The sequence below is a fragment of the Corythoichthys intestinalis genome, chromosome 13, assembly GCF_030265065.1.
Source record: "Corythoichthys intestinalis isolate RoL2023-P3 chromosome 13, ASM3026506v1, whole genome shotgun sequence".
Lineage (NCBI taxonomy): Eukaryota > Metazoa > Chordata > Actinopteri > Syngnathiformes > Syngnathidae > Corythoichthys > Corythoichthys intestinalis.
In genome coordinates this window covers 37,778,714-37,844,665 of record NC_080407.1, presented here as the reverse complement: position 1 = coordinate 37,844,665, position 65,952 = coordinate 37,778,714, and the positions used below count along the sequence as shown (strand labels likewise).

Here is a 65,952-nt window from a genome sequence, read left to right as displayed (position 1 = left end):
GCTTTGCCTAATTGTTGAATATCGTCGAATCGTCTCAAAATATGATTTTAATTCACATAATAATGCTATTTGATTTCTATTTTTTTTTATCGTGTCACAGGCACTTTAACTAATTGTCTGCAGCTGATTTAACATTTAAGGCGATGGCGAGGTAGATCCACACTGGCACATCGTAACTGCTAACTGGTAGCTGATCAAAACATTCTACTTCCAACCATATATAGGCCTATAGGCGCTTCCAGGAGTTCACGCATAGCACAGAAAGTCTCGGAGTCTCATCTACGTCGTGCTGAATCCATTTTTGGAGATTCCATGGGTTCATCTGGTTTAATTTAGCAGTTTTAACATCAATGTGTTATTCTGTCTAAACGTGATGTTCGGAGCAGAAATTGTTCAAGATAGCGCCGCCCATGTTTCGCTCAGGAAACTTGTCTATAACATTGAAAAAAAAAAAAGCTTTTAAAAAATACTGACAATAAGGTTTTTCAGTTTTCAGTTCAATTTTTCAGGCATGCCACTCAGTTTCCCCTTGAACAATACACTGGGCTACGTCATACACTACGTTACAAATCCCATTCTTCCGCCATTTGCACACTGCTTTCAGCATGTCACGCTTTGCTCGTCGACTCATCCGAAGAAAACAAAAATGAAATAATGCATAACCTTGTGCTAAATTTAGTTTTCGATTCATTCTGCACGTTTCAAAGTCCCTCGCTTAATCCAACCGGCCGTTGCTCGCTAGCCTCGCCTCCCTCTCTTCAGGTGGCGCCTCACTCAGCAATTTATTAAAAATATTCACATTACTTCCGTCCTAATATGACCTCACAACAGCTGCTGGCGTATGTAGTTTTTCGTGGTGCTTTCGGTTTTTAAAAAGAATAAGAAATGATGGAAATATCGTGATAAACATGCAGTCCATGCAGCGTTTTAATGTTTATTTATGAGGGCAATAAAACTATAAAACTCAAATGAAATTATTTCCTGTTTTACTTGGTTGATTGACTTCAAGTAAAAACGAGAGTGAACCTCAACTTACGCACTCAAATGAGACCAACCACCGGCACGTGGGTGATGTAATTACAACGTGTCGAAGCGTCAAAGATGACATGCGCTTCTCACAACTTTCAAAGGTTAACTTGAAAGTTAAATCAGCTGAGACAATACTTTTGGCAATAATGTGGATGCACATCACACAAGCAAAGCACACGTAAGGCGCCAAAAGTACCAATCCTCAAAAGGATTTGAGTAAGCTCTACAACAGTGTTGTTTTCATTAACAAAGACGATAACGAAAATATTTGGTCAACGGACAATTTTATATAGCCAGGGGTGCACATAATTTTTTTGCCCAGGTTCTCAGAGGAGGACCCGGAGATGTGACTTGGTCCTCATTGAGCTTGAGAGCCGACCCACCTGATGCGATAAATTTATGACAAGCTTTACTTAGAGCCAATTAACTTTAATTAATTATATTAACAATTAATCATGCTTGATTAACATCAACTGGCACAACAAAATTGCCATTACTTTGAAGTGAAATGTTAAGAAATAAGAAGCACCAATTCAAAATAAAGGGCATTATGCGGCTCACACATTAACTCCAAGCCTTTTTAAAAGTGGGATATCCTCCTCATAAGACCTCATCGAACGTGCATGTTTAGCTTTGTAAAATGCGAGCAAAAACACGTTTGTCAGTGCATGTCGCTGTTCATTACCTTTATTCCGCCACTTGTCCATAGGGCGAGTGGGGTCCTGTTTGACATCGATAGTTTGCTTAATTGCCACATGCTCTGTTTTTTTTCGTGCTTTTCAAAGTTTGGATGGCTGAAATTCTTTGACCCTACATAAAATGCACTGCTCTTATCGGCGACATTGGAATTCTCATGGCACATTTTGTACCGCATTTCCGTGCGAGCATCATTTGCCTCTAGCCATGGTACCTCCTGTAGCCACTTTTCAGCAAAAGTCCTTTTTTCTGGTAGCTCCGGTGACGTCTCTGTCGTCTGTCTGTCTTTTGACGGGGGTGGGGGAACACGGAAGTAATTTAGTGATGGCCAAATGAAGCCTCATGAAGCAATGAAGCTTTGCAGCCAATTGGTTTGCACATGTAGCAAAGCTTCATGGTGCTTCATTTACCCTATGGCGCCATCAAGTGGTCTAGAAGCCCAAGAGGTCAACATTGTTAAGAATTCAATGGCTATTTGCTTAAGACAAAGATATGAATGTGCTTGTGTTAGTAATTTAGTATGTGAACAAAATACAACAAGTGCTAAGGGTAATTTGTTATTCATTTTTATTTAGAAATAATAGCTTTCCCACAGTGGCTGGCTTTAAACAGTTTTTTTTTGGGAAAATATTTCACCAGCTTTAGAAAATATTCTTTCACAAGGCACAGATGAAGCTGGGGTGCAGAGAAATGTGAGTGCCAGTTTATATAAATTTGGGTAGGTATTCTTTTGTGCCTCCCAGTACACTAATGGATTGTTCATTCTGTTGATGTTTGGTTCAGATAGGTACACACACACACTCACATTTATATTAAAGTAGTTTTTCTCCCTTACCTTATTGAAAGCAATCAAATCAAAATGTTCCCATACAGGGGAGGATCGCTCTTTTCGCGCAGGTTCCATCGCAAGCAAAGGACAAGGCTCGAAAAAAGATTGCACTGGTTGCACTGTTGCGCACAGATGTAACAAGTACAGGAGCCCGAAATCCACAAAATGTGAGATAACAGGCGATCGCCATTGCGTTTTGCAACCAATTTATACCGTAGTCTGTCCTGTTTTTGCAATGTGCGCCAAACATTGGATCATTTCCGAAGCACTCACGAGATTCAGCCGGCCGCAGGCGAGGCTTCCCACGTCATCATTTCCGGTTTTTGCCGAAATGAAGCGCACCTCGCTACAAGCTTCGTGGAAACCCCTCTCCCATTACTCGACACAAACTTCGGAACCTTGGCTCATTTCGTCCCATCACTAAAGTAATTACTCAGTGTGGCCTGCCTCTTCAAAATTTTGAGAAGTTATTTTCTCGTGTCCGCCGCAAATACAGTGGTCAGCCATCGGTACGCAAAAGCGTATGGAAGCCGTTGAGGGCCAGCGCATTTGTCTATGTCCAGTACGCATGCGCGCATGCGGACCACTAATGTGCCCCCCTGTATATAGCATAATATAATATAGCATGCAAGATGTTCTCTCCCGTACACTTTTGACCACCAGAACAGCAGACAGAATATGTGGCAATTGCTCATAATATAATACTTCCAAGGCATAAAACGGCATGGTTGTACTTAGTTATTTTGAATTGTACCTCCTGAAAAGCATTTAATTGTTCCTTATGTCACTGCTACACGGGTATTTAGACTGCAGACAGTCATAGTATCAATTAAGCTTTCCTATATTTGCATAGCAGCCAACCCGAAAGTAGCGCAAAAGTTTTTCCAACTATTGTTCAATTGTTGTTAGTTGTCTTATTATCTCACTCTGCTACCCACTTTCCTATTGAATGCACATCACTAGGACAATGATTTTCTAAAGAAACTTCTCCGTTTGAGGTTCTGTCCTTACGCACGTTCATGAAGAAGGGGTATGTCAAATGTGTAGTGTGAAAAGACATTTAGCATACCGACCTCAGTGTTGATTACCTCGAAGATGTCTTTAGTAGAGGACAACCGATATGGGATTTTTAAATGCCGACAGATATAAAACAAATAAATAATTCACCCAATTGCCGATATCCTAAACTGATATATATATATATATTAGGGCTGTCAAACGATTAAAATTTTTAATCGAGTTAATTACAGCTTAAAAATTAATCGCAATTCAAACCGTCTATAAAATATGCTATATTTTTCTGAAAATTATATACATATATTCTGTAAAATAAATTGTTGGAATGGAAAGATAAGACACAAAAAGGATATATACATTCAACATACAGTACATAAAGACTGTAGTGGGCATTTCACTCTACTGTCATTTAAATCTGTCTATGCTGTCCTCACTCCGAAGTGTCTACTTTTTCCAAAGCTAGACAGCTAGTGAACGACGCCTTAATAATTCTTCCTTTTTCATCTGATTTATTAATAAAATGGCCTCAAACCATTGTCCTCTTTAGACCGTCGTAAAACTACAAAATAAAGTACACAAGCATTGCATTAGCAACAACGTTAGCTTAGCACGCTATACAGGTTCACTAAACAAACAAAAAGCGTCTCATACAAAAAATATAACATTTCGCTTACTAACATAATATGTACATTCTTTACAACACCCATACTTACGGACAAATCTTGTCCAAGGATCATATAAGCACAACATTATCAGCCCGAGACGTCGTGCAGCCATAATGAACTGGTAAGAAAACAATAAACCATGTCGCAAAGCGACCACAAGAGTTCGCTGTTGGACAGCATAAAAAGCCTTGCTGTAAAACTTACCAAAAGGCAGAATACTTTCTGAGCGGGACATGTGCGTTAATTGTGTCAAATATTTTAATGTGATTAATTAAAAAAATTAATTACCGCGCGTTAACGCGATAATTTTGACAGCCCTAATATATATATATACTTTTATATATCTATTTCGTAGAGCACGTAGGTAATGGAAGGCATTTTTCTTAATGAATTACTTCAACAGCTTCAAATTTACAATGATGACTGTAGAGGATTAATTGTCTAGTGCTACAAAACCAACAAACTCAGGACTTCATTTTAGGATTATACACGCTCATTTTCAAATAACTAAACCCACCAGAATGTCACAAGATGTTAACAATTGAGAGGGAGAGTTTAAGAGGATACTCCCGCAGGTAAAGCTAATGCTACGTCGAATGCTAGGAGTTACAGTGCCTTGCAAAAGTATTCAGCCCCCTTGAACCTTGCAACCTTTTGCCACATTTCAGGCTTCAAACATAAAGATATAACATTTTAATTTTTTGTCAAGAATCAACAAGTGGGACACAATCGTGAAGTGGAACAAAATTTATTGGATAAACTTTTTTAACAAATAAAAAAGTGAAAAGTGGGGCGTGCAATATTATTCGGCCCCCTTGCGTTAATACTTTGTAGCGCCACCTTTTGCTCCAATTACAGCTGCAAGTCGCTTGGGGTGTGTTTCTATCAGTTTTGCACATCGAGAGACTGACATTCTTGCCCATTCTTCCTTGCAAAACAGCTCGAGCTCAGTGAGGTCGGATCGAGAGTGTTTGTGAACAGCAGTCTTCAGCTCTTTCCACAGATTCTCGATTGGATTCAGGTCTGGACTTTGACTTGGCCATTTTAACAACTGGATACGTTTATTTTTGAACCATTCCATTGTAGATTTGGCTTTATGTTTTGGATCATTATCCTGTTGGAAGATAAATCTCCGTCCCAGTCTCAGGTCTCAGATACCAACAGGTTTTCTTCCAGAATGTTCCTGTATTTGGCTGCATCCATCTTCCCGTCAATTTTAACCATCTTCCCTGTCCCTGCTGAAGAAAAGCAGGCCCAAACCATGATGCTGCCACCACCATGTTTGACAGTGGGGATGGTGTGTTCAGGGTGATGAGCTGTGTTGCTTTTACGCCAAACATATCGTTTTGCATTTTGGCCAAAAAGTTCAATTTTGGTTTCATCTGACCAGAGCACCTTCTTCCACATGTCCCAGGTGGCTTGTGGCAAACTTTAAACGAGACTTTTTATGAATATCTTTGAGAAATGGCTTTCTTCTTGCCACTCTTCCATAAAGGCCAGATTTGTGCAGTGTACGACTGATTGTTGTCCTATGGACAGACTCTCCCACCTCAGCTGTAGATCTCTGCAGTTCATCCAGAGTGATCATGGCTCTCTTGGCTGCATCTCTGATCAGTTTTCTCCTTGTTTGAGAAGAAAGTTTGGAAAGACGGCCGGGTCGTGGTAGATTTGCAGTGGTCTGATGCTCCTTCCATTTCAACATGATGGCTTGCACAGTGCTCCTTGAGATGTTTAAAGCTTGGGAAATCTTTTTGTATCCAAATCCGGCTTTAAAGTTCTCCAAAACACTATCTCGGACCTGCCTAGTGTGTTCCTTGGTTTTCATAATGCCCTCTGCACTTTAAACAGAACCCTGAGACTATCACAGAGCAGGTGCATTTATACGGAGACTTGATTACACACAGGTGGATTCTATTTATCATCATCGGTCATTTAGGACAACATTGGATCCTTCAGAGATCCTCACTGAACTCCTGGAGTGAGTTTGCTGCACTGAAAGTAAAGGGGCCGAATAATATCGCACGCCCCACTTTTCACTTTTTTATTTGTTAAAAAAGTTTAAATTATCCAATAAATGTTGTTCCACTTCACGATTGTGTCCCACTTGTTGATTCTTGACAAAAAAATTACATTTCATATCTATGTTTGAAGTCTGAAATGTGGCGAAAGGTTGCAAGATTCAAGGGGGCCGAATACTTTTGCAAGGCACTGTATATTTAAAATGTATGTATAGCTCGGTAAACACCTTAAAAGGCTAAAGCAATATTGCAAATTCTCTCATGCAAGATAAAAACAAAAAATATTTACAAAAATGGCAATCCTGAGGCTTCCTGTAGCAGTTTGCCCTCTGTGGCGTTATATTTGTGCCACTGAGTGAGCAATTAAAGGATTTTGAGCAAGCAATAATAGAACTGGAGCACAGGAAACAATATTGAGCAAAAGAAAATCTACTCTGTGCTCCATAATTATGTTTGAATGTTAATTTTACACGCTCAATTCCCCCCACCGCTCAATCTGTCAATCAACGCTTTCTCTGCGCTATCAGTTTAGCACACATTTAGCAAATGTGCCACAAAGCTAACCAATCAGAAAACTGGCGGAAGTACACCGATTAGGTGTGTGCCCTCCAGTTCGATCACTTGTTATAATTGCCCGGAAAAAGAAAAGGAGACGGACTCGGACAAAAGAAGGATTACTTCTTTGGCAACAACGTACGACAGGATTTATTATTATGATTATTGTCGTGTGTTAAAGAACTTGTTGCTCTAGTGCTTCACTCGAGAGTTAAATCAGGTGAGACAATACTTCTGGCAATAGTGTGGATGCACATCATACAAGAATAGGACAAAGCACACGTAAGGCACCAAAAGTATCAGTTTTCAACAGGATTTGAGGAAGCTTTACAGAATACAATCGTTCTGCGAGCAAAATCTGATGTGGCAATCATAGAAGACAGACAAAACAGTCATTGGCCACTGCTTCTCATACCACGTGTCTCTTCATCTGATCCTTCCAAGTGAATCCTTGACCACAAACTGAAAACGGTTTTTCACCAGTGTGGATTCTTGTGTGTTTAAGGTGTTCTAGTGACTGATTTTTTTTTTCTAACCACAAACTGAGCAGGAAAAAGCTTTTTCGCCAGTGTGGGTTTTAGTGTGTGTGTTAACTTCGCTCTTGTGACTGAATCTTTGACCACAAACTGAGCAGGAAAAATGTTTTTCACCAGTATGGATTCTTGTGTGTTTTGTTAAGTATTCCTTCAGGGCGAATCTTTGACCACAAACTGAGCAGGAAAAAGGTTTTTCGCCTGTGTGGGTTTTCGAGTGTGCACTTAAGTTGCTCTTCCAAGTGAATTTTTTACCACAAACTGAGCAGGAAAAAGCTTTTTCACCAGTGTGGGTTCTTGTGTGTTCGTTTAAGCCACCCTTTCGACTGAATCTTTGGCCACAAACTGAGCAGGAAAAAGGTTTTTCGCCAGTGTGTGTTCTTGAGTGTGTGTTTAAGCTGCTCTTGTGAGTGAATTTTTTACCACACACTGAGCAGGAAAAAGGTTCATCTCCGGTGTGGGTTCTTGAGTGTATCCTCAAGTGTGGCTTTCGAGCGAATCGTTGACCACAAACTGAGCAGGAAAAAGGTTTTTCTCCAGTGTGGGTTCTTGTGTGTTCGTTCAAGCCACTCTTTCGACTGAATCTTTGGCCACAAACTGAGCAGTAAAAAGGTTTTTCTCCAGTGTGGGTTTTTGAGTGTATCTTCAAGTATGGCTTTCGAGCGAATCTTTGACCACAAATTGAGCAGGAAAAAGGTTTTTTGCAAGTGTGGGTTCTTGTGTGTTCGTTTAAGACACTCTTTCTATTGAATCTTTGGCCACAAACTGAGCAGGAATAAGGTTTTTCGCCAGTGTGGGTTTTCGAGTGTGCACTTAAGTTGCTCTTCCAAGTGAATTTTTTACCACAAACTGAGCAGACAAAAGCTTTTTCGCCCATGTGGTTTCTTGTGTGTGTGCTTAAGGTGCTCTTTCTCCTGAATCTTTGACCACAAACTGAGCAGATGAAAGGTTTTTCACCAGTATGGGTTCTTGTGTGTCTTTTCAAGTAGGCTTTTTCAGAGAATTTTTTACCACACACTGAGCAGGAAAAAGCTTTTTCGCCAGTGTGGGTTCTTGCGTGTCCGTTTAGGCCACCCTTTCGACTGAATCTTTGGCCACAAACTGAGCAGGAAAAAGGTTTTTCGCCAGTATGGGTTCTCAAGTGTGTGTTGAAGGTGCTCTTTTGACTGAATCTTTGACCACAAATTGAGCAGGAAAAAGGTTTTTCGCCAGTGTGGGTTCTTGTGTGTTCGTTTAAGCCACCCTTTCGACTGAATCTTTGGCCACAAACTGAGCAGGAAAAAGGTTTTTCGCCAGCATGGGTTCTTGTGTGTCTGTCCAAGTTGTTCTTCTGAGTGAATTTTTGACCACAAACTGAGCAGACAAAAGGTTTTTCACCAGTATGGCTCCTCATATGCGTACAACATGCTTGCTTAGAAGTAAAGGTTTTCCCACAGATAGCGCATTTGCAGAGTTTGTCCTCAGAGTGAGATTTCTTATGAAAATCATCTTTGTAAGGTGAGTGTGACGTGTCGCCATTTCCATCTGATGGTGCAATGAAAATGTGTGCTTGCAATCCATCTGCTGAGCTGCTGCTTGGAGGCTCCGTCCCTCTGCTGGCCTCACTCGGACCATCCTCACTCTTCAAGGGCTCACCAGTCGACATGGTGATATTGTCCTCCTCTTTAACGTATGGCAGCTCTACTTCCTCCTTTTTGATTGGAAGTTGCACTTCTCTTTTTTGCTGTTGAGGGTGCTCTGGCTCTTCCTGTTTCATATGTGGGTGCTCCACTTCCTCTTTCACGCCAGGAGACTCCGACTCCTGCCATTCGAGACCAAGATATTTGCTGAAACCTGCAAGACACAAGACGACAAATAATACATCTTATAGAACTTCTATGCAGCTGGTAGTCCATGAAAGTAGACTGGCTGAGAGAGCGAGAGTGTACATTAGGCATGTGCCGGTATGATATTTTGACTGCACGATAACCGTGAGCAAAAATACCACGGTTTCACGGTATTGCAATTATAGCTCCCAAAAAATTTTGAGATGTATGGGTTAAAAAAAATACATTTTTCCATTGCCATTGAACAGGATTTTTTTTTCAGACCATAGTTGCAAATTGGAACATGAATATATTGTTAAAATAAATAAATTATCAATAAAAGAAATATTTTAAATAAAATTAAACTAAATATAACTCACAGCCACAGCTCAAGTTGCTCAAGATTAGAGCAAGAACAAAATAATTTCTATAAAAAAGAAAAACACTTGTGAATCAATTTTTTAAAAAATTTATACTGCATGACTGTTTTTTTGAGGGTGGAAAAGCTTAAGTGAAGTTTCGCCATTTTCAGCCACTGTGTCAACTCTCGTCTACATGATGCCATGCCTTTGTGTTAAAAAGAACAAAGAATTCAAAAGTTAGTTAAAATGTATAAGTTAGTTAAAACGTCAATATTGTTGTGGAAAGGTTTCATCCATTAAAAAAAAAAAAAAAAAAAAAAAAAATGGGAGTGAGACCTCGCATTGATCCAGCGAACGTCGATTAGTGCTTAGGGCAAGATCATCTTTTTCCCCTCCATTCAAGCGAATCAAACTTGTTTTCTCACTCTGCGGCTGTAACACTCAACGAAGTTGCTCTCCCAGCTAAGCCTAGGCTAACATTCATCTTTGTAAGCTTTTAGTTAGTTTGTATATTGAATTGGAAAGGAAAATGTGTGTTTTGTTTTTGGCAAACTTTTTCCATGGTGTTAATCTGTTGAAGCTACTCACATGGAAAAATCTAATTGTACAACATTTTAAATGTATTCATTTTGTATATTAAACTTACCACGATTTGAGAGCTCAATAAATTGAAGAACAGTACGCCTTATGTTTCGAGTATTTGTTTTTGGGTTAGCTGGCTCTCTAGCCGATAGCGTCACTTTCACACACAGCAACAAACGGGAGGGGGTGAGGGCTGCTGCGCCAAGCCACATTTTTGACACAAGAAAAATAGCCAATAACGTACTACGGTCTGACGGAAAATTTTAGTGGTTTTGAAACCGCGACGTTTTCACACCACGGTAAACCGTGAAACCGGTAACCGGCACATGCCTAGTTTACATATGCGCGCATACCAGTGTGGGTTCTTGTGTGTCTGTCCAAGTTGTTCTTCTGAGTGAATTTTTGACCACAAACTGAGCAGGAAAAAGGTTTTTCACCAGTGTGGGTTCTTGTGTGTACTTTTAAGCCACTCTTATAACGGAATCCTTGACCACAATCTGAGCAGGAAAAAGGTTTTTCGTCAGTGTGCTTCCTCATATGCGTACGACAAGTTTGCTTAGAAGTAAAGGTTTTCCCACTGCGAGAGCATTTGCAGAGTTTGTCCTCACAGTGAGATTTCTTATGAAAATCATCTTTGTCAGGTGAGTGTGACCTGGCGCAATTTCCATCTGATGGTGCAATGAAAATGTGTGCTTGCAATCCTTCTCCTGAGCTGCTGCTTGGAGACTCCGTCCCTCTGCTGGCGTCACTCGGACCATTCTCACTCTTCAAGGGCTCACCAATCGACATGGTGACATCGTCCTCCTCTTTAACGTATGGCAGCTCTACTTCCTCCTTTTTGATTGGAAGTTGCATTTCTTTTTTTTGCTGTTGAGGGTGCTCTGGCTCTTTCTGTTTCATATGTGGGTGCTCCACTTCCTCTTTCATGCCAGGAGACTCGGACTCCTGCCACTCGGGACCAAGATATTTGCTGAAACCTGCAAGACACAAGAAGACAAATGATATATCTAAAGATACACGATAATATCGGTCACCGATAATTATCGGCCGATAATGGCAATTATGACGTCACACAGATAATGCAGATAATAAAAAAATTCAACCGATAATGCAATCCGATAATTATATACTTGATTTAGCCTCCAAATGTGCACAACTGAAGAATTTAGCACGCCGCCTCCTCAACCCCTCCCCTCTCTGAAGCCCCTGAGGGAGGAGGAGTTGAGGAGGCGGAGTTACACAACAAGAAGTAGTTGAATATTATGGCGGCTGTTACTAAAAAAACGACGCTCTCCCCATCTGCGAAACATGTACCGTACAAGTTCCACGAGGCAGAAAGAACGCGTCCTCATTCAAAACCACTAACCCAGCAGCCATTTAAAACTGCATCACAAAGAATTTTGGAACATATACGAGGCTGCTGCTAGCAGGAATGCTAAAGCTATTGTAAACACTAAGCTAAACTACAGGGCTTGTGACGATACAGAGTCGGGCTGTTTGGGAATGCAGCCCAAGGCGGGTGGTAAATTCCGACGGAGCCCGCCGCTTTGGCCAGTCCGGCAGGCCGCCGCCGCCTCGCCGTGGGCGGATTATCCGGTACGAATGTAGCTGCCGCCGAGACGAGACAGTTTTTTTTTTTACCTTAATGACACGAGAACCAAAGCCCTGGATAAAAGAAATAATGCAGTTTATACGACCACCATTCTTCATGAAAAAGTGATGTCCAGTAAGCAAGCTTATCATGACGGCACAGTGGTTATAAGATAATTTAAACATGGAGAAAACGAAGTCAGCCGGTCAAATATGCATTCAGAATGTGAAATGACGAGCGGTCAGATGACTTTGTAACGCTGCCTTTATTTTCGGCTTAATAAAACTCAGGCACAAAACAACACGCACACGGATGCGAGCGCAAACTCCGTCCAAATAGTACTGCCGTGTAGCAGTTTAGCTGCTGTAACGCAAATGTCGTGAAAGCCGCAAATGTAAACAAAGCGCTGCAGAATGGGTACATGAGCAATAAATTATATTTTTGCACAGTAATATTTTCTTTTGTGTATACTTTAAAATTTTACATAAATCTTTTAATTGAATTATCGGCTTGACATTATCGGTTATCGGTTGGAATGAGGAGGAAATTATCGGTTATCGGTTGAAAAATGCATTATCGTGCATCACTAGATATATCCTATAGAACTTCTTTGCAGCTGGTAGACCATGAAGGTAGACTGGCTGAGAGAGCGAGAGGGGATATACGCGCGCGCGTACCAGATGCACTCTGGGCTGTCTTTCCCATGACAACGATGCACCGATTGGCTATTAGTCATCGTTCGTTGACACGCCGTCATCCTTCATGCACAAGCAGTGGCAACTTTATTTATTTTATTATTGTTTATTTTTTTGTTGTTGTTATTCATCGTTTGTAACTGCTATTTTTCCCCCAATTTTAATCATGACTTAAGTATTCTTTACACCAAATACTTTTTTACTTGTACTTGAGTACATTTTTTAGATGGTGTTAATGGGAAATGGTGTTATACTTGGTTTCCCTTAGGATTTCTTGAAGCTGTAGCGGTGGGCTGCATCAGAGTTGGACAGCATCACCATGTCGACCATAGTGAAATTATGTCATATCATGACAAATGAGATTTTTTCCCCCAAAGAAGAGCCATAACAAAGATCTATTTGAAATGTTTCATTAGCCAGGCTAATGTCGTAGCTCTCAGCTACAGTAGATGTACTGTACGCAAAATGCGTAGCTAATTACAGCTACATTACCCTTCGTAATAGGGTAGCAAAAGTACGACTTGCATGTCATAGTCCTTTTTTTCCTTTCATTTGGCCCTAAATTGGAATGAGCTCGACGACAAGCCAAAAGGGTTGAAACCCATCACTCTCGCCAAAAAGTCTGATCCAAAATACTGTAATGCCCTGGATTGGGGGAAGAAGGAGATGAGTCGGTATTGGCTTACCCACTTGTGGCAACAATGATAAAGAAAAACAATAACAAAATAACAGCGGGCTGCCGCGACATGCGATCGCTATCTCGGCCATTCTCCCAACTCGCTTGCCCCTACGTCACAGCTCCCCAGTCTTAAGCATTGCACTGCATTGTTACGGACATTACAATACACAATGAATAGGTTGCCGCTGAACCCTTCACACTAGGCTGCCACTAGTTTGAAACAGCCTAAAAAACAAACATCTCATTTGCAGGGAGTAGCGGCTTTTATTTTAGAGTGGCGCTGCGCCACAATCTGATATATGTAAGGGAAACGCTGAAATCAGACTTCATATTTGAAAGAAAAAATATCACAATAATTATCGATTTCAACTGATAAGAATTTTTTTTATTGCAATAACAATTTTTGTCATATCGTCCAGGTTTGAACCAAACGTCGTCTTTTGCCGGGACATGTCCGCTTTTTATATCCTAACCGGGGCGGCCGGCGGGGTTTTATAAATTCATGAAAATGTCTTTTCATTATTTTTCACGGGACTAATTAGCGTGCGTTGAAATTTACTGACAATATTTACACAAATACTATTGTACTGTACTGCCTGTGACGTGTTCCCAGAGTGTGTTCAAAATTATTCAACCCCCCCAGTGTATAAGTGTTTTTGCAATTTGACATTCACTTTTCATTTTGTTTATCATCACATCAAATAATAGACAAATACAGCTGAAATAACAAAAAAAGCTTGGGGAATATTCTAATTAATGGCCTTTCTGTGATTACCTCATTGACAAAATTATTCAACCCTTCAAGTCCACCACTTATTCACTCCCAGCCATTTTCACCGGAGCAAGGCCCATCACTCGCCATTTTACTGGCCCACAGAAAATTCTGTTCTATTGCTATATAAACATGGAACCCACCAAAATAAAGATTAGACTCTGTTCTTTCAGCAGAAAATAAAATTAGTTCACATCTTTTTCCATTCTTTAGAAATCAGCATTGGAAAATAGCTTAGTCTGAGCAATTTTCCAATTTCTGATGAAAAAAACAGAGAAAATGAGCTTTTTGTAAAAGCATAGCAAAGCAAGCATTTCGAACATAACTTTGACTTCACAGCTATATTTCGCTTTTGTGACATCCCAAACATGTAAATAATGTTTTCGTTCTACAAAATAACATAAACAACAAGAAAAATAGAGCTTTTAGTCGCAAAGTAACAATTTATTTACACATAACTAAACTATTGAACTGTTGAACTATTTACGCACATAACAACGGGGAAGGCTCTCGGCTGCTCCCGGTTGAATGAGGTGGCTCCCAGTAATCTGATGAGTCCGGAATAAGATCGGTCTCACTTTTTTTATCATCTTCATCGTTGGGTTCAACCTCGGGCTCAGGAGTAACGCATTGTGAGCTCCGCTGAACGCGTGTGGAACCTGATGCTGTTGTGGCCGTCACAGTCTGTCTCATCAAGATAGATTTTTTTTTTAATCATTCTTTGACGATGGTTACGTTTTCTTTTCAAAACACTCCTCCAGTGTCGTTCCCCACATTTTTCTCATGCGTCTTTACAAGATCCCTCCAACTTCCATTTCCTGACTATTTTTCTTCACTTCCTTTCTTGGCCCGAGATGAGTTCTTACAAAATGCACTACTGCCCTCCAGTCGCCAGTTTTATGCTTTAAAATTAGTTTTGAGGATTGTGCATTGCAGTTTAGGTGCAATAGAACCTAGAGATGCCTCTTGTCAAAGTAAACGCAAAAGACGTATAAATACGTTTTTGGGAGCAAATGAGTTAAGAACAAAGGTTTCCTTAAAATGCGTACGACAGGAGAAAAAAAAGTCTTAAATAGGATTATTATGTGAATTAGAATCATATTTTGAGACGATTCGACTATATACAACAATTTAGCAAAGCGTAGATGAAGAAAAATTAAGTCTTTTAATCTGCCGGTTAGCCACGCCTACCATTATAGGGCTCTAGCGTCCCTAACAGGTGGATGACATCAGCGGAGTCACGATTTCATCTGATTTAGTATGCAGCCCATTGACGGGGAATTATTCACAACGAGGAAAACGCGACGAAGAGAGCCGTAAAATGCCATTGTCTCTCTACTCCAATACTTTTACAGGATATTATTTTCATCCAAGTATTTTTCCCCAATAGCTAAATAAATGGCATGGTCATGACAAATAATAGTCTTGCGCTAAATGGAATATGATAAAAATGCACTTATTCAGAACGACATGGCAAAATTACTCCATAATGGTCAAAACTGTCGACTTCACCTTTACCATCGCACCTCCCGATCGATATATTATGCCACCTAAATCGGGTTAATGTCATTTCCCTTCCCCGGCTTCAGAGAATGTAAACAAACCAAGAGGCCTGACAACTAGCCGACATGCTAACCCGAACCGAGTGATGTTTCAAAGTCTTCGAAGCGGAAAATCACACATAACTAGCCCGGATCATTTCACATGACGACTGGGTTGTCGATTGTCTTCAACAATCGGCAAACCGCCCAGGGAAGAGCAATTTAAAGCTTGTTCCGTGGAGGAGGGCGGCTGCAGTTGTTGTGCAGCTAACGTGCAGCTAATGTGCATGAGAAGATCTTTTTACATGCACATCCATGATCAAATGTAAGTAGTCCTTTATTTAAAGAAAGTTTGTAGTGTTTACTTTGTAATCGCTGTATGCGTGGCTATTTTTAACTCAAAGTTGCAATTTCTGATCGGTCGGAAAATTTGATAGAACACCGGGCGCATGAAGAGGGGAATAAGCCGAGTATAGTTCTCTCCCGGCGGGGGGATGTGCGACAAGCCGCTGAGGGGGCAAGGAGCATGTCAGCCACAAAATGCAAGCCACCTACATATTAAAATGATCCCAGTATTTGACATGATACAAAACACAATGTTTACTCACTTCCTGGTAAGTCTAATGGTGCCACAGTAGTAGGGCTTGTTTTGGCCAATATCCACCTGTGAATGGGAACCTTTTGAAACGCCAAAAAGGCGCACACGCCTCTCCCTCTTACCGCAAGATTTTTCTGCAGCCGTTTGGCTGGCGTGATGAGAAAAATAAACGTATTAATCCGCAAAATCAGCTGAATCCTTAGTCCTTCTCGTACAACTGTACGGCTGTATAGTGAAGAGGACTCATTCCTCCGTATACGTCACTCTTTCTCAACTCGAGACCGTTGCCGGAAGTCACAAATTTTCATGGCGCGGGATTCAAAAAACTAAATAAATATAGCGATCGCTTCCACACACATCCAAGCGGTCCATATCATTTAGGAGCACAAAATACCACGTGTATTATGAAATAAACATGCTTTTTCGTGTCACAGGCACTTTATGGTGTTGTCAAACAGCTGATGAAAACATCTTTAGCTGTGAACGGAACCCTAATGAGCAACAATTAAGCAAATTTAAAAGGACTGTGACACATAGATTTTCTTGGCAGGTAATGACATCTTTACAACATGGTGAAGCCCATGGAATGGTAAAAAAAAGTTCAGAGAGGAGGTCATTTCACTTCATAAGCAAGGATATGGATATAAAAAGATAGAAAAAGGATTAAAAATTTCAAGAGATACAATTGGGAGCAAAGTCCGCTAAGCTAGAGCTAAAGGGACGGTGGAAACGCGTGGTAAAAAGACTGTCTGCAACTGCTGTGCGATACCTGAAGCGAAAGGAGAAAAATCCCTAGGTGATAACTGAGGAACAACGACAGGACATGTCATAGGAAGGTATTCAGGTGTCATCCCAGACAATGAAACGCACACTGCAAAATGATGGGTTCCAAGCAAGAACTCCCAGGCGCCAACCCCCCACCCCCATCCCAACCCCCCACTCCAAAGCACAATAAGTACAGTGGGGCAAATAAGTATTTAGTCAACCACTAATTGTGCAAGTTCTCCTAGTTGAAAATATTAGAGAGGCCTGTAATTGTCAACATGGCTAAACCTCAACCATGTGAGACAGAATGTGGGGAAAAAAAACAGAAAATCACATTGTTTGATTTTTTTAAAAATTATTTGCAAATCATGGTGGAAAATAAGTATTTGGTCGATTCCAAAAGTTTATCTCAATACTTTGTTATGTACCCTTTGTTGGCAATAACGGAGGCCAAACGTTTTCTGTAACTTCACAAGTTTTTCCACACACTGCTGCTGGTATTTTGGCCCATTCCTCCATGCAGATCTCCTCTAGAGCAGTGATGTTTTGGGGCTGTCGTTGGACAACACAGACTTTCAACTCCCTCCACGGATTTTCTATGGGGTTGAGATCTGGAGACTGGCTAGGCCACTCCAGGACCTTGAAATGCTTCTTACGAAGCCACTCCTTTGTTGCCCTGGCTGTGTGTTTGGGATCAATGTCATGCTGAAAGACCCAGCCGTGTCACATCTACTATGACCTTGCTGATGGAAGGAGATTTTCACTCAAAATCTCTCGATACATGGCCCCATTCATTCTTTCCTTTACACAGATCAGTCGTCCTGGTCCCTTTGCAGAAATACAGCCCCAAAGCATGATGTTTCCACCCCTATCCTTTACAGTGGGTATGGTGTTCTTTGGAAGCAATTCAGTCTTCTTTCTCCTCCCAACACGAGAACCTGTGTTTCAACCAAAAAGTTCTATTTCGGTTTCATCTGACCATATCACATCCTCCCAGTCCTCTTCTGGATCATCCAAATGCTCTCTAGCGAACCGCAGACGGGCCTGGACGTGTACTTTCTTCAGCAGGGGGACACGTCTGGCAGTGCAGGATTTGAGTCCTTGGCGTCGCATTGTGTTACTGATAGTAGCCTTTGTTACTGTGTTCCCAGCTCTCTGTAGGTCATTCACTAGGTCCCCCCGTGTGGTTCTGGGAGTTTTGCTCACCGTTCTTGTGATAATTTTGACGCCACGGGGTGAGATCTTGCATGGAGCCCCCAGATTAAGGGAGATTTTCAGTGGTCTTGTATGTCTTCCATTTTCTAATAATTGCTCCTACAGTTGATTTCTTTACACCAAGCGTTTTACCTTTTGAATTCAGTCTTCCCAGCCTGGTGCAGGTATACAACTTTGTCTCTGGTGTCCTTCGACAGCTCTTTGGTCTTGGCCATAGTGGAATTTGGAGTGTAACTGACTGAAAGGTTGTGGACAGGTGTCTTTTATACCGATTAAGAGTTAAAACAGGTGCCATTAATACAGGTAACGAGTGGAGCCTCGCTAGACCTCTTTTGAAGAAGTTGGACCTCTTTGACAGCCAGAAATCTTGCTTGTTTGTAGGTGACCAAATACTTATTTTCCACTCTAATTTGGAAATAAATTCTTTAAAAATTAAACTATGCGATTTTCTGTTTTTTTTCCCCACATTCTGTCTCTCATGGTTGAGGTTTACCCATGATGACAATTACAGGCCTCTCTAATCTTTTCAAGTAGGAGAATAATACTTATTTGCCCCACTGTATGCCAAAAACCAAGTGGGCAAACCATAAAGGTTTTGGGATACTGTTCTCTGGAGTGATGAGACCAAAGAAACTTTTTTGGGCTAATGGATCCACGGTAGGTGTGGAGGAGAAAGAATGATGCCTATGAAGAAAAGAAATCCCCAGCTACTGTGAAGCACAGTGGGGGGCCAGTCATGCTGTTTTGCTTCTTCAGCTAGAGACCCCAGTCACCAACGTCACACAATGACGGGTCGCTGTATCCGGCCACCATATTGTCCGTCATTGTTTATCTGTATACTCAATCGTTTCAATTTGTCGTGCAATTTATAGTACAATTCACGGAAGCCCCGGTGCTTTCAAATGCTGTAAAGTCATTGGATGTGTTGCATAAAAGGCGTTATGTGGAAAAGCTTCGGTCAATCCATTCGCAAGATCCATATTTGATGCCTAAATCGATATTTTTCGACCCGCTGTCCGACATCTGCTACCCTGATATTTACAACTATCTTGTCCACAGAAACTCAGCGTTTCAACAGCAGCACTCTAAGCAACATTACCCCCGTGTGACCCTTCCAATTTTCTAAAATGGCGACAATAAATAAAAAAAAAAAAGTTGACTGCGATGCCCGACGCTTCAAGGATAGGTGGATATTAGACTATTTCTTCAATAAAACACGCAACAACTGTGTCTGCCTCATTTGCAAAGAGACAGTCGCTGTTTTCAAAGAGTTCGATGTGCCGCGATATTAACAAGACACGCTAACACGTAAAACATTACAGGGAAGATACGCAGTGAGAAATTAAACCAACTTGAAGCTAGTTTAATTTCACAGCAGCAGTATTACTCAAGAGCCCGAGTGTCGAACGAGAACGCCTCAATGAGATCGTTGATATTATGAATTAAAAAAAAATAATAAAGCAAATGTGACACACAGAAGGGCTTGCTAAAATTTGTTTAAATATATTGTTCTATGTAAATCAGCCAAGGTAGCCCCCCACATTTTTAACACACCAAATCTGGCCCCCTTTGCAAAAGATTTGGACACACCTGTTTAACTGATCATCCGTAGACGAGGCCAGCTTCTTTCACTTGGTACCAGCTAAATATTATTAAAAAAATAATGATGGTGGAAGAAATAAGCATCTTGAATTTGAAACTATGTTGTCGGCGATTAGCCTCACAATGATCTTAATTGTGGTTACAAACAAAACCCTCTAAATATCTATTAAATGCATCTTACCAGACATAAAATGACTACTACATAATCTGTGGTGATCATTTGGTGCCCAGTTTTCTCGTCGAATTGCAGCAGTCCATCTCGCTCTCCTCTCCGGGTCTCTCAGAATACGGTAGAACTTCAAGTCTCTCCGTCTATCTTCTCTGTTACTGCAACCAACCGCCACACACACCTTCACCATTTTGATTATTAATGTTAACGAGCAGAAAAACACGCCATAATAGGAGGAATTTACGTAGCGGTGATGCATAAACAAGACGAGTTGACGGACAATATGGCGCGGAGCGTGGTTGTGACGTCATGTGAGTGGGCACTATAGGGAATCTTCAGCGTGTGCAAGGTATTATAAATTAAGTTCAATCTTTGATGCAAATGTCATGCAGTCATTGACAAAGCTGAGGCTGGACCTTCCAACAGGACAATGATCCTAAGCATACCTCAACATCCACCACATCTTGGTTGCATAAGTCTGTAAGTATTTTATGTTCATAATAACGTATGAATACGCTGTATATGTATATTTCTGAGGAGAAAAATGTATGTACAAAACTTCTTAAATTGTTGTTGTTATAGAAGCCAGCCAATGCTAAGGTTAGTAGCTCAAGCAATTTGTGCTATCCCATATAATAGTTGTGTATGTAAGTGTGTTGTGTAGTTTGTGTATATTGAGTATTGAATATGTTATGTTTCTGTTATAGTTTCACTGTATTAGGATGAGTGTCTTCCCATAAAAGAGCAAGCCTTGTGGTTTATGGAAGTGCATTCATTATTAGCTGGCTTTCAGATAGTGCACAAAGGAAACGCACTGTTTTGGGCAGTACACACAGTGTTCTGAATCTCTTTACATTCCATTCTTTTGCACTAGTTAATGCTATCAACATTTGACCTCATTGTTTATTTGTGATTCATTATTGTTATTTATGTGATTGTTTGTACTTTAATAAAGAATTTAAGTCTTCCAAAATGTTTTTGAGAATAAGCGTCAACAAAAATATAATTGCTAGTTAAAAAAAACAGAAACCAAAAACAATAGTTGACTAATTGTTAAAAAAGTCTGCTGACTAAGTAGACAACTGTAATTAAATAGTAAATACAGTATATTAAAGGGATTAGGCAAGGGCATAGGTTTGCATAGGGACAAAACACTACCAACTTTTCAGGATGCTGAAATTGTCCCAACTTTTAAGCAACCTTATTTGCATTACATAATGTGTTCAGTTATATAGTTTGTTGTGTTCCTTGAAAGTAACACCAGGTGGTAATGTAGCCTCAGTAGAAAGTAAGAGACGTGAGGAAGAAGCCTGTAATGTTGTTTTGCTATGTTGTTATGTGCTATGCTGTGATGGTCATACATCTTGTTTACTAGCTGCTGCTGCTCTACTGTTCATTTTGTACTATTCCATAACTGTCTTAAAAATGAACGTGGGAAGTTGAAATGCATTCATTTATTTATTTACTGGTGTTACAATAAGACAAAAATATTAAAAATGTTGGCTGACATTTTTATAGACAAATCGTCAAACTTTATCACCAGACCCAAAACAGTCCTATTTAATTAAGGTGTATGCAGGTAATTAAATGCATTAAATGGATTTCGTCAAAATTCAGGCCTTAAAATGCATTAAACTAAATATTAAAGGCATTAAAATTATGTAAACATCACGGTAAAAGAAACTTTTTCAACATAATTTACCAGTTTTTGTGTCTGAAATTATCTGCAGTTGAGCATGGGCATTACATTTGTTTAACGTAGCATTAAACATTGTTAAATGAGATTTGCAGATACCTGTAGAAACTCTGAACAAAACATTGTCCCAAGTCAAGTATTTTATATTTCTGTGTGCCTAATCCATTCGTGTCCAAAATTTTCTCAAGGACTTCATGCCTTTAACTACCGTAAACTTCGCACTATAAGGTGCACCTGACTATAAGCCGCTACCCACCAAATATGGCAGGAAAACGGCATTTGTTTATAGAAGGGCCGCACTGGACTATAACCCACAGTTGTCCTTACTGTATTATGGGATATTAACCGGTAACACTTTTTTGACAGCGGCATCATACGACTGTCATAAGACCATATGAACCACTATGAAGCTTTGAACCAATTGGCTGCAAGGCTTCATTGCTTCAGGAAGCTTCACTTGGCCATCACTGCTCTCATGGTGGAGACAGTCAACCTCTGCGGCCTCCTACTGTCAACACTGTTGTTGTCCAACATGCTTCCTAGCATGCATTGCAGCGCTACAGATGCAAATTCAATCAAAATTCATGTTCTACACTAATTATTTCTTAGTTGTTTCATTAATTGCTAGTTATGGTATTTTGATAACACCTTATTTGACAGTGGTGCCATAAGACTGTCTTTAGACCATCCTAATTATGATGTGATACTGCCATGAACATTTATGAATGCTTTTGACAGATGTCATTTAGTGTTATCCGGCTAATTATCTCCCTTTTGAATGGATGTAAAAGATCCAAGCTGGACATAGATGGAGTTGGTTAACATAATTTTTGTGTCGAAGCGATCGTATGTCGAAGTACCACTATACTATTTTTAAAGCTTATTATAAGCCAAAACACTTCTTAAAACTAATGAAACAACTAGTTTCAAGATCTCGTTCATCCTGAATGAAATCCTTATTTTAAAAATTCTTACCGAGACAAAAATTGCTTGTTCAATTTGGCAGAATTTTCTTCCTTGTTTTAAGATAAAAGACTTAAAATGAGATAAGATTTTTTTTTTATTTAGCTCGTTTTAGAAGTGGCATTCGTTCAGTGTATGTAGGGGAAATCCTGTCATACAAACCAAAAGGGTTCAACAAGTGATATGGTCACAAACCAAAAATCAAGACTGCCTTACAAAAAAAAGGGGAGCGCCATCAGTCTCGTTACTTAAAGTGCTTGTGACACGAAAAAGCATGTTTATTTCATAATACACGCAGTATTTTATGCTCCTGAATGATATGGATCGCTTGGATGTGTGTGGAAGCGATCGCTATATTTATTTAGTTTTTTGAATCCCGCGCCAGGAAAATGAGTGACTTCCGGCTTCGGTCTCGCATTGAGGAGGAGGGCGCTGTGACGTGTACGGTAGAAGACGTCCTCTTCACGCTACAGTGTACTGTTGTGTATGAGGACGAAGGATTCAGCTGATTTTGCGGATTAATACTTTTATTTTTTTGCATCACGCCAGCCAAACGGCTGCAGAAAAATCATTCTGTATGCGGGAGAGGCGTATGCGCCTTTTTGGAGTTTCAAAAGGTTCCCATTCACCGTGGATATTTACTGTGGGACCATTGGACTTACAAGGAAGTGAGTAAACATCTTGTTTTGTATTATGTCAAATACGAATACAGTGATTACAAAGTAAACACTATAAAATTCCTTTAAATAAAGGACTACTTACGTTTGATCATTGATAGGCATGTAAAAAGCTATCCTCATGCCCATTAGCAGTTAGCTGTTAGCACGTTAGCTGCACAACAATTCCAGCCACCCTCCTCCAGCGAACGAACTGTAAATTGCTCTCCGCCGGGCGGTTTGCCGATCCGCAAAGAAACTCGACAACCGGGTCGTCATGTCAAATAATCCAGGCTAGTTATGTGTGATTTTCCACTTCGAAGACTTTGAAACATCCCTCGGTTCGGGTTAGCATGTCGGCTAGCTGTCACTCCTTCTGGTCTGTTTACATTCTCCGAAGCCGGGGAAGGGAAATGACATATGTCCGATTTAGGTGTCATAAAATATCGTTCGGGAGGTGTGACAGTAAAGGTAAAGTCGACTGTTTTGACCATTATGGAGTAATTTTGCCATGTCGTCTTGAATAAATGGATTTTTATTATTTTATATTCCATTTAGCACAAGATTGTTATTTGTCATGACCATGCCATTTATTTAGCAATTGTGGAAAGTACTTGGGTAAAAATAAATTTCCTGTAAAAATATTCAAGTAAAGAGCCGCTCTCTTCGTCGCGTTTTCCTCATTGTGAATAGTTCCCCCTCGACGGGCTGACTGGTCCTTCTCAAGCCATTTATATAGCTATTGGGGAAAAATACTTGGATAAAAAGAATATCCTGTAAAAATATTGGGAGTACAGAGACTGAAACAATGACATTTTGCAGCTGTCTTTGTCGCGTTTTCCTCGTTCTGAACAATTCCCCCTCAATGGGCTGAATAGTAAAACCGATGAGCCTAGTCTACCGCTGACGTCATCCACCTGTTGGGGACGCTAAAGCCCTATAATTGTAGGCGTGGCTAACCGGCAGATTAAAAGACTAATTTCTCGTCATCTGCGCTTTGCTAAATTGTTGTATATAGTCGAATCGTCTCAAAATATGATTCTAATTCACATAATAATGCCATTTAAGACTTTTTTTCTGGTGTCGTATGCTCTTTAAGGCTCTTTATGAAGGACATAGGGCAGTTAAATGAATACATAAACTTATTGTGAGATAAGTCCACTGCACATATGTCTTAAAGCAGTAATGTGAAGTAATTTCTTCACAGGCCAAATAGGGTCACAAGTAAAGTAATTAAACATTGTCCAACAAATAAAGCATGAAAAAATAATTTATATGTTGTATATTTGACAAAATAATCGCGTTTCCGAAGTTCGAGCCTGAAAAGGGACGAACCCGAAAGTGATTCGTAACACCGAGAACAGCGATGGCAGCTCCATACATACGGCCGCCATACAAAGCCCTTCCAACAATGATTCAAACAGCGATATAAGCGATAGATCGAGCGCAAGGGTGGAGATCAAAGTTTTTGAAGAGTTGGAGGAAGAAGAGGAGCTTGGAATTTTATGTTGGACCTAACATGTATTAGCCAGACGCTAATCAGGATGCAAACAATGTGCCTAGACTTCCTGACATGGAATGGATACAAGATCCATCGAGATTACAACATTGGTAAGATATAGGCTGTTATTATTTTCATGATTTGAAGATGCAGGCATTTGCACATAATTTTATGTTTTTGTCTATCTGATGACATTGTCAAAAAAAATAATAATAAGACTTCATGTTCATTTTGGCAGATCCGGCAGCTCTCGTGCATATAAAATAATAATATAAAACCGTTGGGGGGAAAGAAGGAGATGAGTCGTCGATGGCTTTCTACACTTTATTGTGGCAACAATAAGAAAACAAAATAATAGCGGACTGCCGCCACATTCGACCGCAAAGTTTTGCTTCTCGCTGATCTCCTCCTCGCCTCCTACTCCAGCTTCTCTTAAACCGATCGTGCATAGTGTCTTGTTATGAGCTTTTTGTTTACAAATGTATCGAACACACGACGTGCTGACAACTATGTCTCTTTATTAACACATGGAGCAGTTCTTATGGAAAAGTAAGAACACCCCTCGGCACAGCTCTCGGCAGGAAGTGGCGTCTAATGGCGTGAGGAAATGTAGTTTTTTCACACAGGCGAACAGATTACAAAGCACCACTTCAGTGTTGTCCCGAGACTACATTTCCCACGATTCACTGTGTGACCTGCGTTCTCGCTGATTTACTGCGAGATTGACTCAATGCCAACACGCTAAATTGTCACCTGTCAGCGGCTCTCGCGAAACAAACTAGAAGGCTATCAAGCGATCACTGTGAAAGAAACGCCGAACCATACAAATGCAAAGCAATGCTTGAAGTAGGGATGTCCCGATCCAGGTTTTTGCACTTCCGATCCGATACCGATATTGTTTTGCACTTCCGATCCGATACCGCTACCGGCCTCTCTGAGCATGTATTAAATTTTAAAGTTATTTAGCCTCCTTACTTAGTTGTCAGACTCATGTTGAAAAGGGTTTTAGTAGTCTTGGTAACAACTTGCCAGCTGAATTAGGTGAGTTGGAATAACACAATGGTTGGTTACAAGAAACTGACCTGTTTATTAAATGATAAACACAAAACATAAATAACAAACAGAAATGACATATTCAGACAGTAAAACATGCTAATAATATTGTAAACCGTCTTAAAAAAGCAAAACACACAAACAACCTCAAACTATTAACTATTACACACTCCCTTTGATTTGATTTTATATTATTTGTAAAATAATATATATAGCCTATAACATATACTGTACAAACGTATATCTAAATTAACAGGAAAAACATTAAATATCAATGTAATACACTGCTTTCGTAATGAATGCAATACTAATTATTAACAATAATGATCATATACATTAAGCAGGAAAGTAAAGAACAATATTGATATGTGAATTGGCAACAACAAAACTCTTAGCCTTCATAATGTAGCCAAAAGGACCAACGATTAGCATTAGCGCCTAGCGCTCGGCGGCTAGCGGTTAGCTCGTGGCGCCTAACCAATGCAATGGACCATAAACATGGACCATAAACAGGTAAGTCATCTGCCAGAGTATTTTACACTATACCCACCTCTCTCATTCACACACAACATTCGGATGGCTAACAAACAGGACGGCAGCTTTAGAACGAACTGCACGCCGTGAAAGGAGGAGAGAAGTAAGGGCCCAAGTACACCGCATGCGTGATCGTTGCGGTTCCGGTCCGACTAAAAAATAGCGCCGGAGCCAATCCGTTCCAATTATATCCTATTGTTCAACGTATACCGGCCGCGTCAGTGCTCCGGCTTGACTGTGAACCACCTCCGGCGTGCCGCATGCCCGCTGGATGGTATAGGCTATTTTCTATTTTTGCCGGACACGCATCCGACAAAATGGGCGGAGCTGGGCCAGACGTCAAAAGCCCAGGTGCCTAATCACGGTTTAAACACGAGCAAAGATGGATGATGAGCGCTTCATCATGGAGGTGGAAAGTCACAAAGTGATATACGATGCAGCAGATCGTTACTATAAGGACACCATTAAAAGAGAAACTGCAAAGTGTCCTATTATGTGTTTTTTCTGGCAATGATATCAAACACACGACGTGCTAAGCAAAAAAAAAATAAAAATAAAAAAAGCGCATCTGGGAGTGGTTCCACTGCAGAAATTCTCGTGCCCGGCGCACAAACAATCTCGGTTTGTATACAGAGTCGAGGGGGAAAAGTACGAAAGAGAAAAAAGAGACACCCACAAGTTTCGACCTGGTGGTCTATTCAAGACGTTTCTCTTTCTTTCCTACATTTCACTTGACTCTTCATAGAAAAAACAACAGTTTGCGCTGGGCACATGAATTTGCAGTGTTGAGACACCAATTCCAAGTACGCTGTTTTTTTAGTTCGTGTCGTATATAATTCGCTATCCATTTTATAAATATGACAGATTATTTATCAGTTGTTTATAACAGCTCCATGAGATGTTATGTGCCATAAATTTTAAATGTGCACAAAGATATAAACGCACAGACACAACCAAGGGCATAATAGCACCCCTTCCCTCCACACACAGAGCCCTGATCTCAACATGATGCAGTCAATCTGGAATTAAGAGACAGACACAACTAAAATATTGTAGCGTCGCTGGTGTTGTGCCGACCGGGGTCGTCATCGGTGGGTTAATTTATGCACTAACGCGGGGCTGTCATTGGTGTGCTGGTGCACCAGCGCGACGCTCCGATTGGTGGACTAGATAGCGTCAGTGTAAATGCAGTGGGGCAAATACTTGTTCTCCCCACTGTAGTTGTTTTTGCATTGGTGAGGTGGCGGGAAGTTAAGAAAAAAGAGGGAAAAAGGCGTTGAAGCTCGTGTGTTGTTTTCGCGGCCAAACTTCCGCTTAGCAAACGTTACAATATCAATATGCAAGGAAAAAAATGTGCTCTCTCTCTCTCTCTCTCTGATTCTCTGATGAGTACATACTACAGACTCCGTGTGTTTGTCGTTGTTTTAAATGGCACATTATCGCGCGCGATCACGCGAGAGCTCACGAGGGGACGGAGTTGGCGGACCGCAGCCGTGCAGCAGCCGGTATGATTTGCCTGTTTTTAACGGACTGCGTGGCACGCAGTCAACACTGAACCGGACCGGAACCGCAACGATCACGCATGCGGTGTACTTGGGCCTTAACTCGTGCACACGGCAGTCAAGGGAGGAGAGAAAGTAACTCGTGCGCTTCACTTTCTTAAAGGGCCAGCGCAGCAAGAATTAAACACTCACAATGGGGCTTTCCTACAATATGAATATATATTTTTTGAAAAAAGTCTGCCCGATGCGTCTAAATTCCACTTTACTCACGAGAGAAAATGGCTCATCATCCAGAATGAATTCTTCGGCAATGACTCTTGTTATTCCCTGGGCCTTGGGACTGTCGGGTGCAGTTTGCCACGCATAGCAAAAGTTGCTGCCAGTGTTCGTTGCGTATGACCTTTCTTTCTGTCTTCGTTTTTTTCCTTTACTCCTCATATACTCCTCATACTCCTTGTATTGTTTGTGGTGGTATTTCGATAAATGCTTGATGTATTAACATTTCTTACAGCTTTACCACCACGCTTGACTTTATTGTGGCATATGTTGCACTCTGCCTCTTCGTTGTCCTTTAAAGTGAAATAATCCCACACATCTGCCATTTTAACCGAGAGTCTCTCAGTCATTTGGGAGACGGTAATGTAGTGTGTTGAAGGTATGCGTAAAATGCGGACCGGATTTTAGGGAAACCAAAGCAAAAACTGGAATGGATTATGTAAGTCGGTGCACTGGAAAACCCGGACCGGATTTTAAAAAAAAAACCAACTGGATCGGAAGTCTGGATCAGAATTTTTCCGTGTCGGCCGATCTGATACCGATACGCATTTTTTTGCCCATATCGGCGTCCGATCCGATCCAGATATCGGATCGGGACATCTCTAGCTTGAAGCATGAAGGTGGAAATACATAATACAAATACAAATAAATGGGCACAAACTCACCGGCGGTGTGTGTCTCTTACTGCAACGTGACCGTGAATTACCGCGACGCCGACCCGTTTATATGCACATCCACACCCGTTTCCCGATTGACAGTGGATTAACCCTTTCGTACAAGACCGTAGATGACGCACAATTTAAACACTCTTAACCTAGCGAACGCAACAACAACTATGATCGGGGATTGCCACGAGTTAACTAACGGCTAACGTCGCTAGCTTCTACTGTTCATTCCACAACAGTAGGCAGCTATGCTTTGACAAAGTCATCAGTCATCTATCCAAAAATCACACTTACTGTTTGGCAAATCCTTGATCATAAGCAGACAGGTTAAGGAAGCAGGCATCTTCGAAGTGTTTGCAGCAGAGAACACTACTCGATGATGGCGTGAAATTAATTCGCTTCGTGCGAATGAAAGATATCCATTTTCGTGCCCTGCTATCCTTTGGCCACTCATACAACTTTTCGTTTGAGTGAGAACAAAACATCGCCACACACCGTGGCATTTTACCAAGAAGCAATGCAACAAACAATACTGTTCTATGGCGGACTTCCCTCGAACTTCTAGGTGTGACGTAATTTCCGAAGATTGCCGAAGAAAAGCATTTTCGTTGTCAAGGGCGTTGCTATGGGTTAAACAAAGAATCTGGAAGGGTTGCGTAAAAAAAAAAAAAATGAAAATATGCTTAGAACTGTTTAGCCATTGATATTATTCAAAAACATGGTTGGCCAACTTCACATTACTGCTTTAAATAGTACTATGGGTTTGTAGTTATCTTGCACTGAGTCAATATAATGCCACACCATTAGGGTGCAGTGTTACTTCACTGTGGGAATAGGATGTTGGCTGTGCATTTATGTTCACTTTACAAATGTCTGTGCACAAAGCGGGAGCCTAAAATAAAACTTGTTCCAAGTCAAACCGAAAGTGGGGTCATCAGTGGAGCTAACACAGATATCTGTATAATAATCAGACACAAAAGAAGAGGCGTCAAGGAGCGCGCTATCGCCATTATGCATTTCAGCATTGTAAACAATGGAGGCAAATGCTAAAGACGAGACTTTCCCGCTCCTCTTTTAACAACTGAAAGAGCTTATAAATTTTATGTTCGAATATGTCCGCTGAAGTCTGAAACACATTTCTGTACTTATGAGAAGGTACCATTTTTCATTTCTGCCTCATTTGAAGAGGGAAAAAAAAGCACCGCTCGGGATGACCTTTAATGGGTACGAAGTCCTCCTCTTCCTCGATGTATGGTGACTCTTCCTCTTCCTCCTCTTTGATGCATGCAGACAACTGGAGCTCAGGACGATGGGCTTGGCTGACATATAGATCTGAAAGACCACAAACACACGGGCCAAATCTTATTTCTTTATTTGCAAACTTGTGTCCCCAAAGTTGTTTTCTATTGAAGTAAATTCCTCTTTGCCATTTTTTTAATTCACGTTTTGTTGTCATCCAATCCAACACAAAGTAATTCAAAGTGCTTGACATTAAGCCTGTCGCAATATGCAATAATTCCATTTATCGCGCGATATATAAAAATGAAGGCGGTAACTTTTCCGCTGCGATTTATCGCCTCGCGTGCACGTGTGTGTGCGCGCGTGCGGCAGACGTGCTGTTAAAAGTTCGTTACCAACTGCGCAAAATGCATCTTCGTTCCAGGTCCGCCAAAAACTACCGCCGGAGCCAATCGTTCCCATTATATCCTATTGTTCAACGTATACCGGCCGCGTCAGTGCTCCGGAGTGAATGTGGACAATCTATGGCGCGCGGGTGTTGTTGACGTGTGGGCGCTCCCGTCAGGAGTGACATTTCACGTGGGGCGGCTATTTTTCGGCACAACGCTGGATATTTACAATTAAGTCCGCCAAAACATTGTTACCGACTTGGCTGCTACGAATAACCTCACTTTGACAACGAACAGCTGAATGAAATTACCGGTAAGAGCGCTGTGCTTCAAACTCGTCCTGTATATGAAAGCCCTCATATGCTGGTGTTGTGTAGTAATAAGCAGACGTGACTTCAGCGGCGCTTGCTAACTTTTTTAATGCGCGGTTGCGCGCACACACTAGATATCATGAAATGGCAAACTAGATGTGCTACTTTCCATGCCATTGGCTACGTGAGCCCAGAGTGATTATGGGACATGTAGTCCATATACTACATCGATGAATTCTAAACTGTCATGACTGAATGGAAGTTAAGAAGGCCAAATCAATCCATACCAGTGACTATAGATAATGTTGCAAATATTGTTAATTCAGTACGTGACACAAATGGATTTGGACCATAAATAGACATCCTACTTGCTCATGTAGTAAACCTAGCTACTAAGAGAGCTGTAGCAATCAACGGTGTGCCCTGACTCACTTTACAAACAGTAAAGATTGTTCTCAGCACTTTTATACAATTTTTTTCCATATCAGAAGTAAGCACATAAATATTATGCACTAAAATGCATGTTTATATGATGGCAATTTATTTTTTGCTCGTTAGCAAAAAACAAAAAAACAAAAAATACAATTGTTATATTTTTTTTTACAGAGCATTAAATGTATTGAATCGGATCGAAAATCGTGTCCCTCGTATCAAAATTCGTACCGAACCATGACTTAACTGTATCATTGCATCCCTATGGAACACAATTACAGAAGCTATGACGGGAAAAGTTTTCATTTTTCTAAATGCTGAAGTTGTTAAGTGCAATTTTTTTTTTTAAACACATTTTATTTATTCTGTGTTTCTGTGCGGTATCAATATTGTTGTTTTTTACTTAAGAGGTATGGTCTATTGTTTTTAGTTGTGATTTCTTAAAAAGTATATTTGAATTTAAGAGTAAATATCGCGTTTAAATGGGTGTACTTCATCTATTAATATATACTGTATTCGCACTGTGTTATTGTAAATTGGTTTAAAAAATTGGGGGGGGGGGGGGCGCAATAATATCGCATATCGCAATAATTTATGAGAATAATTATCGCACACTAAAATTTGTTATCGCGACAGGCCTACTTGACATCACATTAAAATCAAGAAGACCTCAACCAAAAAAGTCTCATTACATAAAATACATTAAAAATGAATAAAAGCATAAAAGAGCCCAAGATATATATCGTGTATGTGCGTAGGGCAGCAAATGAACGGCTTTTCCGTATGGAAATGAATGCCGCAAACATTGTGAAATGTCAGACCTGACACCGTATCCATCTTGAATGTAATCCATGTATAGTGAAAATAAATATGTGATCTAGGTTCTCAATTCTAACCCATTGAACCTAAACTTATGCAGAATCTTAGCAATCGCTGGCACGTTGGGACGGAAGGAGCAACTCAACTCAAAAACCGCGTAGTTCACGCCCACCCACAGAGTTTCATGAGCCAATGACAGATCAAACTATTTCATGCATTACAAGGAGAACAAGAGTGCAAGAATTAACAAAAAGATAAATTTCGAAATTAATAATGAAAAAAAGGAAATAAATGTTGAAATATTTAAACATTTAAATAAACATTGAAATCAATGCACGTAAACTGAAAGAAAAAGTGAAATAAAAATAAATTGAAATAAAAAATAAAATAGTGAAACAAACATTTTAATAGAAGCATTTTAATGACAAATAATTTATTTAATTGGGTAATTATTTATTTAACGTTTGCACTCCTGGTCCTCCAGATCACCACGACCTATGGGGAGAGATTTGTCTCAAAAAAATTCACACAAATAGTTTCGCAATTCACACATCTTTTGTAGATGCACAAATATATCCAAGATTTTCACATGTATTTTCGAGATCCACAAATATATCCTTAAAATTCACATGTGGGTTTTTTATGTTGTGTGTGCACTCATCATGAATTATTGTTTGCAAACATTCGAATTGTATTTGTGAATCAGCGACCGCCTGCATTTATTTTTGAGACAAACATAACAAGTGAATTCGCGATTCACACGTTTTTCAAATTTACAAATACATCCGCGATTCTCACAAATACATTACTGATTTTCACACGTGTTTTTCAGATCCACAAATACGTCCGCGTTTTCCACGTTTTTCAAATCCACAAATACTTCCGCAAATTTCACGTTTTTTAATGGTGTGCGTGCAATTATCATGACTTGACATTCTTTAAGTATTCAATTTTGCTTGTGAATTGTTGGAGCTGTGTTTTTTAACAGCGAACATGCGCATTTCTTTTTGAGACCAACGTCACTCGATGCTTGACCAATATTTTCTCACACAGTAAGCCGAGAATTTTCACGTGTCTCAAATAACCTTCGCCTCCATCCGATAGGTGGCAGTATTGAGCGCATAGACTATAAAAGTATGATTCCCAAACTTCAAGAACTATCAAGACTGTCCGTGTACCTTTAGGCTGTTTGTTTTTCCATCTAATTTTGGAAAATAAAAATAAAAAACGGAAAACGAGCCTTAATCCATTTTTACAATGTCAATTTATTGAACTGAAGTCGAAAAACAAAATACGCCCAATATTTGTTTTCCCTCTAAGTTTGCTTTTACGATGAGCCTTGACCCGGAAAACGATGTTTTTCTTCAACAAGGCATCGTCTTCCGGGTCATTGCTCATTTCTTTGCAAAAACAAATCTTTATTCCTGATCAATTAGATGCAGAAGAAAAACATTTTTGTGTTACAACTTTTTAACGGCACCTATGTCTTACGGGGAGTTTTTGGGATTATTTTCAGTTACTAGTTAGACCTAAACAATATGCTATTGTTTATGATGCGATTCCTTCAGGATTCATTATGCTGTGCAGAAATGTAAACATGCCATTTCAAACTTTATCTCCTCCAAATATACTAAATTCAAGTGTGGGGAAATTATGTTTACTACATAACAAAAATTCGAATAGGTATACTCGATATCTATTTCAGAATGAGATTAGATCCACATTATATGTTAAGTCTTTTTGGAATCAATTTGTTGGAGATATCATTTGGTATAAGCTTAAGTATGGACTATCCCCAATATGTTTCTGGTGACAAGTAAGGTCAAAGAAGTCGCTTTCAAAATTATCCATTGATACTATCCTGCAAACCACTATATGAAAAAATTCAAGTGGGACATTGATACAAAGAGTTTTTTTCTGTGGATATAATCCAGAGACAGTTCAGCACCTTTTTTGGACCTGCTCTTTTTCCAATAAATTTTGGAAAGAACTTTGCAAGTTCATCATCAGGAGCCTACATGTGGACTTCAAACTCAAATGGGAAAATGTTCTTTTTTTTGTTTCTATAAGATTCTCAAGAATGAGAGTGTTTTAATTATTAATCTCTTCACTTTATCGAAATTCTACCTACACAAATGTAAATTTAGCAAGCTGTTACCTTATTTTTCCCACTTTCAAACGAGACTGTGTGTTACATAAATCTGTTAAAAAAAAAAAAAAAAAATCAAATAATCTAAAAGCGGAAAAAAACATTTGTGGAAAAAGTTGAATTTTTTGTGAATAATTGATTACAGCATTAATCATTGTTTTTTCTTTTTTTTTTCCTCTGATGTCCAATGCTTGAAATATTTATCACCCCCTGGCATATTTGTGTTGTTTTGCTTTTGGTTTGTATTGTTGATTCTTCATGTGTTTTTTTGTTAGTAAAAAAATATTGGACGTGTTTTGTTTTCCGACAAAACAGTTATTGGTAAAACGGATTAAGGATTAAAGTCATTGAATTAGCTGTTTTTAATTGGAAACGAGAGATGATTAATTTCTCATTTTTTTGTTAACACACATGAAAACAAAAAATGGAATTGGGCTTGTTTTCCAAAATTAGAAGGAAAAACGAATAGCCAACGGACCCAAGACACCTGTTTATCTGTTGCTCGATGTTATGTCACCCGCTAGGTGTCAGTATGTGATCCCTGTTGATGGGCACTTTTTACCTTTCTATGCGCTCAATACTGCCACCTATCGGATGGAGTCGGAGGTTATTTGAGATATGTGAAAATGGCGTACCGCAAGCAACACGTCACTTCCGCTCATTAATATTCATGACATTAGCTACTGTTGCTAAGTAGTCCTAATAGGAAATGAATGGAAATCGTGTACGAAGGAGATGTTTACAGAGCTAAACCTACCAATTCTCTCCGAAAATGATGTGCTTGGTGCCAAATTCACTGGCAAAGATGCAGAAGAACATAAAAATGTTCAGTTAAAGAGATGGCTTTAGTTTCGAAGGTTGAAAAAGACGAAAAAAACGAGCCGACCTAAGAATAGCTTTTTTATCGACCCGACTGACAATGACATTCTCCTGTTTCAACAAGCTATCTTTTAACATCAGCCCTGTCTTTCTTATATATCCTCTGGTTGTCCTACGTCTCTTACCATTCTTGGGGGTAATTTAGTTAGCTTTGTGTGAGATGTGCTTTAATGCTTTTGCACAATAACAGTATTAACAATATTCACAATAACAGTATTTACAATAATTAAAGCAATTATGTGTGTTTAAAACTAGGTGTTATGATTATGTTCCTGTGCTTTAGTGTTTACACAATGAAAAGAGTAAGGTTTCTGTTTTCAGTAAACGTTACCATAATGTTTCATTCTGGTTTCTGTTCTCAGTATAGAATACCTTGCAGCTAAACAAAACTTACGCATGTGCAATGAATGCGCTCCCACTTTTCAATAAAAGGCTGCGTTCCTCAGGGGGTGGGCAGAGAGGCTTGTTGTGAGCCACCCCTCCGCATCAACCTTCCTCCTGACGGCCGTCAGCGTAAAAACGTATCTCCGTCTCCTGTCTGATCCTTGTCTTCGTCCTCCTCTAGGTCTTTATTATTTTGCTAGATACAAGTAAGTTTAGACCTAACACTTTGAGTAGCAATCACAAATGCAACTCAGTGAGAGCCAACGAACACTTTTTATTATTTCATTGAAAACACATCTTAATCCTATATTTACACTTCCTCCTTACTGAAGTTGTTTTTTATATATATAGCAGAAACGGTAACAGTGGCAGTCAGATACCATTTGTATTTCTTTTCAGGTCATTCATTGTCAGACAGAAGCAGTACGGCACAACGTTTCGCAAAAGAAAATAAGTTAAAAATATAAAAATGGCTTACCTTTTTGTCCTCTGAAAGACCATGCCAACCCAACATAATGTTTACTGCATATGAAACGTGAATGGATTCGCCGAGCTGGTGTTAAAGTCCGCGCAAGTTGATTCGGTCTTCACATTTTTTCTTCCCGAGTTTTTGGTTTCCGGAATCGTATGAAGAAAACATCCTTCGTGTGTCGTAATGTCTAGAGTCGTTTCTAAAAGTTCCAAAAAAGCAATGCGTGATCGGAATGTTCGTTTTTGAAAGATTACCGGAGAAAACTAGCACTAATTATGTTGTGTCAATGCGAGGGCGGGTCTATAATGTCTCACTTCGGCTTTACTTCCGCTTTACGATGCTACGTCATGGTCTAAAAATAGCCTGCGTGCGGTATGCCATTCTCGGCTTACTGTGTGTGAAAAAATCTTGGTCAAACATCAAGTGACGTTGGTCTCAAAAAGAAATGCGCGTGTTCGCTGTTAAAAAACACAGCTCCAACAATTCACAAGCAAAACTGAATACTTAAAAAATTTCGAGTAATGACAATTGCACACACATCATTAAAAAAACATGTGAAATTTGCGAAAGTATTTGTGGATTTGAAAAACATGTGGAAAAAGCGGACATATAGACCCCACCCACATGACGTCACAACCACGCCTCCGCGCCATATTGTCCGTCAGCTCGTCGTGTTTACGCATTACCACAATGTAAATTCCTCCTATTATGGCGTGTTTTTCTGCTTGTTAACATTATTAATCAAAATGGTGAAGGCGTGTGTGGCGGTTGGTTGCAGTAACAGAGAAGATAGACGGAGAGACTTGAAGTTCTACCGTATTCCGAGAGACCCGGAGAGGAGAGCGAGATGGACTGCTGCAATTCGACAATTCGATCACCACAGACTATGTAGGAGTCATTTTATACCTGCTAAGATGCATTTAATATATATTTAGAGGGTTTTGGGCTGACAACCACAATTAAGATGATTGCGAGGCTAATCGCCGACAACATACAGTTTCAAATTCAAGATGTTTATTTCTTCCGCCATCATTTAAAAAAAAAAAAAAAAAAAAATATTTAGCTGGTACCAAGTGAAAGAAGCAGGCCTCGTCTACAGATCATCAGTTTAACAGGGGTGTCTAAACATTTTGCAAAGGGGGCCAGATTTGGTGTGGTAAAAATGCAGGGGGCTACCTTGGCTGATTTACGTAGAATAATATATTTAAACAATTTTTAGCAAGCCCATCTGTGTGTCACATTTGCTTTATTATTATTTTTTTTTAATTCATAAATTCAACAATCTCGCCTTTGTGGCGTTCTCTTTCGACACTCGGGCTCTTGCGAAATACTGCTGCTGTGAAATTAAACTAGCTTCAAGTTCCTATAATTTTTCGCTGCGTATCTTCCTTGTATTGTTGTACATGTCAGCGTGTCTTGTTTGCTAATATCGCGTCACATCGAACTCTTTGAAAACAGCGACTGTCTCTTTGCAAATAAGGTAGACACAGTTGTTGCGTATTGTAGTGAAGAAATAGTCCAATATCCACCTATCCTTGAAGCATCGGCCATCACAGTCAACTTTTTTTTTTTATTGATTGTTGCCATTTTAGAAAATTGAAAGTAAAGGGTCACAAGGGGTAATGTTGCTTAGAGTGCTGCTCTTAAAAGTTTTTCAAAATTTCGTGAGAATAGGCTGAGTTTCTGTGGACAAGATAGTTGTAGATATTAGGGTAGCAGATGTCAGGCAGAGACGGCGAAGAGACAGCGGGTCGAAAAATCGATTTAGGCATCAAATATGGATCTGGCGAATGGATAGACTGAAGCTTTTCCACATAACGCTTTTTATGCAACGCATCCAATGAGTTTACAGCGTCTGAAAGCACCGGGGCTTCCATGAATAGCACTATAAATTGCACGACAAATTGAAACCATTGAGAATATGGATAAACAATGACGGACAATATGGTGGCCGGATACAGCGACACGTCATTGTGTGACGTTGGTGACTGGGGTCTATTTGTGGATTTGAAAAACACGTGTGAAAATCACTAATGTATTTGTTAGAATCGCGGATGTATTTGTGAATTTGAAAAACACGTGTGAATCGCGAATGCACTTTGTGAGGAAAATTTGACCATTTCTTGTTATGTTTGTCTAAAAAAAATAAATGCACGCGGCCGCTGATTCACAAATACAATTCGAATTTTTGCAAACAATAATTCATGATGAGTGCACGCACACATAAAAAAACCACATGTGAATTTCGAGGATATATTTGTGGATCTCGAAAATACATGTGAAAATCTTTGATACATTTGTGAATCTGCAAAAGATATGTGTGTATTGCGAAAGTATTTGTGACAATATTTTGGAGACAAATCTCTCCCCATACGCGACCCGGCGATGTCATCTGTCTGTCATGTACAGTGTACGTAATCGTATCAATGAAAGTGAACCAACCTTCTAGTCTGTGAAGAACAACCTTTGCGTGCATTATTTTGCACACAGTTGAATGTTGGTGACGTCGGGGCTCCTCTTTGACTCCACAAAGTTCCTCCTGGAACTTTACTGCAGCCGTTGTCGTTTTTGCGGAAATTTTCCTCACTTGAACTAAGTAAGCTTGCAGCTTTGTTAGTGGTTGGCCAGCTAGGCTAGGCTAGGCTAAAGTAGGCCGCAAAACTTCAACGAGTGCCGAGACTTGAAGCTTGACTGATGTTTGAGTCCGTAAGGTAGCTAATGCTGGACAAATTGTCGAGGCTTCGGTTTAGTTAAGTGGATGAAATCGAGGAAAAACAAGACGCGCTCAAAGAAAAAAAATCCGCGGAGAAATAATGTTCCACCTCGACCAGTAGTTATTGTCATTACTCGATCGTGACAGGCTACTCGATTGTGAAGGTTGCTACTGCGCAAGCGCAGATCGACGCCATTTTCTCATGAGGGCTGCGCTGCAGCCAGCCTCTTGAGATATATGCATATGTGATAGATTGAACGATCGAAATACATTTATTATGTATTTTTTTAATCGGTAGGGCATGTGAGGTACACTGAGCGTGTGTACATACAAAAGAAAACCGTAAGACTTTATTTAATCACGAATAAATCTTCGGCAGACCTCGATTAGTTCTGCGCATGCGCTTGTGCACCGCCCACACTTGAGCCGCGATGCCTCAAAAGTGATTTATGTGGTAGATTCAGACATACTGTATATATATGATCTTTATACCGGAATCTCGCAGTGGGTCCATAGCACACACACACACACTCACACACACACACACACACACACACACACAAACAAAGACCCACACAAAAATACACAGTCCCAGGCTTCAACCGTGTGCTTTGGTCAGATGAGACCAAGATTGAGCTTTTTGGCAACAAACACTCTAAGTGGGTCTGGCGTGCCACGAAAGATGCGCATACTGAAAAGCACCTCATACCCACTGTGACGTATGGGGGTGGGTCAGTGATGCTGTGGGGCTGTTTTGCTTCCAAAGGCCCTGGGAACCTTGTTAGGGTGCATGGCATCATGAATGCTTTGAAATACCAGGGCATTTTAAATCAAAATCTGTTGCCCTCTGCCCGAAAGCTGAAGATTGGTCGTCACTGGGTCTTTCAGCAAGACAATGACCCTAAACATATGGCCAAGTCTACACAGAAATGGTTCATAGGACACAAAATCAAGCTCCTCCCATGGCCATCTCAGTCCCCAGACCTTGTTTTGTTGGCGAAAGGGGGTTGTATAAAGTATTAACGCCAGGAGTGCAAATGATTGTGACACACATTATTCGATATCAAATAATTTTTTTCTTTATGTGGGATTTTTTTCCCCACTGAATGAATGCACTTGTATTGAAGGTTGGATTTTTCTCTTTTTTTTCATTAAGTTTAAAGCGGAAATGTGAACTTAGGTTGGCCAACCGTGCTTTTGAATAATATCAATGGCTAAATAATTATAAGCATATTTTCGTTTTTTTTTTTTTTTTTTTTTAACGCAACCCTTCCAGATTCTTTGTTTAACCCATAGCAACGCCCTTGACAACAAAAATGCTTTTCTTTGGCAATCTTCAGAAATTACGTCACACTGGGAAGTGCGAGGGAAGTCCGCCATAGAACAGTATTGTTTGTTGCATTGCTTCTCGGTAAGATGCCACGGCGGTGTGTGGCGATGTTTTGTTCTCACTCAAACGAAAAGTTGTATGAGTGGCCAGAGGATAGCAGGGGCACGTAAATGGACATATTTCGTTCGCACGAAGCAAATGAATTTCACGCCATCATCGAGTAATGTTCTCTGCTACAAACACTTTGAAGACGCCTGCTTCCTTAACCGGCTCTGCTTATGATCAAGGATTTGCCAAAAAGTAAGTGTGATTTTTGGATCGATGACTGATGTCTTTGTCAAAGCAGAGCTGCCAACTGTTGTGGAATGAACCGTAGAAGCTAGCGACGTTAGCCAAAAGCTAACTCGTGGCAATCCCCGATCATAGATGTTGTTGCGTTCGCTAGGTTAAGCGTGGTTAAATTGTGCTTCATCTACGATCTTGTCCGAAAGGGTTAATCCACTGTCAATTGGGAAAGGGGTGTGGATGTGCATATAAGCGGGTCGGCGTCGCGGTAATTGACGGTCACGTTGTCCTAAGAGAGACACTCCGCCGGTGAGTTTGTGCACATTTATTTGTATTATGTATTTCCACCTTCATGCTTCAAGCATTGCATTGCATTTGTACGGTTCGGTGTTTCTTTCACGGTGATCGCTTGATAGCCTTCTAGTTTGTGTTTTACGAGAGCCACTGACAGCTGACAGGTGACAACAACAAGCGTGTTGGGTTAACGTCTCGCAGCGAATCAGCGAGCGTGCAGATCACACAGTGAATCATGGGAAATGTAGTCTCTGGACAACACTGAAGTGGTGCTTTGTGATCTGTTCGCTTGTGTGAAAAAACTACATTTCCTCACGCCATTAGACGCCACTTCCTGCCGAGAGCCCCAAGCTGTGTTCGTACTGTTAGCTCCATGTGTTAATAAAGAAACAAAATTGTCAGCACGACGTGTGTTCGATACCTTTGTCAACAAAAAGCTCATAACAAGACACTATGCACGATCCGTTTAAGAGACGCTGGGACTGGAGAGCTGTGAGTAGTAGTAGGCGAGGGGAAGATGTGCGAGAAGCAAAACTTTGCGGTCGAATGTGGCGGCAGTCCGCTATTATTTTGTTTTCTTCTCTTTCTTTCCCCCTAACGTTTTTATATTATTTTATATGCACGAGAGCTGCCGGATCTGCCAAAATGAACATGCAGTCTGATGATTACTTTTTTAAACAATGTCATCGGATAGACAAAAACATACAATTATTTGCAAATGCCTGCATCTTCAAATCGTTGAAAATAATAACAGCCTATATCTTACCAATCTTGTAATCTCGATGGGTCTTGTCTCCATTCCATGTCAGGTAGTCTAGGCACATTGTTTGCATCCTGATTAGCGTCTGGCTAATACATGTTAGGTCCAACATGAAATTCCAACCTTCTCTTCTTTCTCCAGCTCTTCAAAAACTTTATTCTCCTCCCTTGCGCTCGATCTATCGCTTATATTGTTGTTTGAATCATTGTTTGAAGGGCTTTGTATGGCGGCCGTATGTACGGAGCGCTGCCATCGCTGTTCTCGGTGTGAAGTATCACTTCCGGATTCGTCCCCTTTCAGGCTCGAACTTCGGAAACGCGATTATTTTGTCAAATATACAACATATAAATTATTTTTTTATGCTTTATTTGTTGGACAATGTTTAATTACTTTAATTGTGACCCTATTTGGTATGTTATGAAATTACTTCACATTTCTGCTTTAAGGTCCCTTATTATTTGAATTAAAAAAATATATATATTAGAAGCTAAAAAAACACATCTTTTTCAGGGGTGCCAATAATTATGGAGGGCACTGTATACACAATTTTGTTAGAGCCTCTGTCATGATTTAATTCTGCAGCTAAAACCATCAATAAAATGTTTTTGTTTTGTATATATTTTGTTATATTTGTTGTTTCGTGTAATTTGCTGTGATTATAAAAACATTATCACTGTCAAATTTATTATTCTAATATTTTGACCATTTTATGAGGATTCAAGGATTTTTATTGTCTCATCAGTTCACATCTACATGTTAATGGTGAGAAATTAGAACTCAGGACCCGTTTTAAAAGCCGATATAAATGCAGAGTGAGTATAGAAGAGCAAAATTGTTAGGTGCATAAAAAAAATATTTGGTGCTAATAAGATGTGCGTGAGGTATATAGATATGATCATAAGTGATGTGAATGTCTTTTAAAGTGATTTCGGTGATTGTAGTGAGTCCAGTGATATTGGGGGGGGGGGGGGGGGGGGGTTGTCCACGGAGCACGGCAAGAGTTCAACAGTCTGTCAGCTTCAGGGAAGAAGAACAGAAAATTTAAGATAGCACTGAAAACTATGGCAGTCATTCTATAGTCAGAAATACATAATAAAAACATACAAAGCATAAATATAATTAGAAATACTCTTGAGGATAAGCAGTAGAGAAGGTAAATAAACAAATGAAAACTATAAGGTGACATTTATTGCTGTATTAAATTTGGGAAAAAAATAAAGACTCATAGAAAAGCATCCAATAATTATGCCGTAGATTGAAGAAAACACAATGCCTTAAGCTGAAACAGTTTTAATGTACGTGTGTAGAACAAACTGAAACAAAAACATTAAAGTTTATTGCATTGGACAGCAGGAACAACTCCAGTATCCTCTAGGTCAGGGGTGGGCAAACTATTCCACAAAGGGCCACAGTGGGTGCTGGTTTTTGTTCATACCCAACAAGAGGACAGCCTTTCACCAATCTGGTTTCTTACAAGTGCAATCAGCTGATTGCAGCCAGGTGCTTGTTGCTTCCGCTGAAACCTCATTGGTTAAACTGTCTGGTCTGAATCAGTTGGAACAAAGACCAGGACCCACTGCGGCCCTCGAGGACCGCTTTGCCCACCCCTGCTCTAGGTGTTTCGTCCTCGCAGTAAAATGCCGTTACTTTACCCCTTTTCCCCTCTCCCAACAAATCCTATAAAAGAACATAAAATAACTGAGAAATACTGTTTCCAAGCACTGTGGCTTTTCCACCATGTCTATGCTATGATGAGATTTTAAGTGTCTCTCATGACCAAGATAAGCTTACAGAGTACAACTCACCTCGTGGGGATTGTTTGAACTGCACCCCACACCCATGGCAGATCTCAATGGCATACATGTTGTAATACTCTCTCCTGAATAATGCAGAGAACCTGTTCCATGTCCAGACACCTGTGGGATGAAAAAAAAGAATCACATTCACATATAGCTATAGCTGTCACATATAGCAAATGTGACAACAGCACAAAAAAGTACATGTCATTGCATTTTCCTGAAGTACTTACTGTTAAGCCATTTAAAATGTGCCCGTCTTCTGAAGGAGTCTGGAGACACAAGGTCTCTGATTCTGGAGCACACAAGAGCCAATGTGCATATAGCAAGGTCACCTTCCTGAACTTCTTCCAGTATGATGGCAGTGAAAACTTCTGGCAACTGTAAAAAATAGGTGAGCCGCCAATGATAAAAGTATCAAATTTAATAACTGCAAAAACAAACGTTTAAAATGTAATTGGCTTCTCATGACAATTACTAAAGTCACTGTGCAATACTACCCCATTGGGCCCTGCCTCTGATTATAATTACTACTATAGCAGTTATGTCCTCAATTTAAATCAAAGGAAATTACGTCCAGGATTAGCCTGCTGTCAGTGTCATCCTCAACCTTTCAAAGAAAACATAATTTACACATGACATGCAGGTGAACGTTATTACCAGGTAAGCAATCAATTGCAGTGATGATCATTCCCCTTTTAAACATTGATTGATTATCTTGTAGTTTTCTTTTACCTGTCTGATTGAAGTTTAGTAAGATATAGAGGGGGTTGCCTTTGGAACCCTGAAGACAGGATGTAGAGTTCCCTGAAGGAGAGCGGAAGCTTCCTCTGTCCCTGCATGTTCAAGGCTTTTAAAAAGAAATGCAATTAAATCCATGCCCACTACCTCCCAAGGTTCTTTGACCTAAGTGTCACAAAATGAAAAACAGACCACCAAAAAGCCTTTTAAAATGTGACAATGTTTGATAATTTCTCAGAAATGGAAAACAAATTTATTAACAATATTTCTACAATTCTGAAAAGCAAGATGGTCTAATACTTTGTCTGCTGAGAAGTAAAAACAATCCGTTCGTGCTTCAATATAAATCATTTCTTTACATAAAATACATTTAATGTAATGCTTCTGATTTAAGTTAGTTGCTCAATTTAAGGCATTTACCCATTCATTGATGTCCTGTATCATTGTTGGCCAATAGAAGCTAGAAATGGGTCTGTTGCGGGTGTCCTAGACGCCACTCTAGTTCCCAGTACCAGAGTTATTGTGACACTCCATGAGGATGGTCTGCTTCCCCTTTGACTTGATGACCAGGCGCATATATTTTATTGGAGGGGTCTTTGTCTGTTGGAGGAAAATTTAAATTGCAAAGAGAATCTTAAAATGCAGTAGATTAAAATGACCACCACCTGATAGAGATTAATAATAAAATAAATAATACTCAGCTCTGGACCTTTTACCACCTGAGATACACAACAGTTTTTCTTATTTTTATTTTGACATCTTATATCTTTCTCATTTTCTACTTAAAAAAACAAAAATACAAAAAGTGTCTCTTTTTTCATATATTTAATTATCTTTATAAATAGCTTATGGAGCTGCGCTTTTTAAATGGCCAAAAATAGTCACTTGGCCTATAATGGATTTAAAAAAAATGTAGAGGCACATACTGTACATTCATGACCCCCACTTTATTAAACAAATTGCCAGTATAACATCAGTTTTATTTCCCTTTAACAATGAAACCCCGCAACATTGGTCGAATCACTTGAGTAGTTGGAAGCGTTCCATCGACCAGGTACGTCATTGAAAAACTGCAGGTCTCAAGCGGGAGTGTGCCGGGTAGCTCTAAGATTGGGCCCCATCAAGGCCGGCCCAGCCTATACGCCGACTATGCAGCTGCTTAGGGCCACCGATAGGGAGCCCCCAATCTGGCAACCTCATTATATACGTTTTTAATAGAGCATCGTGAATAATGTGGCGCGCTTTTCCGTTTATCTATGCAAACATCCATTTTCTTGTCATTACAATCTGGCAACCGTGGGAGTGACGTCGAACCTGCTTTGCCATGATTGGTGCTCAAACTTGCTTGGAAAATACATGCACGAATATGTCGAAGAGAATTTATCCTTCTGGAGCAGAAAAACGAAAGATTAAGAAAATCGGAGAAGAAAAGAAACAACATTACCAAGGTAATAGAGCATGTTGTTGATGTTGTGCAAGACATTCCGACTTAAACTTGAACGTTGTTGTCACTTGAGCTTGTCAATATGTCGTACTGGTAATTGCCATTAGCCGCAGGGCGAAGACCCGGAGCTAATCAAGCCGAGCAAGTTGTCACCTGTCGGCAATGGCAAATGTACGGCTTCCGCTGATTGTAGTCAAACGAAATATTGGCATAATATGCATTTGGACTGGAAAGCGTATGGCTACATCTACACTCGGACGGATGATGGCCTTAAACGTGTAATTACTTGGACTATACCACATATCAGCTACACTGGTATGAATTCGTTGTTAGACGGTTAAAGTAGGTGGGTGATGTTACCCGCCGCCTAATATGGACTGCTGTCACTGTACAACATTCGGATACTCAGCAACGGACGTCATGCCGTCGCTGTTTTTAGTGCAGCATGACAGCATCGTAAGCTATGGAGGCGGACGATCACGATGTGGCATTCCTGCTCTTTTCTTTTCCACATATTTTTCTTGAACCTTCAAACTACGTCTCAATAATATGCTTCGGATGAGGTGGAGATGAGCGTTTTTTAGAGCTCGTCTCCCGAGTTGTCTCTGATCAGCCAGCTGCAGGGCTGGCCCCTCCCAACTCAATGCCGACCGAACATGAGTACTGTATGTAAAAATGCGTAGTGGAAAATTAAACCCCGAAAAGTGACCTGCGTGGTACCCCCAGTCAAAGAGGCGCGCGATCATTTTTTTCCCCCAGACATTTTTGCCCGTCAAAACTGTTGCCCCTTCCAGGATCGCCACTTTTGTGCACAAGCAGCCTGGTTGCAGCTTCCAGCCACCCAGCGCTCTCCCTTCCACTCTCGCTCCTGTGTGATGCGTTTAATTGCGATCACGAAAAAAACTGATCACAAAATAATGAGTTTAGAAGGAGTAGTAATTTCGAAATTTTCCGTGGGCTAGAAATGAGTTTCCGCTTCAGAGATAAACCGGGCGGGCGATGACGTACCACATGAGGCTTCTCCTTTTTACTACGCATGCGTAGTTTATGCAGATGCAGGCGTACTTTGCGGGGGGCCTTAAAGCATACGACATGAGAAAAAAAAGTCTTAAATAGCATTATTATGTGAATTTGAATCATATTTTGAGACGATTCGACTATATACAACAATTTAGCAAAGCGCAGATGACGAGAAATTAGTCTTTTAATCTGCCGGTTAGCCACGCCTACCATTATAGGGCTCTAGCGTCCCCAACAGGTGGATGACGTCAGCGGGAGACTGGGCTCATCGGTTTTACTATTCAGCCCATTGAGGGGGAATTATTCAGAACGAGGAAAACGTGACGAAGAGAGCTGCAAAATGTCATTGTTTCAGTCTCTCTACTCCAATATTTTTACAGGATATTCTTTTTATCCAAGTATTTTCCCCAATAGCTAAATAAATGGCTTGAGAAGGACCAGTCAGCCCGTCGAGGGGGAACTATTCACAACGAGGAAAACGCGACGAAGAGAGCTGCAAAATGTCATTGTTTCTGTCTCTTTACTTCAATATTTTTACAGGATATTCTTTTTATTCAAGTATTTTCCCCAATTGCTAAATAAATGGCATGGTCATGACAAATTAGTCTTGTGCTAAATGGAATATGAAATAATAAAAATGCACTTATTCAGGACGACATGGCAAAATTACTCCATAATGGTCAGAACTGTCGACTTCACCTTTACTGTCGCACCTCCCAAACCATATTTTATGACACCTAAATCGGACATGTCATTTCCCTTCCCCGGCTTCGGAGAATGTAAACAAACCAAGAGGCGTGACAGCTAGCTGACATGCTTACCCGAACCGAGTGATGTTTCAAAGTGTGAAAATCACACATAACTAGCCCAGATTATTTGACATGACAACTGGGTTGTCGATTGTCTTTGTGGATCGGCAAACCGCCCGGCGGAGAGCAATTTACAGTTCGTTCCCCGGAGGAGGGTGGCTGCAGTTGTTGTGCAGCTAACGTGCAGCTAATGTGACCAGTGTCAGAAGGTGGGACCACAATTCAACATTGTGAAGAAACTGGATTGTATCAAGGTAACCATCTAATGTAATGGAGAGTGATTTTATTTGTAAATCTCATTTTGGACATTGTGTAATGCTCTTACCAACAGGTATCTGCTGTTTGGGAGCTGGTGGGAATCGACCTCACAGGTCCATTGCCCAAAACATCCAGAGGCTATCAGTATATACTGACAGCCACTATTATTTTTCCAAGTGGGTGGAAGCCTTTCCCCAAAAAAACCAAATCAGCTGAGGTGGTGGCAAAAAATCTTTGTACCATGATATACAGACATGGCTGTCCCATAAGAATACTTTCGGACCAAGGACGAGAGTTTGTAAATGAAGTGAGTCTTGTGAGTCGTTTAGATCAATTTGTGTAGTTTCATTTTAAAGTAAATGTGACTGTACGATGCCGAAATGTAACTCTACTATGTTGATTTTTGTTTTTTAAGATTAACAAGAAAATGTGTGAACTGCTATGCATTGAAAGGAGTGTCACAGCCGCTTACCACCCTCAAACAAATGGTTTGGATGAGAGAACCAATGCCAACATTAATCGGTAAACGTGTTAGTTTTGTTTTGTCATTACTGTCCAGTACTCTGAATTAAAATGTTTTACCTTTTCTTGTAAGAGCTCTGAGGAAGTATGTAAATCAGGACCAAAATGACTGGGATGAATACCTGGATCCAGTGCTTTTCTCATTGAGATCCAAAATACAAACCACAACTAAATTTTCACCATTCCTCTTGATGTATGGTAGAGAGGCGAGGTTTCCTGCGGAAGTGCCTCTCGAACTGCCAGTAAGTTTCTGTCCATCGTTAAGCTTGAGGGCTTGTCATGATTTCTATTTATTTTAGCCCTATTTTAGTTCATACACATTTGTGTATGTCATAATACTCTGCTTATTGCCTTTTTTTGTTGTTGTTTTTATTCAAACATTCGAGCTCTCTAAGATAATATTACCATCAGAGTACGACACGTTTGTTGGAGAGCAAGAGCAGGTAAAATGTGAGCTACATGAAAAAATGAAAATAAATGTGAAGTCATCCCAGGACAAAATGACTAGAGAATTTGAGAAAAAAGCTGCCAAAAAGTACAAAGACGTGGAGTATAAAGAAGGGGATGAGGTTCTGTTGTTAAATGTGAGGAAAAAAAGCAGGAAAGGTGGACGGTTGGAGCCGGACTACAACGGACCCTATATAATACAGTCACTATTTGGGAAGAGTGCCATATTAAAATCACTGAAAGGTGTACAATTGAAGACAAAATATTGATTGTCATTGGTCACCTGAAACCATACAAAAGGAGCAACATGGTGGGAGTTGAGGAGGCTGGCCCTGGTCTTACTTCAGAAGACTGTATAACCACGAGTGAAAACTCAGAGAGGAAGTCTGTGATTGTGTATGTGGGAAAACCCGCAAGTAAAACAAATTACATTTTAGACCAGGAGTCAAGACTCCAGCCTCCTCCTAGGGTTGTTTCCCCTTCTTCTCCTAAGGTACCCACTAGGTCTCAAGATCTCATCCTAGAACTGACCAAAATGAGTATCGAAGAACAAGGTGCCAATGTTTAAAAAATAGTGACCTGTTGGTCATTGGTTTGACCTGTTGGTCAAGGGTTCGACCTGTTGGTCTTTTTTTTTTTTTTTGCATGCTCTTGCAATATCCTGTTCTCAGTCTTGTCTGCTTGCCATCAACAATAATAGAGACGATTTTTTCACTTTTTGTGGTGTTAGTGAACGTTGCTGAACGTTGTGTTCTTGTGTTCTTGAATGTGACCTGCATGTTGCGAGAGGGCCGAGGGGAAACACGGAAGATATAACTAAATGACATTGGCTCACAGTAGGACTCACGTGTACGCTCTTCTGTAAAAAAATAAAATACACGACATGGTGTCAGAAGTGCTGTGCTGCTGAAACGTCAAAGCAGTTACGGTCTACCGCGGTGAGTGACACGGATCAGAGAACAAACGGACCCAATAATGCAGTGCTCAGAGCAGATTTATTAACAATGGTTATGAGAGGAAGAAGTCTTGGCTCTTGGAGAGGCACGGAAGGCTGTTCGAGCAGGGGGGGGGACGAGCAAGGCGAAGGCCCAGGCAGGATGCGTCTAGATCCGGTCCTGTAGCAGGGTTCAGGTCGCAGATAAAGGCAGAGGCACAGACAAGGAGCAGGCTAGAGGCAAAAATCCACAAGGTCAAAAGGTGTGTCAAAAATCCGGCAAGACAGGGTATCTAGAAACGCTCGTAAGTTGCAGTGAAGGCTAACAAACTCGCAATGGCTTAGAGGACTGTGGGTGTTTATGTAGGGAGGCTGAGGTAATGACCAGGTGTGCAGGACAGGTGTGTGGAATTAGTGTTGATGACTGGGAGGGAAAAAAAAAAGGAAAAAGCATACAGGCCTGCAGTGGGTTCTAACAGAACCCCCCCCCCCAGGGACGGACTCCGGACGGACCAGGCGCATCGGGGTGGAGCCGATGGAAATCCCGAATGAGGTCCGGGTCCAGGATGTGAGAGGAAGGAACCCACGAACGTTCTTCTGGGCCATAGCCCTCCCAGTCCACGAGGTACTGGAGCCCGCGACCCCGTGGTCTGGATTTCATGAGTCTCCTCACCGTATAGGCCGGACCACCGTCAATCAATCGAGGAGGTGGAGGAGGCGGCATGGGGGGAACCAGTGGGCTCACACAGACCGGCTTGAGTTGTCCCACATGGAAGGTCGGATGGACCCTCATGGTCCTGGGAAGTCGCAACCGTACGGCCACTGGGTTGACGACCTTGGAGACTGGGAAGGGGCCAACGAACCGGGGAGCCAGTTTGCGGCTCCCGACCTTGAGAGGGAGATGTTTTGTTGACAGCCACACCTTTTGACCCACCTTGTATGTCGGGTTGCTCGACCGATGGCGATCTGCCAACTTCTTCATACGGGCAGCGCTTCTGACGAGACTGGCTCTGGCTTGGTTCCACACCCTCTTCTTGCGGCGGATCCACAACAAAGCAGAGGGTACTTGGGTGGGCGTCTCCGTCTGTGGGAATAGAGGGGCTGGATACCCAAACACAACATGAACGGGGAAAATCCAGAGGAAGAGCACGGCAGACAGTTGTGGGCGACCTCGACCCACATGATGTTTTGCGCCCATGTGGTGGATCGGTTGGAACACAAGCGGCGCAGAGTTGTTTCCAGCTCTTGGTTCATCCTCTCCGCTTGCCCATTGCTCTGAGGATGGTACCCTGACGATAGGCTGACAGTCGCACCGATGAGTCCACAGAACGCCTTCCAAAAACGAGCCACGAATTGTGGCCCTCTATCGGACACTATATCTGACGGAAAGCCGTGGACTTTAAACACCTCGGTGAGCAGAGCGCTGGCCGTTTCTTTAGCGGTGGGCAGTTTTGGGAAGGTGATGAACCGGACCATCTTCGAAAACCTGTCCACCACCGTCAATACGGTGGTCTTTCCCTGTGAGGATGGCAGTCCGGTGACAAAGTCTAAAGAGATGTGAGACCAGGGTCGCGTTGGAACCGTCAAGGTAAGCAGCTCGCCTGCAGGTGGCCTCCTAGGCGTCTTGTTGGTGGAGCAAACCACACAAGCTGCCACGTAATCTCTGACGTCACTCCTCATGCGCGGCCACCAAAATTTCTGAGCCAGGAGTGCAAGGGTGCGTTTACTCCCCGAATGGCCTGAAAAACGGGAAGTGTGGATCCAGTGAATGACTTCCCCTCGGAGGCCTTGCGGCACAAACAGCAACCCCGCCGGGGTACCAGGTGGGCTGGTCATTCCCTGAGTGGCATCCTGGACCTTCTTGATGATCTGCCACTGGAAGCCCCCCGCCAAGCATGATTTCGGAAGGATGGGTTCTGGGTCCTCCGCACATCCCTCTGAGGGAAAGACCCGGGAAAGGGCGTCCGGTTTGGCGTTCTTGGCGTCAGGTCTGTATGACACGACAAAATCAAAGCGGGTAAAAAACAAGGACCACCTGGCTTGTCGGGCGTTGAGCCTCTTAGCGGTTCTGAGATGCTCCAAATTCCGGTGGTCGGTCCACACCACAAACTGCTGTTCCGCTCCCTCCAGCCAATGTCTCCATTCTTCTAGGGCTACTTTGATGGCCAAAAGTTCACGGTTTCCAATGTCATAATTTCTTTCTGCGGATGTGAGTTTCTTTGACAGGAAGGCAAATGGGTGCACCTTACCGGTGAGGGGAGATCGTTGGGATAAGACCGCACCTACTCCTGAGTCGGAAGCGTCAACCTCGACTATGAACTGAAGTGTCGGATCAGGGAAGCGGAGGATCGGAGAGGAGGTGAAAAGATGCTTGAGCCTGCAGAAGGCCGCCTCAGCCTTAGGATCCCACTGAAAACAACACTTGAGAGAGGTCAAGGAGTGTAGCGGTGACGCCACTGAACTGAATCCCCTTATGAATTTTCTGTAGAAGTTTGCGAACCCCAAAAAGCGCTGTACCTCTTTTCGCGAACTGGGCCTGGGCCATTCTTTGACGGCTCAAACCTTTTCTGGGTCCATGCGTATCTCTCCTTCAGCGATGACAAAACCTAGGAACTGAACAGATGGTTGGTGAAAAACACATTTCTCAGCTTTGACGAACAGGCTGTTTTGAAGTAACTTTTCTAGGACTGAGCGGACATGACTTATATGGGTCTCCAGGTCGGGCGAATAAATTAGAATGTCATCCAAATAGACAAAAACAAACACGTTCAGGAATTCCCTCAAAACGTTGTTGACCAATGCTTGGAAGACAGCCGGGGCATTCGTCAAGCCGAAAGGCATGACCAGATATTCGAAATGGCCTATGGGAGTATTAAATGTGCTTTTCCACTCAGCCCCCTCCCTTATGCGGATAAGGTGGTACGCATTGCGCAAGTCAAGCTTCGTGAAGACCCGCGCTCCCTGGAGCATCTCAAAGGCAGAGGACATTAACGGAAGCGGGTACCAGACCCGGACGGTTATTTCGTTAAGCCCTCTATAATCAATGCATGGGCGGAGAGACTTGTCCTTCTTCTCGACAAAGAAAAATCCTGCGCCTGCCGGAGAGGAGGACCTCCTTATGAGTCCTGATGCCAATGATTCATTTACATAGTTTGTCATGGCCTGGGTTTCCGGGCCTGATAGAGAGTACAGACGACCCCTGGGGGGTATTGAGCCCGGGTGTAGGTTTATGGTGCAATCGTGTGGGCGATGAGGAGGCAGGCTAGTGGCTTTGGATTTGTTGAACACCTGGCTGAGGTCATGGTAGCAGACTGGAACCTTATCAAGGGCTGGAAACTCCGCTTGTTCGTCTTTCGGTGTGACTAACGTGGTGGATGCAATCTGGGTCCTTTGAGTTTTCGCCAAGTCGTGCGTTATACAGTTTGAGTCACATGACGGACTCCAGGAGACCACCCTCCCGGTGTCCCAGTCGATGTGGGGGTTGTGCCTTTTCAGCCATGGCAATCCGAGAACGAGTGGTTCGTGGGGTGAGGCGTAAACATGAAAACTGATACTCTCAGTATGACGACCAGGGAATTCCATTTGGATAATGGGTGTGCGGTGTGTTACCCGCCATAGTGGACTTCCATCCAGGGCTACGGCTTCCAAAGGTGAGGGCATTTTGATGAGCTGCAATCCAAGTTGATTAGCCAGGTCTATGTTCAACAGATTGGTGTCTGATCCCGAGTCGATCAATGCTTTCTGCTGGAGAGAGAAGACAGGTGAACTTAAGACCACAGTGGGTTGGACCCGAGAGGCTAGGCCGAGAGAGATGGTTCGACTGACAGACACTTTATGTTTTTGTGTGTAATCTTGCCTCTTGTTGGGGCATTTGACAGCAAAATGCCCAGATTCCCCACAGTAAAGACAGAGTCCTCCCGAAACCCGGCGACTGCGCTCCTCTGCAGACAACTTAGCTCTGCCGATCTGCATCGGTTCTCCCTGGGTGGGAGAAGCAGCTTCGGCGATACCGCGGTGGGCTGAGGGCCCAACGGATCGGCCGATGGAATGGAGCCTCCACTGGTTGTATTGGTCCGACACTTCTATGGCCGTGCTAATGACCTCGTCCAGCGTCGAAAAACGGCACCTGAGCGCTATCTCCCTGCTAATCTCTGGGTTGAGCCCAGGCTTAAATGATGAAATTAGGGCCTTGCTTTCCCAGCCGGATTCCACCGCCAAGGAGCGAAACCGGCTGACGTACTCTCTGATGGATTCGCCACCTTGCCTCATCTGAAGGAGGAGAGTTCCGGCTTCCTGCTCGCGTAGTGGGTGGTCGTAGATCTTTTTCAGCTCGGCTGCAACATGATCATACGAGGCCAGAAGGGGGGAATTCTGTTCCATTAGGGCGTTGAAGTAGCCCAACGGTTCCCCCTCCAGGAGAGTGGCCAGAAAGGCAATCTTGGCTGTTTCCTGGGAAAAGCGACGGGGCTGAGACACAAAAATAAGCCTTAGCTGGTTAAAAAACATTCTGCATGTTGTCGGGTCACCTGAGTATTTCGTGGGTGGTGGGATATTTGGCTCAGGCCACACGGGTGTTTCCCCTTCGGCAGCAGGTCGGTTGTGCATTGAAGTAGCCATGTGGGAAAGCTGTGACACGCTCTGGGTCAGAAGAGACAGGAGCTGCTCATGCTCGTCTAAACGCTGGCCCTGGTTTTTGACTGCCTGTTCATACAGGGAAGAGCCTGCTGGGTCCATGTTATGGCGAGTTTGTTCTGACACGGATCAGAGAACAAACGGACCCAATAATGCAGTGCTCAGAGCAGATTTATTAACAAAGGTTATGAGAGGAAGAAGTCTTGGCTCTTGGAGAGGCACGGAAGGCTGTTCGAGCAGGGGGGGGGACGAGCAAGGCGAAGGCCCAGGCAGGATGCGTCTAGATCCGGTCCTGTAGCAGGGTTCAGGTCGCAGATAAAGGCAGAGGCACAGACAAGGAGCAGGCTAGAGGCAAAAATCCACAAGGTCAAAAGGTGTGTCAAAAATCCGGCAAGACAGGGTATCTAGAAACGCTCGTAAGTTGCAGTGAAGGCTAACAAACTCGCAATGGCTTAGAGGACTGTGGGTGTTTATGTAGGGAGGCTGAGGTAATGACCAGGTGTGCAGGACAGGTGTGTGGAATTAGTGTTGATGACTGGGAGGAAAAAAAAAAGGAAAAAGCATACAGGCCTGCAGTGGGTTCTAACAGTGAGAGGGAAAGTCCGAGCTCGGCGGACTCGTAGATGGCGAGTGACGGCGAGGACGAGCACAGCAGAGCAGGAGTTAGCATGATGGCTAGCGCGCCCAGTGCCGGAGCCCTTCGATTTTTCCAAGCCACACGAGTGGACAAAATGGATCCGGAGATTTGAAAGATTCCGGCAAGCAAGCAACCTGTCCACAAGCTCTGACGATAATCAAGTGAATACACTAATCTACTGCATGGGAGATGAAGCAGACGATGTGCTAAGAGGGCTAAAGCTAAGCGATGCTGACCAGCGCGAATATGCTAAAGTGAGAGATGGATTCCAAAATTTTTTCATCGTTAAAAAGAACATTGTGTATGAGCGTGCACGATTTAACATGCGCAAGCAGGAAGCTAATGAGACTGTAGATGCTTTTGTTACTGCTTTGCACGCACTAGCAGAACATTGCAACTATGGACCGCTTCATGACGAACTGATAAGGGACAGGATCGTTGTGGGGCTCGCTGACACGAGGCTCTCAGAACGCATGCAAATGGAGAAAGATTTGGATCTTGAAAAAGCCATCAACATGGCAAGACAATCAGAGGAAATTAAAAACCAACAAAACACACTGAGGAATGATGCCAGTAGTGTAATGCAGGTGGATGGATGTTCAATGGACAGAGTTTTCAAGAGCAGACAACAAAATAGCAGGTTCAAAAACAATAAATACACTAACAGTGACTCTAAACTGCACAACAAAAGCAGGAATAATAATCCACATAGCTCCGAGTGCTACAAATGCGGAGGCCCACCTCATCCCAAAAATGAGTGCCCTGCTAATGATGCTAAGTGCCGATCCTGTGGAAAGAAAGGTCACTATCAACATGTCTGTCACACGAGCAAGACTGTTGAATGTATTGAAGAGGAGGAGCCTAATTGTTTCTTCCTGGGCTCCGTGTCATCTGAAAGTACTGCTTGGACTGCTGATTTAAAAGTGATGGAAAAAATGTTCACATTCAAGCTTGACACAGGAGCAGATGTGACTGCTGTGTCACAGGTGGATTTTGATCGCATGTTTCTTGGCACACAGCAGCCTGCTCTTCAGAAGCCAGAGAAACCATTGTTAGGTCCAGGGAGGATCCCGCTGGAGGTGCTGGGCTTCACCAGGCTGGAGCTTAAGTATGGAACCAAGCAAACCTCAGACCCTACTTGCAGCTTGTCCTAAAAACTCTCTAAAAGGTCTTCAGCTAGTCCAAAACGCAGCAGCAAGACTTTTAACAGGAACCAATAGAAGAGAGCACATCACCCCTGTGCTCCAGGCACTTCACTGGCTTCCAGTCGAGTTTAGAATTAAATTTAAAATACTCCTTCTTACATTTAAGACCATTAATGGGTTGGGGCCATCTTATCTCACCGATGCTCTCGTTCCATACCGCCCCAACAGAACACTCCGATCTCAGAATGCAGGTCTACTGGTAGTTCCCACGGTTTATAAAAGTACTGTCGGAGCTAGAGCCTTTAGCCACCAAGCACCTGTTTTATGGAATCAGCTTCCAGCTAGTATTAAAGAAGCCGAGACAGTCTGCACATTTAAGATTAGATTAAAAACGTTCCTATTCGACAAAGCTTATGGTTAGGCTAGTTGAAGTCGGAGTAGACTCACAGTTTAGTTTAAGCTGCACTAGAACCTATAATGCTGGGGGCAGTACAGCCGCTGAGTTCTATCTCCTTTTCTTACTCTACCTACCACTTGTCTTACTTTATTTCTATTTTCCAATGTTAATATCTAGTTGTCTAGTCTCTTCATCACTAGTCACCCGGTGTCCCCTTTCCCCCCTCCCCTCTGGGGAGGGGCTATTTTTCAGCTGCAGCCTCCTGACTGTCCGGACCCCTGGCTGGATTGACGTCCTCGCTGCTACCCCCGTCTCATCTGACCAGAGGGACCTCTTCTTGCTCCTTTACTCCACTGTATTTTTACGGACTACAATTTCGCTTGCTAATTCCCATTAGCCGTTCTGGGGTTCCTGTCTATCCGTCCTGGGAGTGGATCTCTCCTGACTGTGGTACTCCCCAAGGTTTCTCATTTTTCTCCCAATTGACTCTGGAGTTTTTGGAGTTTTTCCTTGCCGGCATGGAGGGTCTTAAGGATAGGGGATACCCAGGACTTGAACTGTATCTATTCATCTTTGTTGCTTCATTTCTAATTGTGTACCATATTGCCTCTGTCAAGCCCTTTGAGACCTCTGTTGTGATTGTGGGCTATACAAATAAAATTGAATTCTATCCATGAATCGAATTCAGACAAGGTCTATGTGGTCAAAAACTTGAGTACACCTCTGCTTGGATTGCCAGCCATTATAGCCCTTGGCTTAATCATACGGGTCAACAGCATGACTATGGACACTCTCAAATCAACCTCCCCCATGCTGTGCAGCGAGCTGGGCAATATTCAAAGAGCATATCACATAAAGTTGAAGCCAAATGCTATACCGTTCTCCCTGAAAGCCCCGAGGAGAATTCCCCTGCCGCTGGTGGGGAAAGTGAAAGAAGAGCTCCAACGCATGGAGAAGCTGGGTGTCATTAGCTGTGTGGAGGGGCCTACAGATTGGTGTGCTGGTATGGTGGTCGTTCCCAAGAAAAACAGTTCAAAGCTGCGCCTTTGTGTGGACTTTACAGGCCTAAACGAGTATGTATGCCGTGAAAAGTACATATTACCGTCTGTGGAGCAGAGTCTCGGGATGCTTGGTGGAGCAAAAGTATTCACCAAGCTAGATGCTAATATGGGGTTCTGGCAGATTCCTCTGACAGAAGAATCTGCAAAGTACACCACATTCATTACACCCTTTGGTCGGTTTCACTTTAATCGGCTTCCCTTTGGCATCAACTCAGCACCAGAACACTTCCAACGTGTGATGGCAGAGGTCATAGAGGGACTAGAGGGTGTCGTTTGCCACATTGATGACCTGCTGGTGTGGGGACGTGACCAAGAGCAGCATGACGCTCGTCTCCATGCTGTGCTACAGAGAGTGGAAAAGGCGGGCATCACCCTGAATGTGGAAAAGTGTGAACTCTCCAAGAACCAAGTTGTGTTCCTGGGACACATCATCTCAGCATCAGGCATCAGCCCAGACCCAAGCAAGATGGTAGCCATCACAGAAATGATGGAACCTACAAACGTGAGTGAGTTACGAAGTTTTCTGGGCATGGTCAACCAAATGGGGAAATTCATTCCTCAGCTGGCTGAAAAGGACAAAGCACTCCATGATCTTCTCTCCAAAAAGAACAGTTGGATATGGGGTGTGGACCAGAAAATGGCGTTTAAGGAGTTGAAGGAAGCGCTGACCTCTCCTCCAGTGCTGGCCATGTATGATCCAAATAGAGACACCAAAGTGTCAGCTGATGCATCTTCGTATGGATTGGGAGGCGTTCTTCTCCAGAAATGGGAGGATGACTGGCGGCCGGTGTTTTACGCATCACGGTCACTCTCTCCAACGAAACAGCGCTACGCTCAGGTAGAAAAGGAGGCTCTGGGCCTCACATGGGCATGCGAGCGGTTCCGGGATTTCCTCTTAGGAGAACATTTTTGCCTAGAGACTGACCATAAACCTCTTCTCTCTCTGCTCGGAGTACAAGCACTGGATCTATTGCCACCTAGAATCCAGCGCTTCAGAATGAGGCTAATGCGTTACTCATATTCGATAGTGCACGTGCCAGGAAAAGCACTGTACACAGCTGATGCACTGTCACGCTCACCTGGGAAAGCACACATGACTCCAGATGAACAAGAACTGATGGAAAGTACCAACATATATGTGGACTGTATCATGGAAAACTTACAGGTCAGTCGTTCATATGTGGAAAGCCTCAAAGAGCACCTGAAAGCAGACAGCGTCTGTTCACGAGTTATGGCACTGTGTTCGGAAGGATGGCCAATACATGCTAAACAGGTACCGGTGCTGAAGAATTATTGGCCAGAGAGAGCCACGCTCACAGTGCAGGATGGTTTGTTGCTGAAAGACACACGGCTCGTTATACCATCAACAATGCGGAATGATGTATTGGCAAAATTGCATGAAGGACACCAAGGTGTTGTGAAATGTATAGCACGCGCCCGTCAGACAGTGTGGTGGCCTGGACTCAGTCAGCAACTGTCTGAAATGGTACTAAAATGCAGAACATGTCTACAAGAGAAACACAATCACTGCGAGCCACTCTTACCATCAGACCATCCCGATCGACCATGGCAAAAGTTGGGTGCAGACCTTTTTCAACAGGGAAATAAAACTTACTTGCTGGTGGTGGATTATTTCTCCAGGTATGTTGAAATTGCACTCTTGAATCGCACAAAATCAGACGATCTCATCACTCATCTGAAATCGATCTTCGCTCGTCATGGCATCCCAGAGGTCATGATGTCAGATAATGGACCTCAGTTCAGCGGGCAAGTTTTCACTTGTTTTGCAACTTCATATGGCTTTAAACATATTACCAGCAGCCCAAGGTTTCCACAGAGTAATGGAGAAGCTGAACGCGCGGTCCAGACAGTGAAAATTCTCCTGAAAAAGGCAGCTGATCCATCTACTTGCTTACAGAGCCACACCTCTTCAAAATGGATACAGCCCGGCTCAACTTCTTATGGGCCGACGTCTGCGCACCACGGTGCCAACTCTTCCCTCTTTGCTGGACCCTGCGCTGCCGGACAGCAGCACCTTGGCTCAGTCGGAAAGGAGGAAGAGGATGCTCGACGCTGCAAATTATAACAGGCGTCATCGTGCAAAAACTCTCAGAGGTCTTAGACCAGGAGAACATGTTTGGGTCACTGACACAAGATCGTCTGGAACTGTGATCCGCAATCACTCCACTCCAAGATCTTATCTTGTGGATTTACCTCAAGGAGTTGTGAGACGCAATCGTTTTCATTTGATACCTTTGCAGACACCTTCACCGGACAAGCCTGCATCACAGCAACAAGTGACGGCTCCAGTTCCAGAGGAGGTTCCTGTGCCACTTGCTGTGAATTCTCCAGTATCAGTTACAGAGACTCCCGTTCTCAAAACTAGATCTGGCAGAGTTGTTGTTAAACCCACTAGGCTTGATTTATGAGGAAAAAAAAAAAAAAAACTATGTTGCAAAAGTTAATGTTGTGATATGGAAGTTATGTGAAAGAAAAAAAAAAGTCATAAGTATAGTAGAATGTAAGTCAAGCACTTTAAAGCAACTGACATGTTAATTTCAGTGTGTATTTGTAGATCAAAAAAAGTGCCTCATCCTGTTTTTCTTTATAAGTTTTGACTGCACTTTAATGGAAAAAAAATTGGCATTTTGTTCTCTTAAAAAGGGGAGATGTGGTGTTAGTGAACGTTGCTGAACGTCGTGTTCTTGAATGTGACCTGCATGTTGCGAGAGGGCCGAGGGGAAACACGGAAGAGATAAATAAATGACGTTGGCTCACACTAGGACCCACGTGTACGCTCTTCTGTAAAAAAATAAAATTCACGACACTTTTGAGGTAAGTATGTGAGGATTTCGATATGAACTACATTTTCTGGTTTATCGGTTTTGAGTTTTGACCTGTTGGTCATTTGCATGTTTGCACGAATGATGACCTGTTCCTGGTCATGTTTCTATCCTGAATGACGGTAAACTGAAGCATTTTTACATTTTAAGCATAACATTAATTTTGGATGTCCTGTGTTGCAGTGCACCAACTATGGTCTAAAAAAGATTCTGGCCAAGTGGAAGCTGTCGTAGGACCGTATAAGTTACATGACAACTCTTTCAGAAGCCTACATGGAAATAATTGGTTGGCTGATGAGGTCAGAGCACTCACACACTTGAAATGACAGAATAATTTGAAAGTCATTCATGACACTAACTTATGTTTCATTTCAACAGATCATTGATGCTTACTTGCACAAACTTTTGCAGGAAAGTACTGTAAGTCAAACTCCATACAGCCATTTTTTCTTGTTTTGTTCTGTTTTCACATTAACATGCAATAACAGAAATCCATATACAGAACGGAATCCGTTGTTGCCACTGCCATTTTCTACTGTGGCCAGTTCAAAGTTGGTGAAAAGGTAAACCAAACTCCTTTGTCTTTTTATATACTGCAGTCATTATTTTGATTATGAGCCAACTATTTGTTGGTTTTGGGTTTGTGTGTGTGTTTTTTTTTTAATTATTATTCATATTTTTTTTGTAGATGACATGGCTAGATGGCATGGCCCGACTGTCAGACATGGATCTGCCCAGTGAATGTTGGTAATCACTGGATTTTAATGGTATTAGCCCCAATTGTATAATGACTGAACTCATTTTAAAGAGCATTTACTATGTATACATTGGATTTACAGATCCTTTCCCCCCAAAAAAATAAATTAGAAAAATGTATTTTAATTAAAATAAAAACAGGATATCCTATTTTTTTGGGGGGGGGGGGGGGGGGGGTCTATACATAATCATTATGGAAACTACTTGAAGAGGGGATGTATACATGAAAATGAGATCACCTAACTAATGCTTAAAAATTCTAATCCGCCAGTTATGAGATAACTGTAGCCATGGTTCTGTAGAAATATGGCTGGTGAAGATTGACACTCATCCTCTATTTTCTGTTTATTTATTTTACAGATTGTAAAACCAGACAAATATTGGGCCATTTTGATGGATCCAATGGGCAATGAAGAACAATATGAGTGGAAAATTCTCCGGAATTTGAGGTTGGTTAAAAATTATACCGTATAAATGTCCTTATGATATATACGGTGACCCTGAAGTGCAAAACCCAACGGCAAATCAAAAAACACAACGGCAAATTAAAAAACACAACTGCAAATCACATAACAAAATAACAAATTAAAAAACAAAACGCCAAATCACATAAAAAATTAACAAATTAAAAAAAACAACGCCAAATTAAAAAACACAATTGCAAATCACATAACAAAAAAACATTAAGAAAAACACAACTGCAAATCACATAACAAAATAACAAATTGAAAAACACAACACCAAATAAAAAAACACAACTGCAAATCACATAACAAAAAAACAAATTGAAAAACACAACGCCAAATAAAAAAACACAACTGCAAATCACATAACAAAAAAACAAATTAAAAAACAACGCCAAATTAAAAAACACAATTGCAAATCACAAAACAAAAAAACAAATTAAAAAACACAACGACAAATCACATAACAAAATAACAAATTGAAAAACACAACGCCAAATTAAAAAACACAATTGCAAATCACATAACAAAAAAACAAATTAAAAAACAACGCCAAATTAAAAAACACAATTGCAAATCACAAAACAAAAAAACAAATTAAAAAACACAACGACAAATCACATAACAAAATAACATTAAGAAAAACACAACGACAAATCCGAAATGACATTACATTTCGGCCCGAAATGAAATTACATTTGGCCAACCGGAAAAGGTAGGGACCAGTCAAAATGTTAACTCATCGCTGATTGGACGAATCCACCGGAAACAGTACGCTCGAGACGGAAGACTCGACTGCAAGACGGCGCCGACCAGCAGGGATAGTTACTGCTCGCTTTTGGTTCAACATTTGGCCAAAAATACGTAAAACACAACTGAATTCTTGAAGTATAATGTATTGCTAGACCTGTGGAAAGCAGTTGGTGGAATCTTCACCTAATTTTTGCAGCGGCTGTGACAAGAGGCTTCGAGAAGTTTCTAATGTCAATGACGCAGAACGTCCTTCGAGTAAGTAAAACAGTGCAGTATGACTTTCTTTACCTCTGTAAAACGATACATACGTTTACCGGAGAAAGCTAACATTATTCATTCGGATACCAGGCCTTATTAAGATTTCCTTGACATGTCCTAATTATATATTTTTATTTTGGGAATGAAAGCATTGCGTAATGCATGCCAATCAAATGATCTACTGCTCTGTTGCCATTCTTATTTCAGAGAAAGTTGCAGCCGTTTCCCTGGAAAAAGTTCTGATGTTCACTACAGGGTTAGCAGCATTTCCACCAGCCCTTCCACGCATCGAGTTCTTGACACTCACGTTCCACTCGCCAACACTTGTGCCAATACATTGTCAGCTTTATTTTAAGACATATATGGTGTCTTCAAGCAAAACATGGACTTTGGAATCCAGAATTCACCTGGATTTGGGTATTTTTAATGTACTGTATTTACAATGTTTTTTGTATTACGTTTTGAGAAACATCCTATGAAATTTTTAAAGTGATAAACAACAAAAAAAGGGCTAGACTGGTGAGAAATAAAAAAACGTTCAATCAACTCTGCCAACCTGTTAACCATAGTATGTCATTCCCAAAACTCACCAGTGAATCCAGTCTGGCATCTCCAATTGGCTCTGCTAAATATTAGATCTTTAGCTGGCAAATCTTTCTTAATTAATGATTTTATCAGCAAACATAACCTTGACATGTTGTTCCTAACAGAAACTTGGTTAGATCAAGATAAGAGTTCGACAGTTCTGATCGAGGCAACCCCTGCAAACTTCAATTTCTTTAGTGCGCCAAGAACCCATAAGAAAGGAGGTGGGGTTGCCAGTCTGATCAGGGACAGTTTTCAATGCACGAATATTTCATGTGGTCAGTTTGATTCCTTTGAGTATATTGTCATTCAGCTAAAAAGCCCTTGCAGAGCTGCCTTGGTAACAATTTACAGACCACCGAAGTATAACACAATGTTTTTTGATGAGTTTACCAAAATACTGTCTTTCGTGTGCATGGACTTTGATTGTGTTGTTTTAGTGGGTGACTTTAACATTCATGTTGATAATCCTGAAGAAGGATGTGCTAGAGAGCTTTTAAATATTTTGGATACATTTGGTTTATCTCAGCATGTCACAGTTCCAACACATAACAGAGGGCACATACTGGACTTAATAATATCCAAAGGTCTTAACATCTCTGAGGTCACAGTGAATGATGTTGCTCTGTCTGATCACTACTGCATTATGTTTAAAATGACCACCCCTGTCCATCCTCTGAAAAGGGAAACAGAGTTTATTAGGAAGCGTTACATAAGTGATAACACATGTGCGTTATTCACACAGGCCTATGCCTCATTATTAACCCCTACAATAGCTCCAGTGGAAGAACTTGTAAATAGTTTCAGTTCCGGTGTGATGACTGTAATGGACACTATTGCCCCGATTAAGACAAAAACTTTGTCAAGAAAGAAGAGGTCACCCTGGAGAAATGCCATACTAGCTATAAAACAAAAGCAAGTTTGTAGACGAGCAGAACGCAGATGGCGAAAAAATAAACTCCTAGTTTTTTATGATATCTACAAAGAGAGTCTTCGCAAATACAACCAGGAACTGCAAAATACTAGACAATCATATTTTTCAGAGATCATTAGTAGAAACACCAACAATACTCGCACACTATTTTCTGTTGTTGACAAACTGACAAACCCACAAGCATCAATACCTCAGGAATTGGCATCTGAGGTGTCCTGTAATAATTTCGCAGCATTCTTTACACACAAAGTACTAATGATTAGACAGACTGTGTGCAACTCCGGATTACAAAAGTTACACTAAATGCCTCCCAACATGTCCCCCACGTCAATCTTAGACAGTTTATCCTCTTGGACTATGACACTTTAACAGAAATTGTGTCGAAACTAAAGCCCACAACATGCTGCCTTGACATCCTCCCTTCAAACTTTTTCAAAACTGTTTTTCATTGCATAGCCCCAGACATACTTCAGATTATAAATACTTCCCTCCAAACAGGAGAGTTTCCTCAGACTTTAAAAACTGCAGTAATAAAACCTCTCCTAAAAAAACCTAATCTGGATGCCTCAACCATTAGTAATTACAGGCCAATATCAAATCTGACATTCCTGGGGAAAATTATCGAAAGGGTTGTGTTTGAACAGATCCAGACTTTTATGATCCACAACAATCTTTTTAACTCATTTCAGTCTGGATTTCGGCCACAACACAGCACCGAGACTGTGCTTATCAAAGTCCTAAATGATATTCGTCGGAATACCGATGCAGGCAAATCATCTGTTCTGCTACTATTGGATCTCAGCGCCGCATTTGACACGGTTGATCACAACATACTACTCAGCAGATTGGAACAGTGGGTAGGGCTTACTGACACTATTCTTCAGTGGTTCACATCCTATTTACATGATAGGGATTTCTTTGTGTCAATCGGAAATTATCAGTCAGAACGAACCAAATTCACGTGTGGAGTCCCTCAAGGGTCAATTCTTGGACCACTCTTATTTAACATCTATATGCTTCCGTTAGCTCAGATAATGGAACAGTATGACATCTCCTATCACGCCTATGCAGATGACACACAACTGTACATTTCTGTGTCCCCACATGATTATAGTCCCTTAGTCTCCCTGAGTAAATGCATTCATCAAATCAATGAATGGATGTGCCAGAATTTTCTCCAGTTAAATGTGGAGAAAACAGAGGTGATCATTTTTGGGCCAAAAAAGGAAAGGTCAAAGATAAGCAGCCAACTTAGCACAATGTCACTTACAGCTACAAATCAAGTCAGAAACCTTGGCGTAATTATTGACTCAGACCTAAAATTTGATAGCCATCTAAAGTCCGTCACTAAATCCGCTTATTACCACCTAAAAAATATAACCAGAATTAAGGGGCTTCTGACTCAACAAGACATGGAAAAACTTATGCATGCATTCGTTTTCAGCAGATTGGACTACTGCAACGGTATATTTACAGGTCTTGATAAAAAATCAGTCAGGAAGCTGCAGCTAGTACAGAATGCTGCAGCCAGAGTCCTCACAAATACAAGGAAGCTGGACCACATTACACCGGTTTTGAAATCGCTACACTGGCTTCCAGTGAGTCAAAGGATAGACTATAAAATACTACTGCTCGTCTACAAAACACTTAATGGCCTTGGACCAAAATACATGCTTGACTTGTTAGATTCCTATGAGACATCTAGACCCCTAAGGTCGTCTGGAACGGGTCTTCTGCATGTTCCAAGAACAAGAACCAAGCAGGGTGAGGCAGCATTTAGTTATTATGCTCCTCACCTCTGGAACAAGTTACCCGAACGTCTGAAGTATGCTCAAACCGTTAGCTCCTTTAAATCAGGGCTAAAAACGCTTTTGTTTAGCACTGCATATCCATAACTGTCTATATATTTCAATCTACCTGCCTTCTATTCCTCTTGTGCTTATCTCCATTGCTGATTTAGATGATTATTAGTAGTAGTAGTTTTTGCTTTATTTCTATTTTTGTTTTATTTTTATTTATTTATTTTTATTCTGTGATTAAATGCGATCTTTTGTCTTGGTTTTTACGTTGTGTTGATTTAAATGTGATTTTTATGGTTTTCATGTGATGTAAAGCACTTTGAATTGCCTTGTGTTGAATTGTGCTATATAAATAAATTTGCCTTGCCTTGCCTTGCCTAAAGTAACAATTAACTCAATGCCATTGACGACGCTAGACCACGTGGCTCTTTTCAAACTTCAGCTGTGAATTTAAATATCACCAGTAGACATATAATCCATTTAAAATAGGTGGGGTGACAGAATGAACATCCATTCCTTTGCTAACCCTCCCATTTCAATAGATTTGACATCTAGCGTCGTCAATGGCATTGAGTTAATTAAATCTATTGAAATGGGAGGGTTAGCAAAGGAATGGATGTTCATTCTGTCACCCCACCTATTTTAAATGGATTATATGTCTGCTGGTGATAATTAAATTCACAGCAGAAGTATGAAA

General features: G+C 41.5%; 1 protein-coding gene across 4 annotated transcripts; it reads right to left on the bottom strand.

The window, feature by feature from the left end:
* Positions 1-6,310: 6,310 nt before the first annotated feature.
* Positions 6,311-38,532, bottom strand: LOC130929086 (oocyte zinc finger protein XlCOF6-like). 4 transcript variants are annotated; one of them, XM_057856011.1, is made up of 5 exons: positions 38,081-38,532; positions 29,780-29,896; positions 10,670-11,068; positions 10,445-10,588; positions 6,311-9,175 (listed from the first exon to the last, which is right to left on the bottom strand). In XM_057856011.1, the coding sequence occupies exons 1-5, from the start codon at positions 38,112-38,114 to the stop codon at positions 7,341-7,343; spliced, it is 2,529 nt and encodes an 842-aa protein (XP_057711994.1). In that variant the 5' UTR covers positions 38,115-38,532; the 3' UTR covers positions 6,311-7,340. The 4 variants fall into 4 exon arrangements, with proteins under 4 accessions (XP_057711994.1, XP_057711995.1, XP_057711993.1 ...); XM_057856012.1 differs by having other exon boundaries at positions 10,700-11,068; XM_057856010.1 differs by having other exon boundaries at positions 10,445-11,068.
* Between the last annotated feature and the right edge of the window lie 27,420 nt (positions 38,533-65,952).

Coding starts and splice junctions, on each gene's coding strand:
- LOC130929086 (XM_057856010.1), bottom strand. CDS start 38,114: ATGCACGCAAAGGTTGTTCTTCACAGACTAGAAG. Junction 11,069..29,779: donor GGACTTCGTACCCATTAAAG/GTCATCCCGAGC, acceptor TGTGTCTTGCAG/GTTTCAGCAAATATCTTGGT. Junction 9,176..10,444: donor ACACACAAGAACCCACACTG/GTATGCGCGCAT, acceptor TGTGTCTTGCAG/GTTTCAGCAAATATCTTGGT.